The following is a 72,089-nucleotide window of genomic DNA, read 5'->3' as shown; positions in this document are numbered from 1 at the left end:
TTGACAGAGTGTATTTTCCTTACAATACTTTAAATGATTTTTCTGCCTTACCTTATTTCTGATGAAAAGCCAGAAGTTATACTTATCATTATTCCCCTATGTAATACATATATTTTCCCTCAGGCTACTTTTAAGACTTTTTTCATTGGTTTTCAGAAATTTGATTATGATGTTCTTCAGTGTGTTTTCCTTTTTTATACTCCTTGGAGTTCTTTGAGATTCTTGGGTCTGTGAGTTTATATTTTGGAAAATTTGAAAAAATTTTGATCATTATTCAAGTGTCATATTGCAACCATTATTCAAATATTTTTGCCTCAATTTCTTACCTCTCCTTCTAGTGCTTGAATCTCACATGTAATAGATGGCCTGATATTTTCCAATAGATCAGTGAGAATTCGTTAACAATTTTCTAGGCTTTTTCCCTCTGTATGCTTCAGTTTATATACTTTCTATTACCATCTCTTCAAGTTCATTGCTCCTTCTTCTCTGTGTCACTGCTGTTAAACCTATCCAATGAAATTTTCAATTCATATATTTTATTTTTGGATTCCAGGATTTGTATTTGATTCTTTTTTGCACTTTGGAGATTTCCTAATCGTTCCTTTGTTGTGTTAATCTGTTTCTTAAAATAGTTGACATGTTATAATAGTTTAATAAATATAATACAACAGTTTATAATACTGTTTTAAGTCTTTGTTGATAATAACATAATTTCCATCATTTGGGGGTGTATTTCTATTGACTAATTTTTCTTCGGGTTACAGATCATACTTTCCTGCTCCTTCACATATCTAGTAACCTTTTATTATATGCTGGACATTATGAATGCATTGTTGAGTGCCTAGGGTTTTTTTTAAACTTCCGTAATAGAGTTTGGGATTTTCTTTGGTCATGGAGCTAATTTGCTTGGGAATTAGCTTAACCCTTTTGAGACTTGTTTTTAAGCTTTGTTAGGTAGCGTGGGTCTAGAGAAACCTTTACTCGAGGGCTAGATTAGTCCTTTTCCTAAGATGGGATCTTTCTGAAGCCTCTATTGAAGCATCATTTTTTGTAAAGTGTTTTAACTCTGGCTGGTTTAAATTTGAATATATCCTAGCCTTGTATCAGTTCAGTAATTATTTAGCTTACAGGTATCTGAAAGCTGTTCTTTCCCTGATAATTGTTCTTTGACTGTCCTCTTGGAGTCTTGTCCTGTGCATGTACAGTTTGGTATTTGGCCAAAGACTCAAGAGGGTCCTATGTGGGTTTCTGGAGCAGCTTTTGGCATCACTCCTTTACCTTTGGTACTTTTCCCCACACATTCCAGATAACTAAGTGTTCCTGAACTCTGATTTCTGTCTTGTTAAGTCAGGGAGACTGCTGTGCTCTATTTAGACTACTCTTCCTTACACCACAGTCCAGAATTTAATGACAGATAAAAAGGGAGGCCATATGGGGCTCACCTTATTTTTTTTCCCTTCTCTCAAGGAATATCACAGTCCTGTATTGCCTGTTATGCAATATCTGAAAACAGTTATGTCATGTGTTTTGTTCAGTTTTTTAGTTGTTTAGAGTGGGGGGACTGGTTGAATATCAGTTTCTGTCATAAATCCTTGAAATATAATATAAATATAATAAATAAAAACATTAATCTTTGCCTCTCAGCTGATTTTATATTTTAATTTTGAGGGATAATGGAAATGTTTTGTCATGATTTGTGTACCGAAAATTGGTAAATTTTATTGTATGTAAATTATACCTCAATAAAACTCATAAAAAGACAAAATAGGGCTTCCCTCGTGGCACAGTGGTTGAGAGTCCGCCTGCCGATGCGGAGGACACGGGCACGTGCCCCAGTCTGGGAAGATCCCACATGCCTTGGAGCGGCTGGGCCTGTGAGCCATGGCCGCTGAGCCTGAGCATCCGGAGCCTGTGCTCCGCAACAGGAGAGACCACAACAGTGAGAGGCCCGCGTACAGCAAAAAAAAAAAAAAAGACAAAATAGAGACTTTTGAGCCAAAGTTATATTATTAAATATTTCAGGCACGCAAAGATAAGTATAGAGAATAATATACGGAATGCCCTTATGGTTATCATTCAGATTACAAAATAAGACAATACAAATATAACCAGAAGCTCCCTGTGTATCCTTTTCTCCCCTGCAGAGTTAACCACTATCTTGAACATTGTGTTTATTATCCTAATGCTTGATTTTATCATTTTGCTTCATATACATATATGTATATATATAAACACACAAAGATACAAAGGTAAATATATATTTAACTTTGTATCTTAGCAAATATGTTGTTTTCACTGCTTTTCAACTTGACTAAATTTCATCCATGTAGCTGTTTTTAAATGATGTGATAATAAATAGGCAAACCCACAAACATAATTATATTTATATAACATGTAGTCTTGGGCCTGTACAGAAATGCACAAAGTTTAGCAGACTCTGCATTTTGAACTAACCTTCCCTCAGGAGAGAAAGTCAAGAAAATCACTGTCATTTATTCCTCTGCCCAGGGGAAAAAAAATTAGTGAACACTCACTCTTGGCAAGTGGCATGAAAGGCAATTTGTAAGGCTGGCCTTGTTCCAACAGCTGTAGTAAAGACTCATATGTCGAGGGGTGATGAGGGTTTGGCTGTTCCCATTGCCCTGAGTCAGCAGGCCTACTGGTGCCTGGTGTTAGCAGTTTCCAGTTAGAGAGTGGCTGCTGGATACCCTCCTGCTTTCTCCTGGATGGAAATGAGTGTCTCAAGAAAATTGATTCTAGTGCTCAGATTCAGGCTGGACCATTAACTCTGTGAATATTATTAATTCCTTAATAAGGGTCAGAAATATCTGTAATTCCTTCCCTATGCGACTCCTTTTTATGAGGTTCAGCCCACATGCTGTAACCATCCTCCAAGGCACAGGCTCAAGTGGCATCTCTTTCCTCATACCAGGCCTGATTCCCCCAATTCAAAATGATGGCTGCTTCTTTCAGCATTTATCCGTGCCTCTTTTATTGTTTTCTACATGTGCTATGTTTATTTCAGTACCTGTCTTGTTTCCTCTATGGAAGTCAGAGACATGCATATGCCAATTTCTCCTTATATCCATCCATTTGCCTCTCCTCTTACTCTCACTCTCAGTGCCTAGTGAAATATTTAACACAACTGTTTATTGAATAAATGACTGTAAGAGAAATTAATTTTTTGTTTCATTTTATCACACTATTAAAACAACAGAAATACACTGCTCGTGGAACGACTCTGTATACAACATAACATTTGTATTCTCTAGTTTAATCTGTAATTCCACAATTTTGGTTCATGTAAGTTCCCAAGAACAAGCCAATCCCTGTAATCACTAGCAAGACCACAGCTCATAAACATAGCTGGAGTCTCCAGAATGAGTTTTATTTTCTCATAACCTTTGCTTATTAAGTAGAGTTTCATTTTCTTTTTCATTGTTCTTTTGAGCTATAACAAGCCCCTCCTCTGTCCATTTCTTGATTTCCCAACAGGTCAGTTTTGATCACTAGCAGAGTGATTAAATTTCCTGAAATGCCACACAGCTGAGCCAGAAGTTCTAAACAGAAACAAAAGGGGCATCAAACAGAAGAGCCTGCTTTCAAAGTTCCCAGATGACATGAAATTCAGAAGCATTAACTAACTTATTTAAAGGTGAAGGAAAAATTTAATCAGAAAAAGTAATGAAAAGCATGTCTACATTAGCACACAACCACACAAACACACAGTTTTTGTTTTTTTTTTTTTTAGCGGTACGCAGCCTCTCACTGTTGTGGCCTCTCCCATTGTGGAGCACAGGCTCCGGACGCGCAGGCTCAGCGGCCATGGCTTACAGGCCCAGCCGCTCCGCGACATATGGGATCTTCCCGGACCGGGGCACGAACCCGTGTCCCCTGCATCGGCAGGCGGACTCTCAACCACTGTGCCACCAGGGAAGCCCACACACACACTTTTTTGCACATTTATTTTTCTTTTTACTTCAAGCTGGGCATAATAAATTTCTGTATCATTCAGTGAAATCAGTTCCTTCAGTTGGAATGTATGGAATTCCCGTTAATAAGTAAATAAGGGGAGAACAGAATTAATTTGTTTATAATTTATTTTATAAAAGATATTTTTGTCAAAATCATTTAAAAACCACATGAAACTAAAAAACTTATAACTAAAAACACAGGATTCTCTCCCTTTCTTCCTCTCTCAGTTCTTTTCCCCAGCGACAACTACCAACACCCCTTCTGCCTTTTATTCAAGTATTCCTTCTAGTATCTACCTCTATTCTAAATATTATGCTTATATTTTTATTTCTTACTTTCTCAGTTTTAGACATTATCCATTTCTTGGTATGGAAGTTGAGATCTTAGCACCCTTTTCTTATACACACACCCTTTTCCTCCTCCCCATCCTCTCAGTATAGGTATATCACAATTTTCAGTGTATTAATATGCAGTGTTTTTCTTATTTTGACTGTGTCAGTATTGTTCACTTCTGAGCCAAGTGCTATAATATATTATGAATGAGTTTATTCATTGTCCTGATTGTTTCCAGTCTATCTGAGGTACAATTGACAAATAAATATTGTATATATTTAAGGTGTACAACATGATGATTCAATATACGTATTCATTTTGAAATGATTACCACAATCAAGCTAGTTAACATATGCATCATCTCATACAGTTACCTTTATTTATTTATTTATTTATTTAATTTGGGTGAGAGCACTTGAGATCTACTCTCTTAGCAAATTTCAAGTACATAGTACTTTTTTCTTTTTTTTTTTTTTTTGTGGCATGTGGACCTCTCACTGCTGTGGCCCCTCCCGCCGCGTAGCACAGGCTCCAGACGCACAGGCCCCGCGGCCATGGCCCACAGGCCCAGCCGCTCTGCGGCATGTGGGATCCTCCTGGACCGGGGCACGAACCCGTGTCCCCTGCATCGGCAGGCGGACTCTCAACCACTGCGCCACCAGGGAAGCCCCTATAGTACATTTTTAACTATAGTTACCATGCTGTTCATTAGGTCTTCAGAACTTATTTATCTTGTGTTTGAAAGTTTGTACCCTTTGACCAACATCCCCCCTTTCTCCCCATCGCCCACCCACGGATAATCACAATTTTATTCTCTATTACTGTTACTCTAAGTTGAACACTTGAAGATTTCATGTGTAAGTGATGCCATGCAGTATTTGTCTATGTCTAGTTTATTTCTCTTAGCATAGTGTCCTCTGGGCTTATCAATGTTGTCACAAATGGCAGGATTTCCTTCTTTTTTATGGCTGGATAATATTCCATTACATATGCCACATTTTCTTTACCCATTCATCTGTTGATGGACACTTAGATTGTTTCCATATCTTGGCTGCTATGAATAATGCTGCAGTTAACATGGGTGTGAAGGTATCTCTTTGAAGTGCTGATTTTATGTCCTTTGGATAAATACCCGGGAGTAGGATTGCTGGATCATATGGGCAGTTCTATTTTTAATTTTTTAAAATAAATTTATTTATTTATTTTTGGCTGCATTGGGTCTTCATTGCTGCACATGGGCTTTCTCTAGCTGTGGCGAGTGGGGGCTACTCTTCGTTGCGGTACACGGGCTTCTCATTGCGGTGGCTTCTCTTTGTTGCAAAGCACGGGCTCTAGGCGTGCAGGCTTCAGTAGTTGTGGCTCATGGGCTGTAGAGCATAGACTCAGGAGTTGTGGCGCACAGGCTTAGTTGCTCCATGGCATGTGGGATCTTCCCGGACCAGGGCTCGAACCCATGTCCCCTGCATTGGCAGCCGGATTCTTACCCACTGTGCCACTAGGGAAGTCCTATTTTTAATTATTTTGAGGAACCTCTACACTGTTTTCCATAGTGGCTGCACCAATTTACATTACTACCAACGGTGCATAAGGGTTCCCTGTTCTCCACATCCTCACCAACACTTTGTTATTTCTTGATTTTTTGATAACAGCCATCCTAACAGATGTGATATGATACCTTATTGTGGTTTTGATTTGCATTTTCCGGATGTCTAGAGATGTTGAGCACCCTTTCATGTACCCATTTGCCATTTGTGGTCTTCTTTGAAGAAATGTCTGTTCAAGACCTTTGCCCATTTTAAAATCAGGTTATTTGTTTTTCTGCTATTAATTTGTATGAGTTCCTTATATATTTTGGATATTAACCCCTATGGAATATATGGCTTGCAAATACTTTCTCCCATTCTGTGGGTTGCTTTTTCACTTTTTTATTGTTTCTTTTGCTGTGCAGAAGCTTTTTGCTTGGATGTAGTCCTACTTGTTGACTTTTGCTTTTGTTACCTATGCTTTTGTTGTCAAATCCAAAAAGATCACTGCCAAGACCAATATCAAGGAGCTTCTTCCCTATGTTTTCTTCTAGGAGTTTTAGGGTATCAGGTCTTATGTTTAAGTCTTTATTTCATTTTGAGTTAATTTTTGTGAGTGTTGTAAGATAGGGGTCCAATTTTTCTGCATACGGTAATCCAGCTTACTCAGCACCATTTGTTGAAGAGGCTATTCTTTCCCCATCGAGTATTCTTGGCTCCCTTGTCAAATATTAATTGTTCATGTATGCAGGGGTTTACTAGTCTATTCTGTCATTGGTCTATGTTTCTATTTTTATGCCAGTATCATACTGTTTTAATCACTATAACTTTGGGCTATACAGACGGTCTCTGACTTACAATTTTTCGACTTTATGATAGTGCAAAATCGATACTTACTCAGTACAAACTGTACTTCACATTTTGAATTTTTATCTTTTCCGGGGCTAGCAATATGCAGTTCAGTACTTTCTCATGGTGCTGGGCGTCAGCAGCAAGCCACAGCTCCCAGTTAGCCATGCAATCATGAGGGTAAACAAATGATACACTTACAACCATTCTGTACCCATACAACCATTTTCTTTTTCACTTTCAGTATAGTATTCAATAAATTACATGAGATATTTAACACTTTATTACAAAATAAACTTTGTGTTTGATGATTTTTAAAATATATTTATCTATCTATTTATGTCTGCATTGGGTCTTCATTGCTGCGCATGGGCTTTCTCTAGTTGCAGCAGGCAGGGGCTATTCTTCGTTATGATGAGCAGGCTTCTCATTTGCGGTGGCTTCTCGTTGCAGAGCATGGGCTCTAGGCGTGCGGACTTCACTAGTTGCAGCACATGGGCTCAGTAGTTGTGGCTCGCGGGCTCTGGAGCTCAGGCTCAGTAGTTGTGGTGCACGGGCTTAGTTGTTCTGCAGCATGTGGGATCTTCCCAGACCAGGGCTCAAACCCATGTCCCCTGCATTGGCAGGCAGATTCTTAACCACTGCACCACAAGGGAAGCCCGTGTTTGATGATTTTGCCAAACTGTAGGCTAGTGTAAGTGTCTTGAGCATGTTTAAAGTAGGCTAGGCTAAACTGTGATGTTCAGTAAGTTAGATGTATTAAATGCTTTTTAACTTCTGATATTTTCAACTTACAGTGGGTTTATTAGGATGTAACCCCATCATAAGTTGAGGAAGATCTGTAGTTTAAAATCAAGAACTGTGATGCCTCTGGCTTTGTTGTTCTTTTTCATGATTGCTTTAACTATATTCAGGGTCTTTCATGATTCCATAAAAATCTTAGGATCATTTTCTTCTATTTCTGTTCAATACCTTTGGAATTTTGATAGAGATTGTGTTGAATATATAATTGGCTTTGGGTAGTATGGACATTTTAACAATATTAATTCTTCTAATCCATGAACACAAATATCTATCCATTTGTTTGTGTTTTCTTCAATTTCTTTTATCAAGGTCTTGTAGTTTTCATTGTACAGATCTTTCACTTCCTTAAAGTTTTTCCTATGTATATCATTATTGTTTTTGATGCTATTGTGAATGGAATTGTTTCCTTTATTTATTTTTCAGATAGTTTGTTTTTAGTGTATAGAAGTACAACAGATTTTTGTATGGTTATTTTACATCCTGCCAATTTACTGCATTTGTTGATTAGTTCCAATATTTTTTTGGTTGAGTCTTTAGGATTTTTTTAATATAAAATTATGTCATCTGCAAATAATAACAATTTTACTTTTTTGTTTCCAATTTGTATGCCGTTTATTTCTCTTTCTTGCCTAATTGCTTTGGCTACAGCTTTCAGTATGATGTTGAATAAGAGTGGTGAGATTGGGGGATCTTAGAGGGAAAGCTTTCAGTTTTTCACTGTTGAGTGTAAGTTAGCTGTGGATTTCTCATATATGGCCTTTATGGTGTTGAGGTATATTCCTTTTATACCCAATTTGTTGAGAGTTTTTACCATGAAGGGCTTTTTCGGCATCTATTGAGATGATGATATGATTTTTATCGTAATAAGATGATAACTTTCATTCTATTAATATGGTGAATCACATGTATTGACTTGCATATGTTGAAACATTCTTGCATCAAGATAAATCCTAGTTGGTCATGGTGTATAATCCTTTACATGTGTTATTGAATTTGATTTGCTAATATTTTGTTGAGAATTTTTGAATCTATAATCATCAGGGATAGTGGCCTATAGTTTTCTTTTTGTCTAATGTCCTTATCTGGCTTTGGTGTCAGGATGATACTTATCTCATAAAATGAGATTGGGAATGTTCCCTCCTCTTCAATTTTTTGGAAGCGTTTGAGAAGTATTGGCATTAATTCCTCTTTAAATATTTGGTAGAATTCAACCATCTGGCCCTGGGCTTTTCTTTGATTACTGAATCAGTCTCCTCTCTGTTGGTTTGTTCAGGTTTTCTATTTCTTCATGATTCAATCTTGGTAGGTTGTATGTTTCTAGAAATTTATCCATTTCTTCTAGGTTATCCAGGTTGTTGGTATATAATGCTCATAATATTCTCTTATGAGTCTTTGTATCTCCATGGGTATGAGTTATTAATATCTCCTCTTTCATTTCTGATTTTATTTGGGTCTCTTTTCTTTTTTTCTTAGGTAGTCTAGCTAAAGTCTTGTCAATTTTGTTTATCTTTTCAAAAAGCTTTTCTCTCTTAGCTTTGTTGATCTTTTCTGTTGTCTTTGTAGTCCATATTTCATTTATTTCTGCACTGATCTTTGTTATTGCTTTTTTTCTGCTCACTGTGAGCTTTGTTCTTCCTTTTCTAGTTCCATGAGATGTAAAATTGCTTTTTTAATTCGAGATTTTTCTCCTTTTTAATGTAGACATTAATTGCTATAAAGTTTCCTTTTAGAACTGCTTATGCTGCATTCCATAAGTTTTGGTATATTGTGTTTCCACTTTCATTTGTTTCGATTTTTTTTTTTTTTTTTTTTGCGGTACGCGGGCCTCTCACTGTTGTGGCCTCTCCCATTCCGGAGTACAGGCTCCAGACGCGCAGGCTCAGTGGCCATGGCTCACAGGCCCAGCCGCTCCGCGGCATGTGTGATCTTCCCGGACCAGGGCACAAACCCGTGTCCCCTGCGTCAGCAGGCCGACTCTCAACCACTGCGCACCACGGAAGCCCTGTTTCAAGATTTTTTAAAATTCCCTTTTTATTTCTTATTTGATCCATTGGTTGTTTAGGAGTGTATTAATTTCTACATATTTTGAGAACTTTTATTCCTGTTACTGATTTTTTGTTTCACCTACTGTAGTTGGAAAAGATAATTTGTTCAGATTTGTTTTGTGTTCTTAACATATGACTTATGTACTGGAGGACATTCTGTGTGTGATTTAGCATATGTATTCTGGTGCTGTTGCATGGATGTCTATTATGTTCATTTGGTCTAAAGAGTGGTTCAAGTCCAACTTTTCCTTATTTTCTATCTGGATAATCTATCCATTGTTGAAAGTGGGTTATTGACCTCCCCTGCTATTATTGTATTGCTATTTCTCCCTTCAGATCTGTTAATATTTGCTTTGTATATTTAGGTGCTTTGATGTTGGGTGCACATTTATACATTGTTATATCCACTTGATGAATTGAATGAATGGCTTTATCTACCACAAATTTTGTTTTTATCCTGGAGTTGAAAATTATCTTTTCATTTTTTAAGTTTTTCATATGCATATACCTAATTTCCCCCAATTACTTGGAAAAATAACAAATCATCTCTCAATGATTTTTCCGAATGCAAAAACTACAGTTCCATTTTCTTTGTGGAGACTTCCCTCCAAAGTGGACATGGGTATCTCTAGACTGGAGACACAGCTGTCATCCTGGGCCTCCCTTTGCCATTCTTCTGGCTGGAATCCTCAATCTCTTAGATTCCATTTCTTTCTTTTTCTTGGGTTATGCCCTAATTTTGCCAAAGCCTATCTCCTAGGGGACTCCTTAAAAGTCATGTAGGGAAATTTTTCTTTAAAGAGAGTCTTTGTATGTCTGAAAACACCTTTATTCAATCCTCATAGTTAATTAAGTTTGAATGAGTGTAGGATTCTATGTTGAAAATAATTTTCCTCAGAATTTAAAGGCATTTACCCACTATTTTCTGGCATTCAGCATTGTTTTTGAAAAGTTCCATGTCGTTCTGACTCAGTTATATGTATCTTTGAATGGTACACGTATTCTCTCTCATGTCCTCCTTTGCTTCTCTCCTTCCCTCTCCTTCTGCCCCACTCCACCCTTTTAGGTTTTCTCTTTTTAGTATTTTTAAGCTTCTACGTGGATTTCTGTGCTTTGGTACTGAGTGGGCTTTTTCAATATGAAGACTTTTCCTTTAGCTCTGGGAAATTTCTTTATACTATATCTTAGATAATTTTCTTCCCTCCATATTCTCTGGTCTCTCCTTCTGCAACTTCTGTGATTCCCAATCTTCTGGAATACTGTTCAATTTTTTTCTTATCATCAATAATTTCCACCTCTTTGGTTTTTGTATTCTGTTATACTGTTCAGAGGTCTTCCTCAACATTACCCTTCAACCTTTTATTAACTTCTATTCCACTCACCATGTTTTTAATTTTGAAGAGCTCTATCTTGTTGTCTGATTGTTCCTGGTTTTAGATGTAATATTCTTACTTCATAGATGCAGTAATTATCTTATTACTCTGATGCTATTAGTAATAATTTTAAAATATTTTCCTTCTGTTCCCTGTATAGTTCGTCTTTTATATAGATCCCCCCCACTTTAGCTTTTCTTCCCCAGACATTCCTAATGGCAGGTCAAAACAAGGTGAAATTTTTTTATCACAGCTGTGTCTTAATTAAAGACAAATCATTATTTAACAATTTATAATCATAGAATGGAAACTTTCAGGAACACATTTTGACATGACAGAAGAACCTTTGCTTTACCAAGGATCCACCAAGGGTCCCTCAAACAGGCTGTCCCATTTCCCATACTCCCCATCATGATTTTAAACCTTTATTAAATTTTAAACACTTTTACACGAATTTTAAGGGTTACGTTCCATTTATAGTTATTACAAGATATTGGCTATATTCCCTGTGCCATACAGTACATCCTTGAGCCTATCTCACACCCAGTAGATTGTACCTCCCACTTTCCTACCCCTTCATTGCCCCCCACTCCAATTTAGCTTTTTAATTGAGGTATAACTCACTTACTGAAATCTATAGAGAATTCAGTTATACAGCTTGACAAATTTTACATATCATTACATTCATATAACTGCACCCATCCCAGATCAAGATACAGAACATTCCAGTAATACAAAAGGCTCCCTCATTTACCTTCCCAGGGAATACAACCCCCTAAGAAATAATCACTTTCTTTTTTTATTAATAAATTATGTATTTGGCTGTGTTGGGTCTTCATTGCTGTGTGCGGGCTTTACTCTAGTTGCTGTGAGTGGGAGCTATTCTTCGTTGTGATGCGTGGGCCTCATTGCGGCGGCCTCTCTTGTTACAGAGCACAGGCTCTAGGTGTGCGGGCTTCAGTAGTTGCAGCACGCGGGCTCTGGAGCTCAGGCTTAGTAGTTGTGGTGCACGAGCTTAGTTGTTCCGTGGCATGTGGGATCTTCCCAGACCAGGGCTCAAACCCGTGTCCCCTGCATTGGCAGATTCTTAACCATTGTGCCACCAGGGAAGTCCCCCCTTTTCACTCTCTTAATACTGCCTTTTGATTATTAGAAGTTCTTAACAGCTATGTTAAAATTAATCCACCTAAATTGTACCTAAAAGTACAATTCAATACTTTTAGTACATTCAGAAAGTTACACAATCATCACCACAGTCAGTGCTAGAATATTTTCATCATCCTTAAAGGAAATCCCACACCTATCACTAGTCACTCCCCATTCCTTCTGCAAACTCCCAGCCCTAGGAAGCCACTGATCTACTTTCTCTGGATATAAAATTGCCTGTTCTACACATTTCATATGAATTAAATCCAATAATAAGTTCTTTCTTGACTCACCTCTTTCATTTAGCAAAATGTATTGAAGAATTATCAATGTTATAGCATGTGCTGGTATTCCATTCCTTTTAATTGATTATAAAGATTTATTTATTCATTTACCAGATGGAGGGCCATTTGGGTTGTTTCTACTTTTTGGACATTATAAATAATGCTACTATGAATATTCATATATTATATTTTGTATGAACATATGTTTTCAGTTATCTTGGATAAATACCTAAGAGTGGAATTGCCAGGCTGTATAACTGTTTAACTTAAAAAAAAAAAAAAAAAAAAAGACTTCATCCTTTCAGAACAGTTTTACATTCACAGCAAAATTGACAGGAATGTACAGAGATTTCTCATATACCTCCTGCCCCCACATGTGCATAGCCTCCCCCATTATCAACATCCTCCAACAGAGTGATGCATTTGTTACAATTAATGAACCTACATTGCCACATCATAATCACCCAAGGTCCACAATTTACATTAGTTTACTCTTGGTGGTGTACATTCTATGGGTTTAAAAAAATGTATAATGACGTGTATTTACCCTCATAGTGTCATACAGAGTACTTTCATTGCCCTAAAACTCCTCTGTGCTTAGCCTATTCATCCCTCTCCGTTGCCCCCAACCCCTGGCAACTACTATATTTTTACTGTCTTCATAGTTTTGCCTTTTCCAGAATGTCATATTAGTAGTAGGAATCATACAGCATATAGCCTTTTCACATTGGCTTCTTTCATTTAGCAATATGTATGTTTCCTCCATGGCTTTTCATGGCTTGATAACTCATTAGTGATAAATAATATTAAATAAAATTACATTGTCTGGATGTACCAGTTTATCCATTCACCCACTGAAGGATACCTCTGTTGCTTCCCACTGTGGGGAATTATGAACAAAACTGCCAGAAACAGGGGTTTGAGTGGACCTAAATTTTCAACTTCTTTAGGTAAATACCAAGGAGTGTGATTGCTGGATTATACAATCCAAGATTATGTTCAGTTTTGTAAGACGCTGGCTGCCAAACTGTCTTCCAAAATGTCTACCATTTTGCATTCCTACCAGCAGTAAGACTTCCTGTTGTATTACATCCTCACCAGCATCTGATGCTGTTGGTGTTCTGGATTTTTTGGGTCATTCTAATAGATGCGTAGTGCTATCTTGTTTTAATTTGCATTCCCTGGTGACACACGATGTGAGCATCTTTTCATGTTTATTCACCTTGTGTATATTTTCCCTTTGGTAAAGCTCTCTTTGGCCCGTTTGTTAATCGGTTGTTCATTTTTTTATTGCTGAGTTTTAAGAGTTCTTTGTATATTTTAGATAATACTCCTTTATCAGATGTGCCTTTTGCAAATATTTTCTCCCAGGGTGTGGCTTGCCTCCTCATTCTCTTGACATTATCTTTCACAAAGTAGAAGTTTTAAATTTTAAATGAGTCCAGGTTATTATTTCTTTCATGGATTATTCCTTTACTGTTTTCTCGAGTCATTACCATATCCAAGGTCATCTAAATTTTCTCCTATGCTACCTTCTAGAAGTTTTCTATTTTACATTTAGGTCTGTGATGCATTTTGAATTAATTTTTGTAAAGGTTTAAGGTCTGTGTCTATGTGTTTTTTGGGTTTTTTTGCATGTGAATATCCAGTTGTTTCAGCAGTATTTGTTGAAAAGACTATCTTTTCCATTGCATTACCTTTGCTCCTTTGCTAAAGATCAGTTGACTTTATTTATATGGGTCTATTTCTGCGTTGTTTCTGGGTTCTCTATTGTTTTATTGATCTATTCTTTCTCTAATACCACATTGTATTTATTACTGTTAAGTCTTGAAGCCACGTGGTATCAGTCCTTCAGTTTTCTTCTTTTCCTTCAATATTGTGTTGATCATTCTGGGTCTTTTGCCTCTCCAAATAAACTTTAGAATCATTTTGTCAATATCAATGAAATAGCTTACTGGAATTTTTATTGGGATTGCATTGCATCTATAGATCAATTTGGAAAGAACTGACATCTTGACAATATTGTCTTCCTCTCCATGAACATGGAACACCTATTTATTCTTGGATTTTGTTCATCAGAGTTTCATCGTTTTCCTCATATAGTTCTTACATGTATTTTGTTAGATTTATACCTAATTATTTCAATTTTGGGGTGGTACTGTAAATGGTACTGTAGTTTTAATTTCAAATTCCACTTGTTAATTGCTCGTATATAGGACTGTTGGCCTTTGTATTATTAACCTTGTATCGTGCAACCTTGCTATAATTGCTTATTAGTTCCAGGAGGGTTTTTGGGGTCAATTCTTTAAGATTTTCTACACAATCATGCTATCTGTGAACAAAACCAGTTTTGTTTCTTCCTTCTCAATCTGTATATTTTTATTTCCTTTTTTTGTGTTATTGCCTTAGCCAGGACTTTGAGGATGATGGTGAAAAGGAATGGTGAGACATCCTTTTCTTGTTCTTGATCTTAGTGGGAAAGCTCCTAGTTTATCTAGTACAATGTTAGCTCTAAGGGTCTTTGTAGTTTTTTTTTTTAATCAAGCTGAGGAAGTTCCCCTCTATTCTTAGCTTATTGAGAGTTTTTATCATGGATAAGTGTTAGATTTTATCAAATGCGTTTTCTGCATATGATCATGTGATTTTTCTCAATTACCCTGTCAATGTAATGGATTACATTAATTGATTTTTGAATTCTGAACCAGTCTTTCATAATTGGGATAAATCCCACTTGGTCATGGTGTATAATTCTTTTATACATTGTTGGATTTGATTTGCTAATATTCTGTTGAAGATTTTTGCATGTGTGTTCATGAGAGATCTGTAATTTTCTTGTATTTGGTTTTGGTATTAGGGTAATGCTATCCTCGTAGGATAGGGAGGATAGTTAGAAAGTACTTCCTTTGAAAAGAATTGGTACAATTTCTTCCTTAAATGTTTGGTACAATTCATCAGTGAATCCACCTGGATACTGTTTCGGAAGGTTATTCGTTAGTGATTCAATTTCTTTGATATAGGCCTATGCCAATTATTTTTTACTGTATAAACTATTAACAGACAATGCCCACAAATTTCTTCTTGGACACACCCATGGTGTGGCCATGGTGACCTGTGGTCTTGGTGTGCTGGCTTCAGATACAGAGTCCCCAGAAGTAGACCAGCCATCTGTGGGCCCAAATCTTCTATTTTTCTCTTGTTAAGAAATTGCTCCATTTCATCTAGGTTATCAAATGTGTGGGCATAAAGTCGTTCATACTATTCTTTGATTATCCTTTTTAATGCCCATGGGTCTGAGATTATGTTCCTTTTTCTATTTATAATATTAGTAATTTGTGTCCCATCTCTTTAAGTTAGCCTTGCTAGCAGCTCATCAATTTTATTGAACTTTTCAAAGAGCCAGCTTTTCTTTTGCTGTTCTCTATTGATTTCCTGTTTTCAATTTCATTGGTTTCTGCTCTAATTTTTATTATTTCCTTTTCTCTTACTTTGGATGTAACTTGCTCTCCTTTTCCTAATTTTCTAAGGTGGAAGCTTAGGAAATTGATTTTAGACCTTTCTTCTTTTCTAATATTCACATTCAATGCTATAAATTTCCCTCTAAGCACTGTTTCCATTGCATCTCACAATTTTCGTTTCAAAATATTTTAAAATTTCTCTTGAGATTTTCACAATGACCTGTTATTTAGAAGTGTGTTGTTTAATCTCCAATTACTTGGGGATTTTTCCAGTTGTTACTGATTTCTACTTTAATTCCATTGTGGTAATGAGAGCAGGCATTGTATTTTTGTTTAAATTTGTTTAGTTTAGTTTTACGGCCCAGAATGTTATCTAGGTGAACCTGAGAAAAATGTGTATTCTGCTGTTGGTGGTGAAGCAATCTATAGCTGTCCATTATATCCAGTTGATTGTTGGTGGTGCTGAGTTCAGCTATGTCCTTACTGATCTTCTGCCTGTTGGATCTGTTCACTTCTGAGAGGGGAGTTGTTTCTATCCAAGCTAGTGGATTTATCTATTTCTTCTTGCAGTTCTATCAGTTTTTGCTACACATATTTTGACGCTCTGTTGTTAGGTGCATAAGGATTCTTATATCTTGAAGATCCCTTTATCATTATGCCTCTTTTTATTAACCCTGGTAATTTTCCTTGCTCTGAAGTCTACTCTGAAATTAATAAGAGTACAGTGTCCTCTACATACAAACAAGTTCTGTTCCGAGAGCACATCTGTAAGTCGTTTTTCACAAGTCCAACAAAGTTAACCTAGGTACCCAACTAACACAATAGGCTGCAGTGTACCAGCTGTATCACTGCTGCTTTTACGCTTGCTTCCAGACACCATGGGCTTGATATAAAGATACTGTGCTCTATACAGTAAAGTATACAGAAGCACAACCACTTGTAGAGGATGCACACACATGACGATGTACACTAGACACATGAACTAACGTGACTGGACATGCGAATGCACATTTGCATCTGCATCAAGTTCATAACTTGAAAGTTCGTATGTAGGGGACTTACTGTACTCCTGCTTTCTTTTCATTAGTATTATTAGCAATGGTATATCTTTCTTCATCCATTTACTTTTAGTCTGTATGTGTCTTGTCTACAATAAACCCACTTTATTTTTTTGATTCACTTTGATAATCTCCTTTATTTATACCATTGACATTCAAAGTGATTATTGATATAGTTAGATTAATATCTACCATGTTTGTTCTATTTTTGTTCTACTTGTTTTGTTCCTTATTTTTGTTCTTTCTCCTTTTTGTGGTTTTGAGCATATTTCCATTTTCTTAGCATATCAGTTATACTTTTTTACTTTCTTTAAGTGGTTATCCTAGAGTTTGCAATATACAGCTAATCCAAATCCACTTTAAAATGCTACTACACTGCTTCACCAGTAGTGTCCTTTTTAATAATAGTTCCTCCCTAGCATCCCTTGTATCATTGCTATCATTCATTTACATATAAGAATATACAAATATACACATATATGACATACGTAAGCATACGTAATCAAACACAGTTAACGTTTTGTTCAAAATAATTGTTAGGTCAATTAAGAATAAAAAATTTTACCTTCACTAATCTTTCTTTGATGCTCTTCCTTTATGTAGATATCTTTATAATCTGTATTATTTTCCTTTTCTCTCAAGAGCTTATCTTGCAGGACAGGTGTACTAGCAACGAATTCCTTCAATTCTGATTCTGAGTCTTCACTGTTTTGTTTTGTTTTGTTTTGTTTTGTTTTGCTGTACCCGGGGCCTCTCACTGTTGTGGCCTCTCCCATTGCAGAGCACAGGCTCCGGACGCACAGCCTCAGCGGCCATGGCTCACGGGCCTAGCTGCTTTGCAGCCTGTGGGATCTTCCCGGACCGGGGCACAAACCCGCTTCCCCTGCATCAGCAGGCAGACTCTCAACCACTGCGCCACCAAGGAAGTCCCACTGTTCACTTTTGAAGGATAATTTCGCAAGGCACAGAAATTCTAAGTTGGTGGGTTTTTTTCTCTCAACATTGTTCACACACCACTCTTCCTTCATGGTTTCTGAGAAGTCAAATATAATTCTTATCTTTGCTCCTCTATAGGTAAAATGCGTTTTTCCTCTGGCTTCTTCCAGGATTTTTAATCTTCAATTATTTGTAGTTTGAAAATGACATGCCTTGTTGTGGTTTTGGGGCATTTACCCTGTTTGGTGTTCTGAGTTTTTTGGATCTGTGCTTTGGCATCCAGTCTGTTCAGGCTGCTCTAACATAGTATCATAAACTGGATTGGCTTATAAACAGAAATTTCTTATAGTTCTGGAGGCTGGAAAATCCAAGATCAAGACACTGGCAGATTCAGCATCTGGTGAAGATCCACCTCCTGATTCACTGTTGTGCTTGCATGGTGGAAGGAGCAAGGGAGCTCTCTGGTGTCTAATCCCATTTATGAGGGTCCCATCATCATGATCTAATTACCTCCCAAAGGCCAAAGCTCCAAATAACATGACATTAGAGATGAAGTTCCAACATATTATTCTGAGGGCAACACAGTCTGCAATAGACATTAACTTGGGTAAATTCTCAATCATTATTGTTTAAAATATTTCTTCTGTTCGTCTTCTTTTAGTATTACCATTATATATGAGCTATACCTTTTGCAGTTGTCTTAGTTCTTGGGTTTTTGGTGTTTTTCTTTCAGTTTTGGCAGTTTCTATTGAGAATTCCTTAAGCTCAGCAATTCTTTTCTTAGCTATGTCCTGTTTTATTATCTGGTAAAGGCATTTTATTTCTGCAGTGTTTTTGATGTCTAGCATTTCTTTTTGATTTCTTCTTAGTTTGCATCTCTTTGCTTGCACTGCCCATCTGTTCCTGCATGCTATTTCATCCATTACAGCCCTTTGCATATTAAACAGTGGTTTTAATTAAGTTCCCAGTCTGTTAATTCCAACATCCCTGCCATATCTAAGTCTGGTTCTAATGCCTACTGTCTCTTCGAACTGTGGCTTTTGCCTTTTAATACGCCTTGTATTTTTTCCCCCCGTTAGCTGGACATAATGTACTGGCTATAAGGAATTGCCGTAAGCCTTTAGAAATGTGGTGGTAAGGTATGGGTAGAGGGGAAACCATCTATACTCCTGTGATTAGTGTCAGTCTTCTAGTGTGTCCATGCCTCTGCCCTGTAAACTTCACAAGTGCTTCTGAGCCCCCTGCCCCGACACACCACCACCATTCCTGGCCTCTTATGTGGGACAAGATAGCTAGAGCAAGCTGGAGTTGGGTACTTCCCTTTTCCACGTCAGCTAGGCTCTGATAAAATCCCAGCATGTTGGGCTCTGGTTAAATAGTTTCTCCTGGGGCCAGATCTTTAAGAGGTACAGAATGCTCTGGTGAATGGTTTTTGCAGAGATTTCTGCTTGTGGGTTTCAACTCCACTAAGCTGAGATTCCAATGTATTTGCCCATCTCTTCAATTTGGGGGGCAGCAGTTTGCCCTATGACCTTACCTCTCTTACAGATGGAAAAAGAGCTGTTGACTTTTTGTTGTTGTTCAGCTTTTACTTGTTAGGATGGAGTGGTGACTTCCAGTTTCCTTACATGCAGAACTAGAAATCAGAAGTAATTTGACAACCTTTAAATTCAAATAGCACCTTTAGACTGGAGAGAATTATCATGATATACAATTATCAGATAATTTGCTTTATATTGCCTAATGGGACAATCTTTTTGCCTGGGGAAAGAAGAGAGATACAGTATGTGTCTTATCAATCAGGTAATTTTTAGCTTTAAATAAACTATATAGCCATTACACTGAAAAAATAATATCAACTTAACCTTAAGGAGACTCAGCTTTTAATAGCTTCAGGAAATTCATTTAAAAATATTTTAAAGGTCAAAAAATTTTAAGCTGCTTACATTTTAAACTATGTTTTGAAAAAACTGTAATTATAAAGGTCAAACAGGCAATAAGCAAGAATCAGCATTAGGGAATTGGTCCCAAGCCTAAAAAGTACCATAATAGATACTCAGTTCCAAGTCTTGTCTCCATCTTGCCTCCTCCTTGCTCCTCTCCTCTTCACAAGTGGCTTATTGTTGGAATTTCTACTCGTTTACTAAAGCTGAGGAAGCTCCTGCTTCTAGTATCCAAAAGGAAAGTTGCAAGATGAGGTTGGAGAGACCTGGTGGGTTGAGGGGTTAGTGAAGGTCGTTGCAGGTCACTAAAAAAGAAAATTTGGATTTATATCTAAATGCAAGAGGAAACCATTGAAGGATTTTAAAACAAAGGGATGATGTGATCTGATATACCTCTTAAGACATTGACCGCTTAATGAAGAATGGATTAGAGGGAATACAAATTGAGACTAGAGATGGCTACCAATTAAGCATCACAAAATGACAAGGAGTTACTTATCAGTCAAGATTCTTGATTATAAATAAAAAATGCCAGCTGACTTAAGCAGATACAGGAAATTTTTGGTGTCTTTTTAAGTTTGCAGACTGCAAGAGGAAAGGAGAGTCAGGCTTGGAAGGAAGTTTTAGCCACACCATGAAGTCAGTCCAGTGAGGTCATCACCACTGCCAAACTGTGGACACCAGCCTGTCCCACTGCTGCCACTGACACCAGATAAGGAATCTGCTGGCTAGAGATATAACCACCTCCCTATCCCCTAGTTCCACTCCCTCTCACATACTGCTGACATCTTTAAGGCACTTACTATCCACTCTACTCACTTGAATAATTTTCTACTATCCCTACTTCTTGGGTTTAAGGTTTAAAGTTTGCATACACCTGACTGACCGTGCCTAGTTCACAGGCATATGCTGTAGATGCAAAGAATGGGTAAACAAGCATCTGGGATTTGGAGCATCTATGGTGTTAGGTGGGCTCTGCCTCTCAGCAGGACTCAGCTTGGGGAATATCCCAATGGCAGGTCTGCATGCTGGGAAGCTGAGAAAATGACACCTATCTAATACCAGCTTGGAAAACTTGCTTTTGCCTATGAGAAAAAATGTAATGTTATTACAAGCAGAGGCTTGAAAATGTACTTGGATGATTGAACATCATGATCTTGTGTTTCCACATCACAGTGAGAAATGTGCTGGTTTGCTCACTCTTCCAAGGAGGCTGAGCCATGTGGAACAAATGCACACACCTGCAGTCTATCAGTCAACCCCAGCTGTCCTACAGATGAGAGCCTGGATGAGATCAGCAGTGGAAGTACCTGTTGTGTGCCTGAGTTTTAATGACTGATTATGCAGCAACAGTTGATCAGATACACTCGCAAAGTATTCTGAGATCCCCCCAAAAGTGACAAAAAAGGTTGGCAATTAAATGTAAGAAAGCTTTAATTATGGGAACAAAATGTTCCATAGTGTGAACAGTAAGTCTTAAAGGGACCTGTTTGTACCAAATTCTACTGTGAGGAAGTGACCATTTACACCTTCCATACGCATGGTCTTCAATTCTTATGCTTATACACTGTTTTATGGCTTACAAAAACCCTTTTTGTAAACCAGGTAACTACCATCATAGCACACTAACAGATTACTACTTGCTTTCTTATCTCAGAAGAGGAAAGGAGTCTCACCACTCTTCAGCCTATCTCTACCTGTCCAGTAAGTTTGGCAAATTTAGGCCTACAAATAATGCCTACACTCCATTACCAGTATTTTTAATCATCTGGTTACCCAGGTTAGAGGCAGAATGACATCATGATTAAGAGTACAGAGTATGGATTGAGACTGGTCAAGTTCAGATCCCAGCATTGCTGTTTTAACAGCTGTTTGACCTAAGGTAAATTACTACACCATTTTGATTGATGCAGACTGAACATATTAATATATGGGAAGTGCTTTACAAAGTACCTGGGACACAGTATACTGTATTTAAGTAATAATACAAAGGTCAGCAGGCTAACAAACTTTAATTACCTGCCTATAGCAATTTCGCTAGAAATGACCATGAAAATAAACTAAGAAGAATGTGCATTTCAGGTAACTTCAGGGCAAGTGTGGAGACTAGAGTTATAATATAACACCATCTGCAAGTGGAGATGATCACTCCAATACCTAGTTACTCACTTCGATTTATCTGCCAGGAATACACAATTTATCTATTTAGAACACCAATAACAACAAAAAAGAATACAACTGAGTCCAAAAGAACTCTTAATTATATATGTAGCAAGGTTAAAACAAAATCTTTATAAACTGAGTTGTACCAGCCTTTTACTCTTTTCATTTGCGTTTATTTAAACACAGTTCTCAAAACATTTGAGTGAAATTGGGCCTCCTTTGGTAAGCAAAGGACCTGAAAATAATATTTAAAAAATGAACAGGCAAAGTCTTCAGTTCATCCACAACAGGTGTAGTGTTCCCTTCTCTCTTTCTCAAACCCTAAAGCACCCAGTTTTTCCATATAATGTAAAAGCTAGAAGAACAAGAGTACATTTGTGGTGGAATGTATTGTCACTTGCTGATAACTAGTTGAAATACCATTATCCCCTTGTAACAGCTTTAAGAAATAGCCTTTTAAAGGCATTCATTGTGTAACTCTTATCTTATTCCCTGCTATATATATAACACAGATTATATAAACGCCAACAAATTCACATTTATATTAAGCATTAGCTGTACTGAAAGATCTTTAGGCCTAATACTAGCAGTATAGAGTTACAGAGCATAATTTTTATCACTTAATTGCAGGTATATTAAGTATGGTTATGTTTTATGGACTGGAGGAAAACGGGCATTTTTGTCTTGAATTTACTACTGACAGTCTATTCTGAACAGTTCTGCTAACCATTGATATGTTAGAAAGAAAAGTAAAAACCAAACTTTATTGTTGCTTTTTGCCATTTGGTAGCTCATTTTACACACAGGCTTCGATCTTCAGAATACCCTGGATTCAGTAGAAAAACCATTTAAATGAAGTTTTGTACAATAGAAACTTCTCAGCAGTCAAAATTTAGACTGTAAAAAAATACATGCAAAACATACTTTTCTGAAAACACTTAACTTTGAACAAAGCACCGAACTACACAAATGCAGAATGAAAACAGCATTTCAACTCCACCAAAAGTAGTCATCATAAAAGGTGTAAAAGTCACCTAACTTCACTAGGCACTGTTCACTTTTTAAACAGGAGACAATAAAAAATATTGTCCACAAACAATATCCCAACTCTAGGGTAGGTTTCAGAAAGTCTTCAACTTCATGCTTTAATAGCGACCTAGGAAGAAAAGAAATAAATATTCTTCAATACTCAAGTGTGTACTTTTAATGTTGAGCATTTTAAACTACTCTGCCATCAGGAAATTCCTATGTACCAGATTCTCTCCTGTGAAAATAGAGGAAAACCTTCACATATAGATTTCACTAAGACGACCAATGTTAAACAGAAATAGCTGGGAGTATATAGCTGAAAGCTAAGGTTTTAAGTCACTCAAATGTTTCCAAGCTGTACAAACATTAACAAGGACTCCTAAAAAGAAAAGCTACAAATGATGACAGAACATAAGCAACAACAGTAAGATCCAAGGGTTGTTTTCCTATACTTCCTTAAACCAAAAGTTGGAGAGAAATACAGATAAAACTAATTGAATTAACCCATTATCTGCTGTTTGGTAAGTCACAGCAAGCCATGCTATTACAACATATAAACAATCATGTAAGTCAATAAAAACTTACGAGGTGAGTATGATCGAGATCTGGAACGTGATCTGTATCCTCCACGACTATAGTAGGGAGAAGGTGACCGTCTTCTGTAAACAAATGTCAACACCATCTAAGACTACCGAGATTATATATGATCCCTTTGTCACTTTCCAAAACTAAAAGACCCTCACTGACCTTGAAAAATATTGCATTAGTCACAGGATTTCAAGGTCTGTTTTAGTCCTGAGAATGAAGCACACTATCAGGCCCAGTACCAAATAACCCCTCAAACTATCAAAGGTTGAATACTCCTTGCTGTATTTGATCCACTGATCATCTGCTAATTAACATTATACTTAACAGAATTTAAAATGGCTTAGAGAAGGAGAAAAAAAAAACTTTACCACTAATTATACCCTATGAGCACCCAAAACAAAATTTCATTCATAGTGCTTCAAAGTGATTTAGTTCTGTGTAAGAAAGATCAACTTGAATACTCACTTACTATTCTGAAATACTTATAAAAAGCTAATAAAACTATCAGGAATAATACTTAGTTTTGCCATATCTCATGTTAAGGTACAAAATGGTACCACTGAGTAAATGACCTAGTGTAAGCGCAATTAATTTCTATGAACACACAAATTAAGCCATGTACACATTGTCATTTGGCTTCAGTTACAGTATATTCATAAACTTCATGCAATCCAATTCTGTGTAATGCCAACTATAATTTACCAAAATACTAATAACGAAGATGTCTTTATGTGAGCCATTCTACTATTGTACAGATTTTAAATCTTCTCCTGGCATACCTGTATATCTGATCCCTGTCTTGAGCAGCTCTCCATCCTCCTCCTCCTCCACCTCCTCCTCTGTGAAGGCAGAAAAGCAACATATATTCATTTAAAAATTTTTTGAAAGTACACACAATTCATGCAATAAAATTAAAACTCGCAGAAGTGAAAGCTAGCTGCTTTTGCCACCTCTTTACAAATTGGCATAGAGCTCTCCCTGGTGGTTAAAATGAATATCATTAAAAGTAAATGCTCATGAATTAAAATATTAAGACCCTAATCTTTGCAGCTTCCAAAAATCAATCCCTTAAGTGTCACTCAGTACAGAAATGCCAGTTTTAAGAAAGTTTCTTTTTGTCAGTATTAAATGTCAGTACTGTCAACTTCTTAAAACATTACTGAATAGTGTGCAAAAGACGACATCCACACCTCAACACCACACTAAAATAAGGTGTCAAGGATTAACTGTTGTGGTCAATACTTTACACAATTTACATTTTGACAAGCAAGGAAGGGTCTGAATTACCTGCTGTTGCTAATAAAATAGAGAACTTTACTTCATTTTTGCCTTTCAAAGTATTCCCAGTGTCATGAACATTTCCCTGCCAAACCCCAAAATATATATCAATATTTTTGGTAATAAACTTCTTACCATTGTTTCACTAATTATTGTCCTTAAATAATTACTTCTTTGATTCTTCCAAGAATCAATTTCCCCTGCCCTTCAGTGCACGATTCCTTAGATACGAAAAATTGCTTTATAAAGCAATGACATTCAAAACACAGCTTATGAAACTCACTTTAAAAACAAAAAAGGGGGAAAAAACTGAAGTATGGTCTATAATTGTTTTCACTGTCATGTTCTGAAACCAAGGATTTCAGTTGGTTTACAACTTGGTGTTTAAAAAATATACATACAAAGATAAATTAAAAAGACACATAATCATAAAATCTAGTTTAGGGGCTTCCCTGGCAGTCGGTGGTTAAGACTCCGTGCTGCCAATGCAAGGGACTCGGGTTCGATCCCTGGTGAGGGAACTAAGATGCCGCATGGTGTGGCCAAAACAAACTAGTGTAAACTCTGGGCCTGGATCTTAGTATTAAAGGTAATGACTTGTATCAAAGACTAAAACTCAGGTATGTATAGTGCTGCCTTAAATTATGTTGCAACTGATTCAGGAGAAGACCTGGCGTGACCTTCAACTTTTTGGCAACTTAAACTTAGTATTATGCTTAACTTACCTGTATGACCTGCTGTAATAGTCCCGATCATCATAGCCTCGATCATAACCCCTGTCGTAGTAATCTCGACGGCGTGAGCTGCCACTATGAACAACAGTAAGTAAGATTTGTACGAACTTAAAAAATCTTACCTATAATAACGGTTAAGTTTCCAGCATGGGAAAAATGGTCTGGTGAAAATCAATTACCCAGCAAAGCCAAATCTATGGCATTTATTTACGATAAAAATGGGATGTGATCTATTAAATGATACCAATCAAAATGTGTGGTACCGACAGAATGTTTCCACTGAATATACTGTATTGACTTTGAGTTTTAGCCAGTTTGAAATGCCAGATCCCCCCCACCCCTAACTACGTGTAGTTCTTGGAGGAACTGAACAAACTGAACTGTCAGTATTTTTAACAACCTTGAAAATAAACTTACTAGGTAGGTCTCCCCATGTAAATTCCTGGTGTTGGGGTATGTGGTCTCTTTGTTATAGAGAAATCAACTCTGATCCTACGTCCATCAAGCTCCATTCCATTGGCACGCTCTTTCGCCTTCAAAAGATATGTAAGTTGTTATATACACCCTGGACAAAGCCCCAAATTATCCAACAGCTATAAACAGGGTCCAACTGGATGTTTCAGCTAGGCCAGAACATTATGCCTGACAGCTTATTAATAGGCTTTTCCGCCTATTAAATCTTTATTTATAAAAGCTAGCCCAGAAAAGCTTACCCAAAAAAACCACAAAAGCCAATTTAACCCATGAAATATTTTATCTAACACAGTGCTTGTAGCTCTAAAGCAGTACATAGCTGTCAACCTATGACCCATGAGCTAAGAATTTAAATGGGTGAGGGGAAAGAAAATCAATAGTATTTCATCATAAATGGAATTCAAAATCAGTGACCATAAATGTTTTACCGAAAGATAGCTCCACTCATTAATTTGCATATCATATGGCTACTTTTACATTACTTCGACAGGGTTGAAAAGGTGTCATTAAGATCTTATGGTGGGCTTCCCTGGTGGCGCAGTGGTTGAGAGTCTGCCTGCCGATGCAGGGCACACGGGTTCGTGCCCCGGTCTGGGAAGATCCCACATGCCGCAGAGCGGCTGGACCCGTGAGCCACGGCCGCTGAGCCTGCGTGTCCGGAGCCTGTGCTCCGCAATGGGAGAGACCACGACAGTGAGAGGCCCGCGTACCATCTTATGGTGCACAAAGCCCAAAATATTTACTGTCTAATCCTTTACAGAAGTTTATGGCTCCCTGCTATGGAAGCAAAAGGTTGGGATGAAGAAAGCTTGAATTACATATAGTTCTTTTATCTAGAACACAGACTAAATAAAACAGTATGTACTTAAGGAAAAAATATCCCAAAGACATAGCAGTTTGTTCACAATTTAAAGAAACACCCCTCCACCTAAATAGAATTTAAACGTCTAATTCCAAGTATGCTATTTTCTAGTTTGATCGTTTCTGCCTCAAGACAGTTTCTGGCACTACTGATTCAGATACAAAATATGCTATCTTTCAGAAAGTGAACTCTGGTCCTGTAGCAAAAAAAGAAAGAAAAAAAAAATTTAGGGAAACCAGGAAGCCTATACGGTTCAATTATTACCAAAATGAAGTGAATGAGATCTTAAAGAATCTATTCAATCTCTTAAATTGTAATTACTTGCATTCAGCTTTCAATTCTTCCTTTAGTAGATCAGCTTTTTATTTTAAAATCTATGGTTTTTAAAAATTAGTATAATCTTGACAAAGTTATATATACATATAAAAGAAAATGTATAACCATATAATCTCATTTAGAACTCAGTTACTCATCTCAACATTGACCTCAGATGGCTTGTCATTTAAGTTTCTCAACTTTTCCTTATACTGTATGTATCTAAAGTCCAGATTTCTTAAATGTGGCCTAGATTCTCACACTGAATTTTTACTTTAGTCTACATAATAAAAAAAATTTAATTTGGCAGTCCAGTGGTTAGGACTCAGTGCTTTCACTGCCATGGCCTGGGTTCAATCCCTAGTCGGGGAACTAAGATCCCGTAAGCCATGCAGCACAGCCCCCCAAAAAATTACTTCCTATGTTTTGCCTCAAGTCAACTTAACTCTAAATATAAAATCACTTGCTAGTATACATTCAAAACCAGTTCCTTTCTCCTGAGTCAGAGTCATAGCTTTATCACTTTTTAATGTTCTTCTCCATTTTAGAAAGTAATTTGGGGGGGACTTTGCTGGTGGCGCAGTGGTTTAGAATCCCCCTGCCAATGCAGGGGACACGGGTTTGATCCCTGGTCCAGGAAGATCTCACATGCCACGGAGCAACTAGCCCATGCGCCACAACTACTGAAGCCCGCGCACCTAGAGCCCGTGCTCTGCCAACAAGAGAAGCCACTGCGATGAGAAGCCTGTACACCACAACAAAGAGTAGCCCCTGCTCGACTCAACTAGAGAAAGCCTGTGCCTAGCAACAAAGACCCAATGCAGCCAAAATTTTTTTTAAAAAAAGGAATTTGGGGGCTTCCCTTGGTGGTGCAGTGGTTAATAATCTGCCTGCCTATACAGGGGACATGGGTTCAAGCCCTGGTCCACGAAGATCGCACATGCTGCACAGTAACTAAGCCTGTGCGCCACAACTACTGAAGTCCACATGCCTAGAGCCCATGTTCTGCAACAAGAGAAGCCACTGGGATGAGAAGCCTGCACACCACAACGAAGAGTAGCCCCCGCATGCCACAACTAGAGAAAGCCCGCACACAGCAACGAAGACCCAACGCAGCCAAAAATAAATAAAATTTAAAAAGTAATTTGATATAAACAGTGATTAAATATTCCAAATGAGTATTAATATTCTTATACTTTAGAAATATCTGTATCTAGACACATACCACACCTGGAAACAGTTGACTATGTTGGGATTTACTTCAAATGTGGTAGAGAGGACTGAGTTGGAATATAGAACCAAACTGTCATACTTTTCTGTTACTGTACAAATATTTGAAAATGTCCACATTAGGTTTTTTAAAAAATTCAATATTGATCAGTGTATGTTCCCAGATGAATGCATTTCCTTTAGCTCAAGCTATATATAGTTACTAAAGCAAAAACTGTCCTTATCCCAGTAAAAATAGTTAAAAATAGGACTGGTATTTTTACAAACATACAAGACTTTTACTTACTTCCTTGGCATCATCTACATTTTCAAAATATACAAAGGCAAATCCTCTTGAACGTCTAGACTGCTGGTCATATACAATAGACACATCAGCAATTGGGCCATATTTAGAGAACACTTCTCTTAGATCTCTTTCTGTAGTGTATAAGCTCAATCCAAATACTCCAAGACAACAGTTGGGATCAGGATTTGCCTAGAAATAGAAAAATGGATTTTCAACTTTAAAACGTGTCATAAATCAAAGTTAAAAAAAAAAAGAAACTATGCATAAATTAGCCAAAAATGTCACACTAACCCTAAAAGATAATAAACAACGAAATAAAATGCTATTCTAAAATTAATATTACAGCAACACCATAAGCATGTTTAAGAACATGTAAAAAAGACCGCAAAAGGGGTAAGTTCAACTTAGTAAGTGGACGGGAAACAGCAGCTCATACTAGTGAAAAGCACATGACATTTTTTTGGGGGGGAGATTGGAGGGCAATTTGCCCAAAGGATTCACCTTCTAGGGCTTTATTCTAAGAAATGGCCACATACTCAACAATATGCACACATATTGATAATCAGAATAGCACTGTCTCTATAAGCCAGAGGGGGGGAAAACAGCATACTGTTAAAATGTTATGATATACCACTCACGCAATAGGAGGCTCTAAATTGCCAAAAAGATATAGAAGAGCATGTTCAGCCCGATTTTATTTCTATAGAAACATTGTATACATTAAGTTTATATATATATATACACATATACACACACACATAAATGTAACCAAAGATGAGTACCAAACTGTATTTAACAGGTATTAATAAGTAGCTTGCAATTATTACCGTAAGGAAAATAATGAACCAAATGTCGCTGACACTCCAGTAGCCGTAATGAATTTGCCTAAAGGTTTCATTTACGTCATACATACATTTACTGCAGTCAAATTCCATCGCACTTTCAAAAACAAACACTCCCTTTACATCTACTTGCATTACATTATACGATGAAACCACAATATGAACACACTAAATGCCATCTCATTTGGAACTTCTTGTGGAAGATAAAAAAGCCTTAATACCTGAAAGAAACTTGCTTAAAAGTAAATGGGAGGGCTTCCCTGGTGGCGCAGTAGTTAAGAAGCCACCTGCCAATGCAGGGGACACGGGTTCGAGCCCTAGTCTGGGAAGATCCCACATGCCGCGGAGCAACTAGGCCCCTGAGCCACAACTACTGAGCCTGCGCATCTGGAGCCTGTGCCCCGTAACGAGAGGCTGCAACAGTGAAAGGCCCGCGCACCGCCATGAAGAGTGGCCCCCACTTACCGCAACTAGAGAAAGCCCTCGCACAGAAACAAAGACCCAACACAGCCAAGAATTTAAAAAAAAAAAAAAAGTAAATGAGAAAATCAGGACAGCATTCTGTAAAGTGTATTAAAACAAACCCAGAAAACGTAAATTAACATTAGTATGAAACATACAGACCTATGATCTAGTGTACTAATAGTAATAATAGTAATGTATAATGGAGTTTTTTTAATCTGATGTGCTGTTAATATGACAATACCTTGTTAATGTGACAATATCTTAAATGTGATCAACAGCACAAATATAGACAATTACATGGGTGGTATCTTTTAAAAAGAGACAATCTCGAAACACTAAAAAGGCACTACAGGTAACTCATGCTAAAGCTCCACTGTCAAATAGTATCAGTTCTAACATCAAACAAAAGAAAAAAAGGGAACATATTATGTATTATTATAAAGCGGCTTTACACAGTCCACTGCTTTAAAAACATTTTTTTCATCTTACCCGATTCCCAACATGACGCCTGCGAGTAGACATGGGAGAATGACTGTGGCTATGCCGTCTTCGATAATCTCTACTGTAAGATCTGCTACGGGATCTTCTATGGGAGCGGGACCGAGATCGTGACCTTGTATAATGCCTTCGAGAACTTCTTCTGGATCTAGACCTGAAAGACAAAGGCTTCAAGGTTATGACTAAATAACAGTAAGATATGGCTTTCAATACTCTATTCTAGAGTTAAACTACAAAAGTTGGAACACACAATTCAGGCATATAGCAGGATCGATACTCTTCTTCTGTATATAGTCACTTCTACTCTGCTAGGAAGAGTTCCAAAAAACCACTACCAGCTAAAGTTCCCTTCCATCATATCTTAAAATAATTTAGAGATTAAACTTAACACAATTATCTTTCGAAAACCATAAAACATGCATTTCATACTAGCTTGATTTGCACCCACCTTTACCCCTCAGAATACCACCCTCTATTTTTCTGCTTCTTGCATTATGCCCACTATTCACTTAAGACAAAATCACCATCACAGTTTTCTCCAGCAGTATTTTAAAACCAGTTGCTCTTAACTACAGTGATTATATGAACTATCATTTAAACCAAGGAGGATATACATTGTAAGAGAGAAAGGGGGCGCTGTTAATTATGCCTGACAATCGGCATAAACTGGGGCTGACCTGGGCAAACCAAGATGTATAGCTTACTCTTGACGAACATTTAAAAAAAAAAAAATAGCGCTGCATTAAGGTGTTTTTGTTTTATACATACATTTGTCATACTAGACTATACCTATTTATCAAGAATTGCAGTTACTGAAAGCCAATATTCTGCAGTCTATTTGCCATACTAATAAGCAGTTCACTTAAAACTCATAGTGAATCCTCACAATTCTGAAGAACTGGTACTATTACTAATTTGCCTTTTATAGATAAGGAAGCTAAGACTGAAAAAGGTTAAGTAATCTGCCCAAGCCAGAAAAAAATAGAGGTAAGATTTGAACCCTAACTCCAAAAACCCAGGCTCTTAACCACTTATTCTTCTATCTCCCAGATCTTAATGACTAACTTCATTTCTAGTACCAATATTAAATAAGCCAACAAATGAACTGACCCTCTCTATCTTCCTAGTTTACAAAAGCACACACCAATTTGAAAGCTAAGAGTAACAAGAAAATCCCAAGACAGTCTTTCTTACCTAGATTCAGATCTGGACCTGGACTTTGATCTGGAACGCCTGGAATCTTCCTTGGAGCGAGACCTTGCAGGGGTATGCCTTGCAGATTTCCCAGATCCATGAGCACTTCCACTTCTGGAAGCAGAACGGGATTCCTACACGTAGATGTCAAAAGTTTAATTTGTATACTTTCTGGGCAACTTTAAAAACAAATAAGCTGTGGTGAGATAAATGGTGAGGGAAAGCAATCCCCTTCCAAGATAAGAAAACATAGGTAAGGGCAGGAACTGAATATACCTGGTATAATAGTTACGTTGCTCCAATTGACATAAGCCAATTAACTTGAACTTCCACCTTTTTTTAGGGAGCAGGGGTAAGAGTTAACTGACCCCACTCTTCAGAAATGGGTGCCAAAGCCAAGCAGTTAAGGGAACTGCCCAAGGATTGTTTTGGGAATGTTACTCCATAAAGACTAGGGTGAGAAAGAACCTTATTAACTATGACACCTATACCTCACACCTATTTCAACCAAGTTGCCATCAACCAAAAAAACCCTATGAAATTAATTAAAACTTACTGTATATTCAAGTTTTATTTACTGCTGAGTGGGAAAAAAGACAAGGACGGTAACTGTTTCAAGTCCCAGAGAAAGGTAGAAACCTAGTGGAAAGCAAGGACCAGCTTGAAGGACACTAGATCTGTAGAGCCTGTCCACCTAACCATGGTAGGAAGCCCTTAAAAAGCTCAAAGCAACCAGATGGAGCTATAGCAGAGAGGCAGTGAATTAACTGCAGAGGTAAGAATTAAGAGGGTACCAGAGATCTTACTCAGCTAAGTGTAGATGAGCCAGTGCCAACTGATGGGGAACTGAGAATAAGCAGTTAGAAAAGTTACATAAAGGACATATTAAAACCAAAACAGTTTAGATCATGGGTTCCTTATCTAGGTTTAGGAAGGGAAGTTCAGGAAATCTAGGTATATACTGTATACTCAAGCTTTCCCCTATCATAACTGGAACTAGCTGGTAGGTAGGTAATACAAAAAAGATTTCTAAAAGAAACTAGCAAAGAAATGGGTAAACAGGATAACTAGTTCATCAGTGAACCAAAGGCATATAATTAGTGGAAAAAGCAAACATGTATAGAAAGAACTGGACCTAGGGAAAGGTTCTGCCAAGACACCAAAACAGAAATAGTGGAATGGACAAGAGAATCCACTCAGTCTGATAGCTAACCAAGGTATCATCAAACCAAGACAACCTTTATTCCAGGTTATCCATCTTCAGCAAATTAAAAGGCATTAGTCTAATGAACTTCCTGCCCAACACAGGATAAACAGCCAGACTCAAAAGGAATCAACATTACAGGTAAGTCACTGTAGGGGTAAGAATCAATGTTGAAGCTGCATAGAAGTTATCACAAGAGACCTCCCTGTGTGGTAGACCCTCAGAATAAATACACTGGCCATTCTTCAAAGGACAGAAGATACGAAATTCTTTTAAATCACAGCCCAAAACATTTTAGAATGTTCTGTGACTTAAGAACATAATGGAGAAAATTTGGAAGATCTTTCCTATGATGCAACACAGAAGAGACAAATTAAAGCTTAAAGTTTAGAACAGGGAACATAAGAGTTAACTCAGTGGGCAAAAGGAGTTCTGGTCTCTACACCCAAAACAACTCTAGAAACTTTACAGTAAGATTTCAGTCATTATGAAACATGGTGTAAAGTGACATGAAACATGACAGCCCCCTCTCCTTCCTGCCACAAGTTAGTAAAGAGATTCAAAGATGGTCCCTAATTATTAGTGAAAACAGCTGCTTTTACCATCAAGGAGTGGTTAGAAGTGGTTTGGGGACCCCAACCAACAATCCCTTGGCTTTCTCTGGCAAATATTCTGAAGAGACATTTTAAAGCACAATCCACCTCCTCCTCCTCGAACAAAGAAGTTCTCAAATTGGGGATGCACTTTCTGCCATCATTTCAACAGGCAAAAGCTAATCTAGAAGAGAAGGAAGAAACAGGGACCTAAAAGCTATTTACTAAATACCTTTGTTTACTCCAATGCTAGAAAGATTACTTCATAGAATGATTATGACTTTTAATGAAAACCAACGAAAACAATTTGCTCTGGCAGGAAGAGAATATGGGTGCCTCACAATAAGAGTTAAAAGATTACCAATAAAGTAACTGTAGTTAACAGAAATCAGTTTACGGATCTGAAAAAGGAAGGAAGAGTAGAAAAAGTCAAGATCCTCTTTTAAGCCCCTCGCTTCAGTAAACAGAAAAGCCTTATTCCAAGCTGAGATGCTTTACCAGTCTGTCCACCAAGAGGGAAAAGAAAGTACTTCTAGCCTCAGAATAAACCTTAATGAGGTTTTCCCATGAAATTCTAGCAGATCAAGGGTCAAAGATACAGTATTTGTGAAATTATCATAAGACTTTTCACTCAACCTCTACAACTAATTGGCTACATGCAGATGCATTTTGTGAGTAATCACTTCTCAGACCAGGAATAGGAGAAACCACCAGAATGCTAAGATTTTTTCCATTCTGTACTGACACTTGTTAGGCTAACACAGAAAACAATGCCTCTAACCTCCTCCTACCTTTCTTGTCAGGGGTAGGCTTAAAGTTAAACCTTTTTGCAGTTACATTGGCCATTAGCTGGTTTGTAACTATGTGCAAGGATATTTAGCCTGTCTAGAAGAAATGACACCTAAATTAGCCAAATCTAAAAGCATAAAGTTAGCTTTAAACCTTGGTCCATGGTCAAATCTGTAAAACCAGCTGGAAAAGCCCCTACACGCAAGGAAAATTCTAAGTCCACTTTCAGGGCTGTCAGAACAATAAATGTCAACACATTAAAATCCTACCAAAAGAAGCACTACTCTGAATATCAGTATCTCAAGGAAAAGGGTCATATACTTAAAGTTAGCATGAATAACAAAGCCAAAATTCCCTGAAAACTGCTCAGGGAATCAAGTTCTTATAGACTGGGTCTTAATCATATACTAATATACAATCTATACGGAACACATCAGAGAAAAACAAACTCAGCCTTCCAACAAAATACCAACCAGTGTCTACCTATTCTGAGAATGGCAATATCTTAGAAAAACTTTCTGAAAGAAATGAAAGAAGTGGGAAAAACCATCCAATCACTAGGTTTCTCATACATTTTAAAAACTAGATGCACTAAATTACATTTTGAACAGTGGCTCTTAGAGGTATGCAGTAAACGTACCTAGCACTTAAAAACACATCCCTAACTAGCGCTTATTTTAGTAGGTCTGGAGTTGGGCGTATTTCTTAAAAACACCATAGGTGTTTATGATGCTTAGTTAAGTCTCACTAATTTAATCAATTTCAAGCTTTATACTTCTTACCTATCTGATTTTTTTCCCCCAACAAAGTCATTTTCCTGAAACCTTGTTTTTTGTCACCTTCTCTGCCCCCACCTGCCCCCTGGCATTAATCAGCCCTCCTGAGGACATGTACCTTACACCTACACCTGCCCCAGGATAAGAGGCCTGTCTCCCCTATAGTCTCCAGACAAGGGGTAGAGGGATGCACTCTCATACTCAAAGATGCTTTGGCCAGGGCAGGAGAGGAACCTGAATGGATGAGATGCTCCACTAGCATCAATGTTTATTTCTGCTTTACATCTTTCCAGCTTGTGCCATATAATCGAATTCCAAACTGCTTCTTCCCCTTAGATGACTAACAGGTCTTTTCTCTTTTGGACCCCAAGGACCTTTCAGATCTCCTGATAAAAGAATCCATGAGCTTAAATAGAAAAACATCCATTCACATCACTTGCCTCAGCTCTCTGCCTAAACTGTAATTTAGAATGCAAAATCAACATTACCAATTTAATGTTATTAGTTTACATGTGCCAAGTTTTACAAAGCAATAATCGGGACAAATACTGGAAACTATTGCCTATAAATGGAAGTTAAGTTTTTTCTGCTTGCAAGATACAGAAATATTACAAAAACCACAAATCTGACACTAACAGGCCCTAAAATCTCAGAAAATGGATTCCTCTAGAATGTCATTTAGACCACTTTTTCCAAAAGCTGTAAAGTCTGACAACTCTCAAAGTTTTTTAGGCTATCTTCATTTCGGGGACAAGTGATAGCCTTGGCTTTCCCAATAGGGTAGAAGCCATCTGTTGGTTGGCTACTACTGGGCATTATTTTGACACATGCATTTGTCCCATCCAACTGAAAGTAACAAGACTGCACCATTTTTTTCTATTCAGCTAAAACACAACACACAGAAGGGAAAATGACAGAACTTTGGCGTCTATTTTCCCAGTAAGTGGAGGGAGTAGGGAACCAGAATAAAGCTACTTTATGATCTATATCTCTCACATTTTAACGGTTAAGTGTTAATAACAGAAAATGAGAAAAGGGAAAAAAGCACCTACTACTATTTTTGCCACTTTTCAGTTAGATATCCTGTTCACTTATGTGACCCACCTCATTCTAAGGGAAGCCCCCTATAACTTTTTAGCAGTAACCCTAGCAGTAACCCCAGTCATTGAGCTGGAATAAGAATTAAACAGGAAGAATTAAGAATCATCTTGTGAATTTAGCACACATGCATCTTAAAGTTAGGCCCTAAATGGTCATAGCTTTCCACTACTGCCATCTAGAAAGAAATTAATGTTTTCATAAACGCCAAAAGGAATTATCCTGTCCAATTCTTTGCTTGGATTTTCGGGGTTTGGTTCTATAACCAATCTGGTGACATTCTTTAGGAAAACTCTGACAAACTTAAGAAAACATTCTACTATATATTGCTCTGTACTGAATAGGGGTCTGTGCATTAAGAGTCCAGGGGGGTGGCAAAGACAGACCACCAACTCCAACTCTGGAGGTACTCACTCATGCCCCAGGACCAGCAAAGTTAGAGATGAAAAATCCAGGAGACAACATGAAGCTGGCTGTTACCCAAACTGAAGAGCTCATTCCTGCCTCCTATTTGACTACAAAGGGTTATTATTATTTTTTAAAGTTGCATTTCAATCATTTGACTAAGAAGTTAAAATTAGAATTACCTAATTTAAACGTTTCCCCTGGAAGGCACTTCTTTTCCCTGTATATATTTCTTCTATTAAACAAATAATGCATGCATGTTTAGCAAAATATACAGGGACACATAAACAGACTAGTAATTACTTAGCGTAGTGCTTTCTGATTCCAGATTACTTCTTATCTTAACTTCATTTTTATTTCTTTTCTTCATTCTTCCGTTTCAAATTCTGACTTCTTTCATCTTCCCCACTTCACACAAATTGCTCAATATTCTACAAGTGGGACTTCTGGTCTGATAATTAGCATGCATTCTTTCTTTTATTTTTTCAAATTTCAGCTTCACTTATTCCTGAGCTTCAAATACTCATTTATAAAACTTGTCAAATGACGACTTCCGCATTTTCCTTCTTCAACATTAACCTTAATAGAAAAAGAACAGGATGAAGAATATTTTAAAACTCCAGGATAAAATCCAGTGCCAAAACTGAAACTAGAAAAAAAAAAAATCCCTCTTGTTGTTTTGGATTTTTAGAAAAGCTAGAATACGCAGCTCAAAAAACTGAAACTAGTTTCCTGCTGGCTCTAAAATATATAATCAATCTCTTTTGTCTACTCCAAGTAGATTTATCATGCTTAAGCTGAATGTGAAGTGCACGACTGAACATTTACTGTTCAACTGACATTTTAAGAACTGTAATTACATTTCACACTTCTTATCGTATTCATCAATAGAAAGTATGTTCAGTGTCAAAAGCACATCTCTAGTCAAAAAGTGACACGTAAATACAAAGTGCAAGAAAGGAAAGCACGGACAATTCATTTGCACAATGATGACAAGGCTGAGGGTTGAAGAGGTTTACAAATTGTGACTAAGGGCAAGATATGTATTTAACGTCACACATTTTTTTAACTGCAAAAGTAGCTCTGTAAAAAAACAATTAGGGAATTTGAAAATTTGGACTATAGTGTTCAACCCACCGCTGGAAAGCTGCTCTAGTGAGATTTTATAATATGAATGGCCCAACTTACTAAATTTAGAACTAAAATCATTAAAAAGATCAAGTCAACCAACTACTACAAGCGAGTAGCTATGAAGAAAGCAGAACAAACTTGAATCCAACAGTGGTGTTTTCAAAGAATTTTTGGTGAAATCTCCCCCCTCAATGAACAAAGTATTAAAATCTTCTGCAGTCCAAAGGAGCAATTCTACTTTGAAAGGTGGCAATATTGGGAGAAAATTACAGCTCACCTCCTGAAATTATTAAAAAGACTCGATATCACCTAACAGATCAATAAAGTATAATAGTGTCTACTGAACACCTTAATCAAAATAACTGCCCTCATAAAACATCCTAGTTTCCCTGAACTTCACCTTATGATCTTTCACTGTTAACAATTTCCTCTCCTAGTTTTTCTGAAAATAAAACTTTCTGGGGGGGGGGGAACCAGAGAGAGAGTGAGAGATGAGTCTTTATACCTATCTGATCAAAAAGACAACCATAACCTTCAGTCTAGTTTTTCAATGTTAATTATTGCTTATTTAATCCAGGAAAAAATTTAAATAACTTTTTATTTAAGGGAGTCACAGTAATTCATTTTAATATCCATCACTAAAATGTAATGGGAAATGTTTACTGCCAGCACAAATGTAATCGTGGAATCAGAATGCCCAAGCAGGTTTCCTCTTAAGGCCTCCTAAAGTTTAAATACAGGGCTTAGGTGCAGAAGATGCTGGAAGAGGCCAAAGCTCTAGATACCACAAGTTTTCAATATGGACGCCTTCCTGCTATTTCATTACTCCTTCCCAACATTCTCCCTTCTTCCATATTTGAAGAACAAAGCACACTGCTAGATAATATAAATACTAGGTTCATTGAAACCTCAGCTAAGTTCAAGTGGCCACTTCATAAAACCAGAAGAACTACTGGGCTAATGTTATATACATATGGTTAAGAGATCCTACTTACAAATAAGCAGAAATTTGTCCCATAACCAACACAATTTTTGTTAAAATAATTCTAGGGACTACAGCTGGAATTTATGTAACATTAAAAACGTGCAAACTCATTAGGTTGATCGACAAGGTAGTATTTTAAAAACTAGGAGGAGATAAAGAAAAACTCATTGAATCTGCTATAAAGATCAATGCTCATATCAACGTACGGACTATACTATTTTTTTCTGCAGCTAAACTCTACCGGAAGGTTGGTTGGATAGAAAAATCCTCAAAGACTGAAAATTTCTGAAAAAACTGTCATCTGACATGCCTAAATGAGCTCTAAGCCCAAGCTTTTAAAAGGATCTCTTGCAAATACATACAGACTCTGAATTTACATTCATAAAACATTCAAGCGCAAATATGTTTTACTGTTTCAGAAGACTACTTTTTAATCTAATATCTAAGCAAAAAAAACAAACAAAAAACAACCCCAAAAGGGTCCTCATCCATGCTGTCATATTCAGCAATCTTGTTGATAAAAATCAGAATGTAACCTCCAAAACCCAATTCAAAGCAAAGATTTTGGGGGAATTTGAAGACTAATTTGCTATAATGAAGAACTCCCCAACCCCAGCTTAAAAACAAGCCTGACCCCCCTCCCCCCAAAAAACTAAATTGAGTGAACACTTAAAATTCCCAATCACATCACTGTAGGTCATAGGAAAATAATACAATTATGAGTAAAACACTGATCAACATAACACGCAATGCTAAGGCTCAAAAGATATACACACTGTAGCATTGTCCTCTTGGGCAAAATGTCAACAACTATGCAAGTATTAATATTTACCAGGCTTTGGATTTTACTGGAGATAAGGAATGGGAAAAAGCTGTACAAGGCAAATTCCATTTAACACACCTCTCATCTGAATTCCTGTTCAATCTTTTCACAAAACCAGTAGTACTTACCTTATAAACACTTGTAATTTCAGTATGAACATGCCACCTTCTAGTTCCAGGCCATATCCGTAACATTAAATCATTCTTAGTTAAGACCAAGAAAAATATTCTTCAACCTGGTTTCAAGAGACTTGTGCCTAACCAGACTCACACTGAAACAAAACTATTTCCTCCCACCAACATTAATTTAATCCTCTAGGAAGAAAGAGATTGATATTTTAGTTTTGAAAATTTGGATTTAGAGTTAGAAGCTAAAAACAATTCAAAAAGACAACCCAAGATTAAGCAGAAGAGGAAATAAACTGCAGAATCTGAAAGGCAGTTTGATGGGATAGTATCCAGATGCTATTCATCTCTACAAAGAATAAGACTAAAGATAATATACCTATATTGTATACACATTACTTCTACAAAAATAGGCAACACTATCAAGAGTAGTTATTGCAATCTTGATAGACAAATTAAAATGATTTGGTCCATACAAATAGCGTTTCCTTAGTTTCTGGTTTCTCTAGTTAAAGACCCATTTATACAAGCTAAAGAAATTAGTTAGGAGGTTTGAACATTAAACCAGTGCCAAACACAAACAAACGTCACCACACCCTAAAGAGTGTGACCATAATTGGGCCTTACAAGATTTATTTACCACCCCCCTCTCACCATTACCATGCACCTCTAAACTTGGCTACATGACTCTATCATGTTCTTATTCTCCCAAATTGTGACATGACATATCTGCTAAAAGCACCTCTCTTTTTTCCAAAGGTGCTTTGCAAAAAACGTGACCAATTTTGGGAAATGACTGGAAGAAACTAGAACTTTGAAATGAATATCTTACTTTAACATGGATTTGGCCAGATCAGGGAAGTCAGCTCTAATTAGCAACAGGTTTTAATTTAAATCTATCAACTCTGACATGAAAAATCCCAGATACAGGTAAAAGGTAGATTCTGCCATAACTGAAAGTGTGAAACGAACCACAAAAATTCAGGAACGCACCCTAGCTGCACATTTAAAACAAGACAAAGGAACATAAGGAACCACGACTCTGTCAATATTCACGCAATAAAGTAAACACACTATCAACAAGCAAGTCGAGGATAATTTATTGCTCGCACCCCACCCCAGTCTGTATAGGAATCGAACTTCTAATAGTCTAGAGCGGCGGGGCTGGTGGCTATGGTGGGGCAGGAGGTGGTTCCAGCTGATAAGATTTTAGTGATTACATTAACATTAGCTGATTAGACTAGTATTAGTGATTTACATCAACAATTTGTAATGTCTGAAAACTCAGAGTGGAATGAAAGTTAATTTTTCAGGCTCCAGATAAGCTATTCATAGCAGGCCATGTCCAAGATGGAATGCAACGGTTTTCCCACTGTTTTCAGGCACTTCCAAAAGGAAGTTTCTAGCCAATCAGACCTGAGTGCTCTACCTAGTGTTTTTAATGGCATTATATTTAAATCATCCCACTGAGCTTTATGGTTTTGCCACGCATTCTTTGGGAGTCCCAAACGTATTTGTTTTAGGTATAGGCTAACCACTTCAGGTTCCAATAAACCGACTGGAAAGCAATCTACATACAAAACAAACGCCAAAGAAAACAATGCGGAAGTACTCCACAACGTCAGAGTTCAGAAAAACTCTTCCAAGAAGTCAAGACTCTATGTAAGACAAAATATCAATTTTTAACATGTACCTTTAAATTTTTTTATTACTTTGTCTCCTTCCGTAAGAATTTATTGAATCACCATTCTATGTAACGGGATTGTGATATAACTAGGATGTATATTCTACTAACAGAAAGTACCAATTCAAAAACTTGATTAATGGGATGACAATGTCTCTTGAGATGTCTCAAACCAGGACCTAATTCTTGAAATTGTTTCCTCCCTTACTTAAAAAAATACCCTAACTTTCCTTTGGGGAATTTTTCATCTTCTCAAGCACACCATCACAAGTAACTTACTCAGGTTTATTCAACTGAGAGCTCTAGTCAGAGACCAGTCATTTTGTAGTCTCAAAACAATGCAAAAGTATCCTATAATTGTTTTGTTTAATAGCTGAAGACTAAAATTATCATTTGCTTTCCAGTCCGAACACTGACGCCTAGTTTCGACAGTATATTCAACCGGCAGAAACCATAACCCACAGCTTTAACAACTTGTGAACTTGATCCAAGCTTTCTCACCCTAAGAGCGAGCTTAAAAAATAATCACACACACACTGGTGACAGTGGCAATCAATCGTCTTACGGAAAAACATATAAAGCCAATACTCATCTGCACAGGTAAAGGCGGGGCCTGATTAGTTCAAGGCAAATTAATCAGTCTTGGCTCCAAAGTTACACAGTAAATTCACTAAGACTCCAAGAGCTAAGGAGTTTCTCTATAAAAACGCCCTTCTAATGAACCAACTAAAATTTGTTTCATGAGTTTGAGAAAATATTTAAGTAGATTTACCTGACAATTACAGATAAACTGTAAAAACACCCAACTTAATCCCATCAAGTAAAAAAAAAAAAGTCAAGTTCCATGGTGCTTTTTATTACCCTTCTAACAAACCTCCAAATATGCAAGATTCTGGCAAGACTGACATTTCTGCATCTTAGTACTCATGAACCCGCAACCAAGCTTTACATCATGCTTTCTTAGCCCGGGAACTTCCTTATTTCTGCAGTTTATCCAACCCTCACCAAACTCCACATTTTGGAGTGGAAACTTTAAAAAGTGCACCAACACAACTTGTGCTTCGCAGAGTAGGAATGCCTCAAAACAAAGAAAACAACGGCGCCGTAAATTGCTGCCCGCCAATTTCTCCTCCACCATCTCGCAGAAAAAAATCTACTCCCTCAAACAAGAAAATCTCAGCGAACCCGTGGTCTACTCTGGATACCGAAAACGATTTTGGGTTTGAAAGCCCTTTCGGTATCAAAGAAAAGCACTCCATTTAGGCCGAACACAAAGCTGGCGCGCAACCCCCTCAAACTAACGGGTCCAGAACTTAGTCTACCTCAGACTAGTTTCCCCATTTTAAAAGAGGCCCCAAGAACACCGTAGATTCCCATTCTTTCGGGGCCCAGAATACGATCCTGTCTTAACCTAAATTCTGAGAAAAAAAATCCCAAAGAACGCTGCCTTTCTGCCCGCCCCGTCCCCCGCGGCCTGGAGGTTGTCGCGCGGCTCCTCCGCCATTTTGTGCCTCTGGCAGCGCGCCCAGTCCGCCAGCCCAAGATGGCTGCGGCGAGGCTTCACAGGAGAGCAACGGCGAAACGAGATACCGCTCCCCTCCCCCACCACGGAGGGGACGCAGCGGCCATTTTTAATTCCCCCCCACCCCCATAACGGAAAAAACCGCCGTTTCGAGTAAAGGGCCACCTAAACCCGCCGGCGGCCTCCTTCACGGATAAAGACACTATCCACTAGGGCTTTTAAACCTCTGACTCCCATCCCTCCCGGTCTCAGACTTCGGAGTCGAAATCGCCCCAGTCTCCCGGTCCGAGGCCGACGGGCCTGGAAAGAGATGCAAGAAGCTGGGACCACACAGCCGCCCCCTGCACCACCGCTACGTACCCGCTCGCCGTAGTTCTGCTCGCCGCTGTCGCTCATGACTTCTAGCTGCTCTCGCCGCCCGACGTGCTTCAATCGAAGCTGCCAACCTCTTGCGCCTTCTACCTAGAGGCTCAGCCGCAGCTCCGCAGCACGCACTGGTTCCCGAGCCGCTGAGACGAGAAACGCTCCGCACCGCCTCCGCTCGGGCTCTAAGTCTCCCGGATGTGACGCGGCGCTCTTTAACCAGGCCCCACCCCCTCCCAGAAGGCGCGCTTTCTTGGCTCCGCCCCTCCGCGCTCGGCTTTCCCTTTACAGCAGTGGCGCGTCCCGAGCTGTACGTGACGTAAACCCCGCCCCTCGCGCCGCGCTAACCCCGTCTCCGGGTCTTTTTGAGGCGGGAAAGAAAGCGCGCCAGTGGCCTCAGTGGTGGTCGCCACGGGGCGTCGTGATGTCACCGGCCACGCCTGACTCTCTTCTGGAACTTTCTGGGAAGCTGTCGTGGAGCGTGGGGGAAGGGAGGGAGGAGAGGGCCGCCGTTTCTCCCATCCTTCTCTCCGTTCTTCCGCTTTATTCGTTTCTCTTTTTTTGTGTCTTGATTTGGTTGGAGAGGGAGGAGGTCCGTATATTGGGTTCCGTGCTTTCCTTTGGTTTTCTGTAGTTTCAGTTGTGGATCTTTCCTACCTGAAAACCCTTCATTTGAGCATCTGTTAAATACCAAAGCACTTTACCAGATCTTGATGTACTGAAATCAGCCACAATCTCTCATCTGAAGTTAGTGGTGTAATAAGGGAGAACTGTTAAACATACACTTGAAAACTAAGATTTTGCGTTAGAGAGATGTACAGCTATAGCCGTGTCACAAGGAGTGAAGATTAATTATGCCATCACTCAACAACATGACATAGTGGAAAGAGTCCAAACTTGGAAGTTCAGACATCCCTCTGGGCCTGTTGTTTCCCTTTAGAGAAAACAAAGTATGGTACCCAGCTGATGAGGTACTTTGATACCTGTAAAGGGCCATTTGATTTTTTAAAACAGCTTTCTTGAGATATAATTCACATACCACGCAATACTCCTGTTTATGGTGTACAATTCAAGTGGTTTTTGTATTTACGGAGTTGTGCAACCATCACAATTTCAGAACAGTTTCATCACCCCCAAAAAGAAACCTGTCATTAATAGTCCTGGTACATCTTCCCCCTCACATTCCCCCCCCCACACACACATACACACACTCAACCCTCCCAGCTCTAAGGACTCTAAAATCTGCTTTGTCTATAGTTTTGCCTATTCTGGACATTTCCTATAAGAATGGAATCGTATATGTAATATGAAATCCTTTGTGACTGGCTTCTTTAACAGTATAAAGTTTTCAATGTTCATCTGTGCTGTAGCATGTATTACTATTTCAGTCCTTTTTATTGCTGAATAATATTTCATTGTATAAGTGTATCACATTTTATTTATCCACTCATCAGTTTGGTAGACTTTTGGGTGGTTTCCACTTTTTAGCTATTATGAATGATGCTGCTGTGAACATTCATGTACAAGTTTTTGGATGAACATATATTTTCAGTTCTTTGGGGAATATACCTAGTAATGGAACTGCTAGGTTGTATGGTAACTCTATGTTTAACTTTTAGAGGAACTGCCATTTAATTATAGGTGTGAAGTGGTATGCCATTGCGATTTAGATTTGCCTATCCCAAATAATGATGTTGAGCATATTTCATGTGTTTATTGCCCATTTGTAGATCTTGTTTAGGGAAATGTGTATTCAGATACCTTGCCCATTATTACTTTTATTATTGGGTTGTAAAAAGTGGCAGTTTGATTCTTGCTTGTTTAAAATAGTCATCTGGGGACTTCTTGGTGGTGCAGTGGTTAAGAATCTGCCTGCCAGTGCAGGGGATACTGGTTCGAGCCCTGTTCTGGGAAGATTCCACATCACGTGGAGCAACTAAGACCATGTGCCACAACTACTGAGCCTGTGCTCTAGACCTTGCGAGCCACAACTACTGAGCCCGTGTGCCACAACTACTGAAACCTGCACGCCTAGAGCCTGTGCTCTGCAACAAGAGAAGCCACCACAATGAGAAGCTCACCCACTGCAACAGAGTGGCCCCTGTGTGCTGCAACTAGAGAAAAGCCCATGCACAGCAATGAAGACCCAATGCAGCCAAAAATAAATAAATAAATAAATAGTCATCTGGAACAGTATCAAGTTTTTAAGGTACCTGAGACCCAGAGATTTCGTGATGACTCAAGGTGACAATTGTCCTCTCTTTTTGCATACTCTCCAAAGCCAACCTCATCTGCTTTCATGGTTTCAATCAGGGACCTATATGATTATGGTTTCCAAGTCTGTATTTTTAGACTTGAACATCCCCCACCCCTCCAGTTCCATGTTTAAATTCTAGTTGCTTATTTTAATATTTACCCAGATATTTCAGAGGCTTAGAAAAATTAGCATATCCAAAATTAAGCGTTTTAATAGTCTATTCCTCCTTTGCCCTTGAAACATCTCTGCTAAAACTTTCTTCTCTCTCTCCCTAATTTAATTAGTTAACACTTCTCATCAATTCCACTTCCCATACATTTTTAAAATTTATCTTCTTTTTCTCTATTCCTCTTGTCACCATTTGTCAGAGCTTCATCAACTCACTTATCTGAAGTGCAAATTATCTTAGAAACTAAAGTGTTTGTGGAGTTTTTACCTCTTTAAACACTGTATTTCAAGTTCTAATAAGAGGAAATCAGGTTATAAAAAAATAAAAATATAACCTTGGACCTGGAATCATAGTCCACAAAGATGAAATGATAAAGGGTGTATCTGAAAACAACTCTAGTACACTTTTCCCCAATAACTGTGTTTGGAATTTTGCAATGATCCCTTGTGCTTTTGTGCATTTAATAATTTCTAATCATTTTATCAGCTAGGCTGTACCATTTCTAAACATTTTTGTATCCTCCCTGGGATGAAGAGATTAAATTTATTTCCTCCTTTTTAACACCTACATACTTGTCAGTGTGATGTAATTTAAAAATTAAGTCAGGAGCAAAATGTTAATTGTAAAATCTATGTGAGTCAGCAATATGGGTGTTCATTGTACAATTCTCTTCACTGTTTGAACATTTTCATAATAAAATGTTGAGAGAAAAAAATGTAAGTCAGGTCATGGTATAACATGCTTTGAAACCATCAATGGCTTCTCATAACTTTTAGGAAGGACAAAGTCCAAAAAGCTTAATACAATCTGCAATTCACTGCATGATTCATTCCTTATCTGCCACTCTCTCCCTTGTTTGCTATGCTGTAGGCATACAGTTTCTCATGCCCCATGTATGCTCAAAGCTGGACCTCTGAATGAGCTGTTCCCTCTTCCTGGGACACTTAACAACTACCTTCCACCCAACACACACCTAAACCTGCGCTCCTACTCAGATCTCAGGCCTTGTCTTGCTTCCTGGTTTAGAATAGATCAGATCTCTTGTTTATATACTCTTATAGGCACCCCTCATATTGTTCATAATAATTTTAATTAAACAATAGTAATTATATAATTATTTTTGTGATTTTGCCTTTTACGTCTGTCTTCCCCACTAGACTAAATTCCTTGAGGACAGCGCCCATGCCTCGTTTGTCCACCTTTATACCTAGTACCAGTGCCTGGCACGTAGTAACCCTTCAGTAACACTTGAGTGAATGAAAGAAAGCAAAGTATGAATTTAAAATTTATTGGGTAGGCAACAGCATGCCTTTATACGTCCTTGAGGAGGGGACTGAGTTGCTGAGAGGAGGGAAGATTGTCCTGGCAAAGATATGGTCGTCAGGCTGGAGGGTTTATGTGACAATTCATGTCTATATCTTCAGCACCTTGCACAGGGCCAGGCTGTTGAATGAGTGACCTTGTGGAACATGGTTCCTGTACGGTAACTATGAGGTGAGGAGGACTGGACTCCCATGGCAGCAAGAATGGAGATTAAGCAGTGGGTGGGGAGACTCAGAAAGGGTGGGCTTGACTGGTCTTGATGATGGGAATACGAGGAGAAAAGGAAAAGAGATAGTAAAAAAAATGACTACAAAATGTTTATGTCTTGGTTGGGGAGATATATACAGGAGTAAATAATGTGCCCACTTGGGAGTACTCTCTGAGGCTTACTCCTACAACTTAGGGGAAAGCCAGAGGCTGGCCCCAAATTTAATTATCCTGTCCCTTTATAGAATCTAGGCCCTCTCCCCCAATGTCCCTTTATATTAAACTTTCTCTATTCATATTACTATGTGGCTTATCTCTCCTGATTGGACCCTGACTGATTCAGAATTGCTCCCAGGAGGGGTCCCCCAAGATACTACTGGGATGTGGAAGTGAAGGAGAGAGAAAATCTAGACCAAATTCTGGGTTCTGGCTTGGGTGACCAGGTAGAAGGACAATGGTACCATTAACTAAGGGAAAATAAGGGAAGGTGGGGCAGAATGAGGAGTTCAATTTGAGACATCCAAATGAAGATATCTAGTGAGTACTGGTTATAACAGTCTGGGGCTCAGGGTAGATTTGGGTGGAATATACAACCAGAACTAGAATTACCAATATAGAGATGGTCAAGAAAACCTTACACTGAATAAGCAAGATCCTCAAAGGAGACATGTGAGGGTGTCCTCATGTAACAGAGAAGAACAAACCTGACTCCATATTGGATCTATTCTTTTAGCTCTAACCTTTGTGCTCTGGTGCCTGTGCTTAGTCATGCTGGCTCTGTACCTGGTTTAAAAGAATGTTGCCTATAGCCTGAAATATACATAATAGCCCTGTCTCAAGGCTCTGTCTCCCAGGCTTGACCTTTAAAGCCATAACACTTTTCATTCATATAAAGAGTTGTAGATCGTTCATATAGAGATAAAAAGTTGTAGAACAGAAAATAACATTTGTCTTATTGGAGGTTTTCAGGAACATAGTGACTGGAGCTACATGGACAGCTACAAGATCAAGATCAAAGGATTATCACATCCCCTCTGGGGTCTGGCTGGCACCAAGAAGTCTGCAACAACCAGTCACACCCCCTTCCCTTTTAGCATAAAGAAGCCTGAATTCTAACTTGGGTAAGATGATTCTTTGGAACACTAGTCTGCCGTCTTCTTGGTCTGCTGAATTTCTGAATAAAGTTGCTATTCCTTACCCCAACACTTCATCTCTCTATTTATTGACCTATCATGCAGCTAGCAGTATGAGCTTGGATTCGGTAACAGAGAACTAATAGCAGAGAAAGTGACTGAACGCTCATTCATTGCTTGGAAACATGAATATGGAAATCACAAGTTGGAGACTTAGTTAAGGCTGGTTTTCATGAACCAGCTTATTATTTATTTATTTATTTGTATTTATTTATTTTTTTGGCTGCTTTGGGTTTTCGTTGCCGCACGCAGGCTTTCTTTAGTTGTGGCGAGGGCTACTCTTCGTTGTGGTGAGTGGGCTTCTCATTGTGGTGGCTTCTCTTGTTGTGAAGCACATGGGCTCTAGGCGTGCAGGCTTCAGTAGTTGTGGCTCGTGGGCTCTAGAACACAGGCTCAGTAGCTGTGGCACATGGCCTTAGTTGCTCCGCAGCATGTGGGATCTTCCTGGACCAGTGCTCGAACCCGTGTCCCCTGCATTGGCAGGCGGATTCTTAACCACTGCACGACCAGGGAAGTTCATGAACCAGCTTAGAACTGCGAGGAAATTAGGAAAACATTTATTATTATTATTTTTGGCCACACCACGTGGCATGCGGGATCTTAGTTCCCCGACCAGGGATCAAACCGGCACCCCCTGCAGTGGAAGCACAGAGTCTTAACCACTGGCCCGCCAGGGAGGCCCCTAGGAAAACATTTAGTTGTAATGATGGCTATGGCTGTATAATGTAAATAATTGTGGTGAAACAACCAATCATTTTGGAGAGTCCTGAGCACTAAAGGAAAATTCAGCCTATGAAAAAATAAAAGAATTAAATTAGACACCTTCTCCAGCTACCTAAGAGAAACCTGGGAAAGTAGCAAAAATTAGAATACCAAAATAACAAAATGTAGCAATCAGACATTTAGCATATAAAGAAAACATTTGCCTTAGAATTATTATTACATTACTAATGTAGGATGAGGATAAAAAATTCAAACAATGTGCAATGTAAAAAGTGAAAATCCTGCACTTCCCTGGTGGTGCAGTGGTTGAGAGTCCACCTGCCGATGCAGGGGACACGGGTTTGTGCCCCGATCCGGGAAGATCCCACATGCCGCAGAGCAGCTGGGCCCGTGAGCCATGGCCGCTGAGCTTGCGCGTCCGGAGCCTGTGCTCCGCATCGGGAGAGGCCACAACGGTGAGAGGTCCGCGTACCGCAAAAAAAAAGTGAAAATCCTTTTTCCTATTCTTTTTTCTTTCCAGCTCACTCCTCAGAGGTTACCTCAGTTAAAAATTTAGTGTATAAACCTTTAGACCTTTGATAGGTAAAAAAAATTTTTTTTAGTTTTGATAAAACACATGATATCTGGACTTCCCTGGTGGCACAGTGGTTAAGAATCTGCCTGCCAATGCAGGGGACACGGGTTCGATCCCCGCCCGGTCCGGGAAGATCCCACATGGCGCGGAACAACTAAGCCTGTGTGTCACGACTACTGAACCTGCACTCTAGAGCCCGTGTGCCACAACTACTGAAGCCCACACACCTAGAGCCTGTGCGCCGCATCCAGAGAAGCCACTGCAATGAGAAGCCCGCGCACCAAAATAAAGAGTAGACCCCGCTCACCACAACTAGAGAAAGCCACGCACAGCAACGAAGACCCAACGCAGCCAAAAATAAATAAATAAATAGATTTATTTAAAAAAAAAAAAAACACATGATATCATGGTATACATATTCCTTTAACATACTATTCTGAAACTTGGCTTTTTTCATTTAACGATCTAAAGTACGCTAAATATCTTTCCATATTAGTACATACAGATTTAGCTCAAATTTTAAAAATAGTTACGTTATTCCATTGTAAACATGTACCATGATCTATTTTACTATTCCCTTTTTATGAAGATGAGAAGCCGCTATTTAAAGAGCAGTGAAAACAGTGTTCCTGGGAGGAAATCAGCCAGGGCACAAATGCACTAAAGTGAGAACGTTTGTCAGTTTCCAGGAGCCTAGAGACCAGATCACGGGATCCCTGTGAGCACCGCTGAGTACCGGAGGGGGCTGGTGGTGCTGAGAGCAGGGTCTAGACTGTCTGGGGTTAAACACTGCCTCCACCATTACTGAGAGACGCTGGGTGAATTTAAACCCTGTGCCTTGTTTGCCTTGTCTGTAAACTGGAAATTATAAGAATACCTACTTCACAGGCTTCTTGTTAGGATTCCTTGAGTTAGTAAATATAAAACATTTATAGTAATTGTCCAGCTGATAATAAGTTAGCGATTATTATGTAGGTCATAGAAAGGGTGTTGGATGTTATTTTATTTATTTTTTAACATATGCAATTTAAATTAATTAATTAATTATTTTATTTTTTGGCTGCACTGGGTCTTTGTTACTGCGCGCAGGCTTTCTCTAGTTGCGGTCAGCAGGGGCTACTCTTTGCTGTGGTAGGAAGGCTTCTTTCTCATTGAGGTGGCTTCTCTTGTTGCGGAGCACGGGCTCCAGGCGCGCAGGCTTCTGTAGTTGTGGCACGCAGGCTCAGTAGTTATGGTGCATGGGCTTAGTTGCTCTGTGGCATGTGGAATCCTCCCGGACCAGGGATCGAACCCATGTCCCCTGCACTGGCAGACAGATTCTTATCCGCTGAACCACCAGGGAAGTCCCTGGATATTATTTAAATGTAATGGAAAGCATTGAAATGTTTTCAGCAGATGAATGGCTTAATTCAGTTTTTATTTTTACAGGACCACACTCTCCATTGGATGGAAAATGGGTTGGAGGGAGGTGAAAACTAGACCAGTTATGAAGCTATTGCATTGGTCCAGGAAAGAGCCCATTGCAATAGTGTGGTGGCAAAGGAGACAGAGAGAAATGGACAGATTTTAGATCTATTTTGGAGACAGAATTGAGCTGACTTGTAGGAGGGTGAGGGGATGGAGACATGAAGAAGCACTCAAGAAAGGCTGTGGGTGCTCCAGACTGAGATGCGGGAGCCTGAAAGGGAAAGAGTTAAAGACGGGGAAAGGGGGAGGGGGGAAGGGGAGGGGGGATTAGTGTTTGATTTTGAACTCAGTAAGTTTGAGATGTTATGAACTATCAAAGTGGAAGTTGTCAAGTAGGCAGTTTGATATACAAATACAAAATTGGATATACATTAAAGTCTTATAATACGTCTGGACTTCATAAATCGTATTTGTTGTCAATCATGAATTTTTATTCTGCAGGTAGTTATTAAGCAACAAATTATGCATTGAACACTAAAATATTTTGTTGACAATGGATCATTTTAATTGGATTCTTTAATTAGAAAAGTGATGTATCTTGCATGTATACTATTGACTATAATATTCTACCATATGGCTGCACATAATTTAATCCTTTCCTTGTTTTTTCTAATTTTTCAACATTTGAAATAATGCTTCAATGAATATTTTTTGTACATAAACCTATATCTGAGATCTTAATTTTTTTTTTCGCTTAGGATAGGTTTGTAGGAAAATAATTTGTCAAGTGTGATATTTTTTAGTATTCTTTTGTTTTAGTAGTACAATATTATTGTCTATATTCACTATACTGTGCATTAGATCTCTCTTTTTTAGGACTTTTGAAGCATATTGTCAACTTACTTTCCAGAAAAATTGTACTAATTTACACTCCTAGTCACAATATATGAAAGTTCACCATATCATTCATCAAAATTAAAATATTCGTTAAACTAAGAGGTGAAACATGACATCTGGTAGTTGTTTAATTTGCATTTCTTTAACAACCAGTGACAGGATTATCTCTGCTAATCTCCTATTGCTTTTACCACTGACAGATGGCTGTGATTCTCCTGGCATGCAGTCTTCTCTCTGCCCTCATTATCCCTTTCACCTGGTTTATTCCTACCCAATTCTTCACCTTTCATCTCCAGTGACACTCCTTCAGTTCTGACTGCCCTTCTTCCTGCCTCTTGTGTATGTCTATTTTCTTTGATTTATGTTCTCATAGACCCATGTTCCTCTCCTTCAGAGAACTTATTTCAGCTTGTAATTATATATTTATTAGCAGAAGTGTTTGATTAATGCTTATTTTCCCCCAAATCCTAAGTTTCAAGAAAGTGCAGGAATATTTTGGTCATCATTGAATCCCCACTCCATAAACAGTTGTGGAATGAATTGATAGACAAAACAAATGAATAGGAAGTGGGAAGAGAGAGGCACTATAATTGGGTAACCTGGGTCACGTGCCTACCCCTGTGCTGGGAGGCAGGTCTATTACTGAGAAAAGAAGCAGTGGCACAAATAAGGTTAATGGGAAATTACTGTGAGCTGGGCAGCTGTCCCAATTTGTATTGACCACAAGACATTCTAAATTTTCTTGTAGTCAGAACTACAGATTTTCTTTATTAGGAAAATCTTTATTACATATAGGCTGAAAAGGTTCTATCTCATCCTGAGTAAAATTTTCCTCTAGGTATTTCCTTTTTATGGTTTCCTTTAAACATTTGATAGCAGTTGGACAGTTCTCATGATGAAAATGTAGAAAAAAAACACAAACAAGGTTTGGCATACAGGAATAAATTTTCTGAACTGGATAGAAGTGAAAGAGAGAGTAAAACTCTCTTTGTCTTCTGATACATGACATATCAGACAAATCTGATATATTTTGTGGGGGGCTGGCCACACTGTGTGGCTTGAGGGGATCTTAACTCCTCCACCAGGGATCAAACCCATGCCTTCTGCAGTGGAAGGGTGAAGTTGTAACACCCTGGACCACCAGGGAAGTCCCACCTCTCAATTTTCTTATGGAGACTCTGGTGCTATAGCTTTTTTGATACCCTCCCTATTAAGGTCCTAAACTGGCCACAAGTGTACTGAGAGATTTTGTTTATGAAGTCTTTCCTTACTCATAATTTACAAAGATAATCTATACTTTCTTCTACTTACTGTTTTCATCTGTCACATTTAGGTTGAATTCCATCTGGAGTCTACTTTTGTGTGTGCTGTGAGATATAGATCATTTTGTTTTTCCCATATAGATATAACCAGTTTCCTCAACATTGGATATTTAAATAACTTGTCTTTTCCTATGTGGTGCTGCTGTCATTGTATATTACATTCCCATACATGTTTATCTTGAAGCTATCTATTCTGTTCCATGGGTCTATCTGACTGGGCTTACAACAATATTGCTTTTTTAAAAAATATTGGGCTTCATGATACATCTTTTTGTTGTTGTTGTTTTGCATAGTACATCTTTAAAACTGGTAGGACAATTCCCCTTTTGTGATGGTCTTTTTGATGTGTCACCTTGGCTGTTTTTTTAATTATTATTATTTTTAACCACTATGCACTTTCCTTGGCTGGTTATTTACTCAGTCAAAACTAATCTAGGTGGTGTTGTGAAGATATTCTGTAGATGTGATTAAAGCCCATTAATCTGTTAACTTTAAGTAAGGAAAATAATCTTAGATAAACTGGGTAGGCCTGATCCAATCAGTTTAAAGGCCTTGAGAGCAGAGCTGGGGCTTCTCTGTGGAAGAAGACATTTGTCCTCTGGACTGCAGCTTCAGGCTGTACCTGAGAGTCCCAGCCTGTCCTCTGTGACAGCCTGCCCTATGAATTTCAGACTTGTATAGGCAAACCCAAAATTATGTGAGCCAATTTCTTGCAATAAATTTCTTAATATATATCTCAGACTGGTTCTGTTTCTCTGGTTTAAGCCTGACTGATACATCCTCTTTATGCTTTTAAATTTCTTTTTTTTTCTTTTGTTTTTTTCTCTCTTCATTTCTTATGCTTTTTTTTTTAAAACAAAGATTGCCTTAGTTATTTGTAAAACTTTATTCTATAAAGTTATTTGTTTATTTATGGCTGCATTGGGTCTTTGTTGCTGCGTGGGGCTTTCTCTAGTTGTGGCAAGTGGAGGCTACTCTGTTGCGGTGTGTGGGCTTCTCACTGCAGTGGCTTCTCTTATGGCAGAACATGGGCTCTAGGCGTGAGGGCTTCAGTAGTTGTGGCACGTGGGCTCTAGATCACAGGCTCAGTAGTTGTGGCGCATGGGCTTAGTTGCTTCACGGCATGTGGAATCTTCCTGGACCAGGGCTCGAACCCGTGTCCCCTGCATTGGCAGGCAGATTCTGAACCACTGTGTCACCAGGGAAGTCCCAAACTTTATTCTTCTAAACAAATTGTAGAGATGTTTACTGAGTTCCTAAAAAAATCCATGTGAAATTTTGATTGCATCAGATTTACTTGTTAACTTGGGAGGAACTGACATCTTTATAATATTGTTATCCATTCCAAGAGGATGGCTGCCTTTGCATTTATTGAACTTCTATATATCCTTCATAAAAGTGTTTTTTTTTTTCACATCTTATGCAGTCTTCATTAATGTCCACATACTTTACATTTTGGGGGCTTATTGTGAATAGTATTTTATTTTAAATTATATTTTCTAGTTGGTTATTGATGCTGTGAGAAATGCTATTGGGTTTTTGAAAGGTTGATTTTAATATGCAGAGAACTTATTGACCTTTCTTATTTGTTCTAACAGTTTGTATCTAGATTCTATTGCTCTTTCTATATAGGTGATACATTCATTTACAAATAGCAGTAGTCTTATCTCTTCCTTTCCTGTTTTTATGCCTCTTATATCTTGTCATTACTTGATAAAAGGTAGAAGGAGAGATCTAAAGATTTAAAGAAATGGGAACCTTGTAGTGGATTTCTCTTTTTCAATCTGTTCACCTACCTTCTAGCTATGTCCTGAAAGAACCCAGAAAATTGTTCTCTCACTAAAGGAGAAATACTTTCATGAAATGAATATTGACTTCAAAAAATAGAGGTATAGTGACTGTTCTTTGTCAGTAAAAGCTTTTGTGGATAATATAAGGTAGAGGATGCCCCAATATTCCTAATATGGGCCAATAAAACGAATGCCAACTAGTCAAGATATTCCTGGAATTACTACAGTTGTTCTGGAGGTACTGGCCATTCACAGGATTCAGAATCACACCATCAACATTTAAACCAGAATAGATCATTTCTACCATGTGGTGCCAAACCTTAACCAGAACAGATATGCTTGGAAAGCACGAGATCCAGATGCCTAGATTTACATCGGCTCATTTTACCCCAAACATTTTATTAGCTTCTCAGTAACGTGTTTCTGCATTTCTGGCAATGGATAATTTGCCAAACACTCCACTTACAGTGTTTTGTTGGAGCTTTACCATCGCAATTTTACCATATTTAGCAAGTGACATGAACCCTGTACTGGATTTCTGACTTATAGACTAAGAGTTATTATGGGAAGAAGAGCCAGTGGAAGCCCCGGGAACTCTCGCTTCCTATCAAAATGTGGAATTTTGTAGAATCACAGGCATTAGTGCCCATACCAAAGGAATTGCTATTCCACATGGGAGCTTCTTTGGGGAGGAAATCACACAAGTCCTGGTGACTGGTATATAGCTATTTATCTAGCAAGTTATATTTATTTTTGATTCCAATAAACTGAGGATACCTTTAACCTAGAAGGGACAGCAATATACCTTTATTGTCTCCCATTGAGGTTAGGTCAACTGGCTGTGTGCTACAGGAAACTATTGTTTCATCAATCCACAGGTTGGTACACACTAGTCTATTACATTGATGATTTTTGGCTGCAATGACCTATAGAACTGTAAGCAGTTACCCTAGATGCCTTTGGAAAAAAAAAAAAGAAAAAAATATGCCAGATGGTGGGAGAAAAATCCCATGAAATTACAACAGTTTGTCTCAGTGAAGTTTCTTGGGACCAGATGGTTTCTTTCTAAATGGAAGGACTAATTGTTGCGCCACTAAGAAAGAGGAAAAATTCTTGGTTGGTTGTTGACCAGCGCTGCCATGTTTAGTGGTAAAAGTTCGTGGAAAACTTCAGTAATCTTACACAGGCAGATGTAATTCTAAGATTAGTGGTAAAAGTTCATGGAAAACTTCAGTAATCTTACCTAGGCAGATGTAATTCTAAGATGTAATTTAATTCTACTAAGATTTCAAGTCTCTGAGGAATAAAAGTTTGATCAGCTGAGATTCTGCTGGCTATAGACAAAGATAAGGATGGGTAGTTGAGAAGTCAAGTTATAAATACCAACTGTGGCCTTGGATTCACTTGCAAAATTGAGAACTTTAAAATCTACTGGTATTTTCAGGTATATATTTATATATTTTAGAATAGTTTTTGTCTTTGTTCTCCCTTTCCCCCAATATTTTATATAGAAAAAGATGCCTGTTAATTTTATAATTTAAAGAATAGTGGACAAATTTTCAAAAGAATTAGTCAAATTCTTTAATTAAACAATTGAAGAGAATTAAGAGACTTAAAAGACAGATAAGCATTACTCCAAGATCCTGGATCCTGGGTGCAATAATTGAGATTTTGGCTTAAGCACTTTTAGGAGCAGCTAAAGACATAAGAGGTTGTTGCATTATGTTAGATGTTATTTTCTTTAAAGAAGTGTAAGTGTGGGAAGAAACATACATGTTGATTTTGGGAAGCCAAAGGGGTAGACCGTCGTGGAAATTTGTCTCTCACTTAGCATCTGAATTCCTTCCCTATGTTTGGGGGAATCGTCACACACAGCAGCATCTGCCTCCCATTATAGAAGCCATGGATCCCAGATCTCTGCTTTCCTTGCAGCCAGCAACCACCCCAGTCTTGGAATCAGAAGTTAGTGATACATCAGTACCGCTTTTTTAGAGTCCATATATATATGTTAGCATACAGTATTTGTTTTTCTCTTTCTGACTTACTTCACTCTGTATGACAGATTCTAGGTCCATCCACTTCACTACAAATAACTCAATTTCGTTCCTTTTTATGGCTGAGTAATATTTCAGTGTATACGCCAATAAAGATGTGAAGAAAAAAAAGAAGTTAGTGATACAAAGAAACTAAGGTTGTACAGAGTACATTCTGGAAGTGGTAGCAACACAGCAGCAGCTTTCTAGTTGAGGTTTTACTGGGTCAAGTTAATTACACCTGGAAGTATGAGGCAAACTTAGGCAAGGATGTGCACAGCTGAATGTTGGGAGCAGAGAGTCCTGCCCATTCTCTTTGCTGGGTGGACGGAAAAAGCAGACTCCTTCCATCAAGGGGACCCTAAATGAAACTTCAAACTACAAAGAAAAAGGCATCACTGACTCTTCGAGCACATAATCTATTTTTAAAATAAATTTTATTTATTTATTTATTTTTGGTTGTGTTGGTTCTTCATTGCTGTGTGCGGGCTTTCTCTAGTTGCAGCGAGCGGGGGCTACTCTTTCGTTGCGGTGCACAGGCTTCTCACTGTGGTAGCTTCTCTTGTTGCAGAGCGTGGGCTCTAGGCGTGCAGGCTTCAGTAGTTGTGGCATGTGGACTCAGTAGTTGTGGTGCACGGGCTTAGTTGCTGCCAGGCATGTGGGATCTTCCTGGACCAGGGCTTGAACCCGTGTCCCCTGCATTGGCAGGCGGATTCTTAACCACTGCACCACCAGGGAACCCCCGAGCACAGAGTCTCTTAACGGGCTGCTACTTGCCCTGGTAGGGATTAGCCTAGTTAAAAAGCCACAGGGTGTTGTTTTGTTTTGTTTTGTTTTTCCCACCCATCATAAATGTTTACAGGCTGGTACATGCCCATTTTAGCTTTTCCTGTTCTGTCACTTTAAACTTCTTATTTTTCTTTAAAGATGATTTTTTTTTTTTTTTTTGGCTGTGTTGGGTCTTCATTGTGGTGTGTGTGCTTCTCATTCGGTGGCTTCTCTTGTTGCAGGGCACAGGCTCTAGGTGAGCGGGCTTCAGTAGTTGTGGCACGTGGGCTCAGTAGTTGTGGCTTGTGGGCTCTAGAGCGCAGGCTCAGTAGTTGTGGTGCACGGGCTTAGTTACTCTGCGGCATGTGGGATCTTCCTGGACCAGGGATCTAACCCGTGTCCCCTGCATTAACCACTTCACCACCAGAGAAGTCCCCAAACACTGTTCATTCACCTTTTTTTTTAACCGTGTTGTACATTATATCCCCAGAAATTATTATCTTATAAATGAAAGTTTGTACCTGTTGACGGATCTGTTCTTTGTTTCTATGAATTCAGTTTTTTTAGATGCCACATATAAACAAGGTCACACAGTATTTGTCTTTCTCTCTCTGACATTTCACTTAGCATAATGCCCTTATGGTCCATCCCTGCTGTCATGGTGTCGCAAATGGTAAGATTTCCTTTTTGTGCTTGAATAACATTCCATTGTGTATAGATACTACATTCTCTTTATCCTTTCGTCCATCGATTTACACTTAGGTTGTTTCCATGTGTTGGCTATTGTAAATAATGCTGAATGAATGTCTCCTCAAAATAGTGATTTTTGTTTTCTTCGGATATACACCCAGAAGTTTTAAATTTTTTGAGGAACCTCCATGCTGTTTTCTGTGATGTCTGCATCAATTTACATTCCCACCAACAGTACACAAGTGTTCCCTTTTCTCCACATCCTTGTCGCCAGTGTTTGTTATCTTTTGTCTTTTTTTTCCCCTTGTGCTATATAGTAGGTCCTTGCTGGTTATCTATTTAAAATATAGCAGTGTGTACATGTCAATCCCAAACTCCCAGTCTATCCCTCCCCCCAGACTTCCCCCCCAGTAACCATAAGTTCTTTCTCTAAGTCTGAGTCTGACAATATTTTATTTGTGAGATGCTTCCAGGTTGTTGCCTGTTGCAATAGTTCATTCTTTCTTGTTCCTGTAAGGTATGCCAGTGTATGAATATGTCACACTTTATCCAACTCACTCTTGATAGACATTTGGGGTGTTTCCAAATTTTGGGTACCATGAACTGTGTTCTATGTCCTCATAGATTTTTTAAAAAATTTTATTGTTTAATTTATTTTTTAATAAATTTATTTATTTTATTTTTGGCTGCTTTGGGTCTTCGTTGCTGTGTGCAGGCTTTCTCTAGTTGCAGCGAGCGGGGGCTACTCTTCATTGCAGTGTGTGGGCTTCTCATTGCGGTGGCTTCTCTTGTTACGGAGCACGGGCTCTAGGTGCGCGGGCTCAGTAGTTGTGGCACACGGGCTTAGTTGCCCTGCAGCATGTGGGATCTTCCCAGAATAGGGATCAAACCCGTGTCCCCTGCATTGGCAGGTGGACTCTTAACCACTGGACCACCAGGGAAGTCCTCCTCATAGATTTTTAATTTTCTTTGCAGTCAACTCTTAGGATGTGCATGTCATAGTACTATGCTGTAATCAAAGTGTGAGAGCAATCACTGTCATGCCAAGTCCTCTGGCTCTACCACCAACATATTGCGTAAAATCACTCAGCTACTCTTAGGCTGTATATGCATGAGTGTGTGTGTGTATACATATTTTTCTTTACAACATGGAATCACAACATAGATGTGGTTCTCTATTCTGCTGATTTCGTATAACTTTATATTGTGAGCATTTTCCCCTATTGTGAAAATTCTTAGAAAATGTAATTTTTAATGGAGATATACCATTGTGTCTTATGGCTTTGCCGTCATGTATTTAATTAATTCCCTAGTGGCGGACATTTAGATCATCTCCAGTTGTTTTCAATACGAATAATGCTATGGATAAACTCCCTTGAATATGAATCTTTATCCATTTTGCACGTCTGTTTGGAATGGCACTGAGAGCTCTCCATATGGCTAGGGTATGGCTGTACGTAGCTTAGGGTAGCAGAGGTACCATATATCTTTCCTGTGACATGAAATGGACAGATGTGCATGATCAACTCTTCCAGTCTCTAACAACTCCAGAATTTATCCTCAGTTTCCTTATGGGTTATGCAGTAGAGTGGGGCAGTTGGGAGAACCGCTTCCTCTTGCAAAGATAATCAGGCAGGAGCAGGTGATATGAGTATGAGGGTGGAGGGACAGGCGAGGGGCAGACAGGCTGCAGACCCACGATCTGCCCCGTTTCGGATCCATCTTCATATTCTTTTGGCAGAGGGCCCCGGGTATTCCTGTGGTAGCTGCTATTTTCAGCTCCTCTTCATCTGTGCTGCAGAGTCTGTGCCCTACATCTTTCCCATTAACCTCACTCCACCAATTATTCATTCATTCATTCAACAAATATTTAATGTGCACCTGCCATGTGCCAGATATAGCTGTAGGCATTGGATATATACACAAGTGAATAAAACAAAGTCAGTGCCCTTGTTGAGTACACAGTCTAGTTGTGGGGAGGGGCGGGGAGCAGAAATAAACACATGAGCAAATAAACACACCTGTAACATGTCAGGTCATAAACGTTATGAAGAAAAATAAAGCAGAGTATCAGGGAAGGAGAGACCCATCTTTAATCCACAAATGCGTTCAAGTGTTTCCTGATGAAATAAAACTTTATTGCATCTTGTAACCATAGTTCACTCTCACTTCCTTTATAGGGAGTCTCCTTAAAGGAGACATTGACACTTGCTTTCGTCACTTCCTTACCTCCCAATCTCTCAACCAGCTGCAGCCTCAGACCCAATAGTTTCAGTTCTGAGCTCATTCCCCCCGCCCCCGAGTCCCATTCCTGCTCCTCTATTGCCAATCCCTCCAGTTGGCAGAATTATATTTAGTCCTTTCTCACTTTCCCTTTCTCCACATCCAATCAATCATGAAGGCCTCCTTAATTTACCTCCTAAATATCTTTCACTTCACCCGCATTGTCACTGCCTCCATTGGTTTGCTAGGGCTGCTATACCAAAGTACCACAAAGTGGGTTGATTAAACTACAGAAATTTATTGTCTCATAGTTTCGGAGGTTGGAAATCCAGATTTTGGTAGGGTTGATTCCTTCTGAGGGCTGTGAGGGAAGGATCTGCTCCAGGTCTCTCTCCTTAGCTTTTAGATGGCCACCTTCATGTTCACATGGTGTTCTCCTTGTATCTCCACATCATCTTCCCTCTGTACTTATCTCTGTGTTCAAATTTCCCCTTTTTATAAGGACACCAGTCATATTGGATTAGGCACACTGTAATGATCTCGCTTCACCTTGATTACCTCTGTATATACTCTCTCTCCAAATAAGGTCACATCCTGAGGTACTGGGAGTTAAGAATTTTGGAGGGACACAATTCAACCCAAAACATTGCCTTTGTTCAAGTCTTTGCCATTTCTCACCTGTATCATTTCTTTAGTCTCCTTAGGAGAGTCACTGCTTCCAGCATCATCTTCTTTCAACCCACCCTCCACTCTGCTGCCAGAGGACCACATAAAACCTGCTGTGGCTGCCAGGAAAATTCAAGCTCCTTGCCAATGCCTACCAGCCCTTTGTGTTCTGGCTTCTGCCATCCTTCCTAGTCTTACTTCCTACCATTCGTATAGCATTATTGCAGCCATCGTTGAGCCCTTTGTCATGATTGCCTTGCCTCTGACCTTGACTACGTGTGGTTCCTCTTGCCTGGGATGGTCTCTCTTCCTCCTCTCCCTGACTGAACAACTCATGGGGTCTTCAGGCCAGCTCCAGCATCATCTCCTCTAAAAGGCCTTCCTTAACACCCCCAGTCTGGGTTTTGTGTCTTTACTCCAAGACCTATGCTCCCTCTGCATTTCTCTCTGCTGTACTTTTACTTATTTACTTACTAATTCAATGCCTAGTATACCAAAGGCACTCAATACACATTTGCTGAACACATGAGTAAGTGAATAAATGAATCTTCCGGTAGAAAATTGCAATGTTAGAGTGAGTAAGCTAGCTGGTGAGAACAAAAGTTTTTTAAGGGAGAGGCAAAATTAGGGGTGGGTGTGGTAATCAGACGTGGTTTATAATTCTCACACTCGAACAGAAATTGCATTTCAGCTGCTGTCGCTGCTGGGAGAAAAGTCCTGCTACTGCACTGACTCTTCCTTTGTTCAGTAACATAACCAGTAAGAAAATAATTGCAATGTTTGGAGCAACAGGTAAAAAACTCCTTACTTTTAAAGTGCATGCTGACTTTACTTACTTTCTTGTCTTCCTGTTTTTAACTTCAGAGCCTGCAAGCATGGACTGAACAAAGAGCCCTTTGGAGGAAACTGAGAAAAGTATCATTTGCTTGAATTTCTGATGTGGTAAAGGGGCAGGGTGATTTGACTTGATTTGTCAGAAATGATCTCAGCGGGACAAGGACAACTGACACATTCTCGTGTTCTTGATCATGTGCTGATTTGTTGGTGTAAGTTTCATTTCAGCATAAGTTATATGCTAGAGACTTTTCTCCACTCGCTTCCTGACAAGCATGGGAGCAAGTGTGAGAGGCCCGTGGGTATGTAGGAGATATCCACATGCCTGACCAGTACTCCAGCGACTCTGAAAGGGTGGAGTGGGTGGGGATTAGGAGAACGTGTGGCGGGACTTCTCTCACCAGAGAGCTGCCCCGGCCTTTCAACTGGCATCTCTACTTCCCCTCTGCCTCCCTCACAATCTGTTCTCCAACAGCCAGACCTATCCGTGCAAAATGTTGTTCCAATCAGGTACTCTCCTTCAATCTATTCTCATTTCTGCCTCTCGATGATCTGTTTGAAAGTGTCAGATCATGGCATGCATCTGCTCAAAATCCTCCCCCACATCTCACTCCAACTGAAATGCAAAGCCCAGCTAATGACCTGCAAGACCCTTCTCGGACCTTGTCTTCTACCATTCTCCCTCGCTCACTCTGCGCGTTCCTCAAACACACTCCCACTTTAAGGCCTTTGCATTGGCTACTCCCTCAACCTAGAGTAATCTTCCTCCAGTTACCCACGCTGCTTTCTCCCTTGTGTCTTCCAAGCCAGATGTCACCCAATCCGTGAGTGCTTTCCAGACACACTTATTTAAAATTGCAACTCCGGGGACTTCCCTGGTGGTGCAGTGGTTAAGAATTCGCCTGCCAATGCAGAGGACACGAGTTTGAGCCCTGATCTGGGAAGATTCCACATGCCGCAGATCAACTAAGCCCATGAGCCACAGCTACTGAGCCTGCATGCCACAGGTATTGAAACCCACGCACCTAGAGCTTGTGCTCCACTACAAGAGAAGCCACCGCAATGAGAAGACCACACACCACAACAAAGAGTAGCCCCTGCTCGCTGCAACTAGAGAAAGCCTGCACACAGCAACAAAGACCCAACACAGCCAAAAATAAATAAATTAATTAATTAAAAAAATTGCAACTCTGCTCCACCCTGCCACTGTCTGACTCTCCTCCCTGCTTGATTTCTTCTGTTTCCATCTGTCTCTCCACACTAGGATAGAAGCTCTGTGAGGACAGGGATTTTGTCTGAAGGGAGGCTAGAGCAGAGACAAGAGAGAAGTAAAATCTCAAAAACCAACAGCCAGGTATGACATTAACTTTAAAAGGAAAAAAAAAAGGTAATGCGAGGAGGGTTGATTGTATACAGCATTAGGGTGATAGTGAAGTTGTTGGTTTTTCCTGAAAGAGATGAGAAGCCATTGAAAGGTTTCGAGCAGAGTTGTGACATGATAAGACCTGGTGTTAAAAGGTTCATTTTAGCTTCTGTTTTGTGAAGTGACTGTAGGGGACAAGGGCTAAAGCAGGGAGACCTCTTATGAGGCCGAGGCCATTGCCCTAAACCAGGCAAGATGATAGTGGCTTAGACCAGGGAGTGGTCAGATTCCTAATATGTGGTCTCTTTTGGTTTTTTTTTTTTTGCGGTACGCGGGCCTCTCAGTGTTGTGGCCTCTCCTGTTGCGGAGCACAGGCTCCGGATGCACAGGCCCAGTGGCCATGGCTCATGGGCCCAGCCGCTCCGCGGCAGGTGGGATCCACCCGGACCGGGGCACAAACCCACGTCCCCTGCATCGGCAGGCGGACTCTCAACCACTGCACTACCAGGGAAGTTCCCTAATATGTTTTAAAGAGAGTTGACAGGGTTCTCTGATAGGCCAGATATCAGAGGTTACCAGGCGGGAGAAGAGAATGACTCCTAAGCATTTTGGCTTGAGCAACTAGAAGAATAAAGTTGTGATTCACGGAAATGGGGAAGATCATGGGGGAAGCAGGTCAAGGCAGGTCAGGAGCTCTGTTTTAGTCTCCTTAATCCTGACTTGCTGCTAAGCATCCAGAGTAGGAGGCTGGATAAGAGCAGGGGGGTGGCTGCTAAAGGAATCAGGTCAGATGTGTCAGAGTTGAAGAAGGCTGAGTCACAGTTAGCTAAGGAAGTGCCCTGATTGCTTTACTTCCCAGTTCTTGTCCTTAGTTCAGTAACCTTGGAGCTCAGGGTGTGTTTGGGCATTTGAGGAAGGGTTGCCAGATTTAGCAGATAAAAATACAAGATGCCTAATTGAGGAACCAAGACGGTGGAGTAGAAGGATGTGCTCTCACTCGCTCTTGTGAGAACACCAGAATCACAACTAACTGCTGAACAATTATCGAAAGGAAGACACTGGAATTCACCAAAAAAGATACCCCACATCCAAAGACAAAGGAGAAGCTGCAAAGAGACAGTAGGAGGGGCACAATCGCAATAAAATCAAATCCCATAACTGCTGGGTGGGTGACTCAGAGACTGGAGAACACTTACACCACAGAAGTCCACCCACTGGAGTGAAGGTTCTGAGCCCCACGTCAGGCTTCCCAACCTGGGGGTCTGGCAACGGGAGGAGGAATTCCTGGAGAATCAGACTTTGAAGGCTAGTGGGATTTGATTGCAGGACTCTGACAGTACTGGGGGAAACAGAGACTCCACTCTTGGAGGACACACACAAAGTAGTGTGTGCATTGGGACCCAGGGGGAAGGAGCAGTGACCCCATAGGAGACTGAACCAGACCTACCTGCTAGTGTTGGAGGGTCTGCTGTAGAGGTGGGGGGTGGCTGTGTCTCACCAGGAGGACAAGGACACTGGTGGCAGAGATTCTGGGAAGTACTCCTTGGTGTGAGCCGTCCCAGAGTCCACCATTAGCCCCACCAAAGAGCCCGAGTAGGCTCCAGTGTTGGGTTGCCGCAGGCCAAACAACCAACAGGGAGGGAACCCAGCCTCACTCATCAGAAGACAAGTGGATTAAAGTTTTACTGAGCTCTGCCCACCACCAGTCCCTCCCATCAGGAAACTTGCTCAAGCCTCTTAGATAGCCTCATCCACCAGAGGGCAGACAGCAGAAGCAAGAAGAACTACAATCCTGCAGCCTGTGGAACAAAAACCACATTCACAGAGAGATAGACAAGATGAAAAGGCAGAGGGCTATGTACCAGTTGAAGGAACAAGATAAAACCCCAGAAAAACAACTAAATGAAGTGGAGATAGGCAACCTTCCAGAGAAATAATTCAGAATAATGGTAGTGAAGACGATCCAGGACCTCAGAAAAAGAATGGAGGCAAAGATCAAGAAGATGCAAGAAATGTATAACAACCTAGAAGAATTAAAGAACAAACAAACAGAGATGAATAATACAATAACTGAAATGAAAAATACACTAGAAGGAATCAATAGCAGAATAACTGAGGCAGAAGAACAGATAAGTGACCTGGAAGACAGAATGGTGGAATTCACTGCCACAGAACAGAATGAAGAAAAAAGAATGAAAAGAAATGAAGACAGCCTAAGAGACCTCTGGGACAACATTAAATGCAACAACATTCACATTATAGGGGTCCCAGAAGGAGACCAGAGAGAGAAAAGACCCAAGAAAATATTTGAAGAGATTATAGTCGAAAACTTCCCTAACATGGGAAAGGAAATAGCCACCCAAGTCCAGGAAGCACAGAGAGTCCCAGGCAGGATAAATCCAAGGAGAAACACGCCAAGCCACATAGTAATCAAATTGACAAAAATTAAAGACAAAGAAAAATTATTGAAAGCAGCAAGGGAAAAACGACAAATAATATAGAAAGGAACTCCCATAAGGTTAAGAGCTGATTTCTCAGCAGAAACTCTACAAGCCAGAAGGGAGTGCCATGATATACTTAAAGTGATGAAAGGGAAGAACCTACAACAAAGATGACTATCTGGCAAGGATCTCATTCAGATTCGATGGAGAAATCAAAAGCTTTACAGACAAGCAAAAGCTAAGAGAATTTAGCACCACCAAACCAGCTCTACAACAAATGCTAAAGGAACTTCTTTAAGTGGGAAACACAAGAGAAGAAAAGGACTTACAAAAACAAACCCAAAACAATTAAGAAAATGGTCATAGGAACATACATATCGATAATTACCTTAAACGTGAATGGATTAAATGCTCCAACCAAAAGACACAGGCTTGCTGAATGGATACAAAAACAAGACCCATATATATGCTGTCTACAAGAGACCCACTTCAGACCTAGGGACACATACAGACTGAAAGTGAGGGGATGGAAAAAGATATTCCATGCAAATGGAAATCAAAAGAAAGCTGGAGTAGCAATACTCATATGAGATAAAATAGACTTTAAAATAAAGGATGTTACAAGAGACAAGGAGGGACACTACATAATGATCAAGGGATCAATCCAAGAATAAGATATAACAATTATAAATACATATGCACCCAACATAGGAACACCTCAATACATAAGGCAACTGCTAACAGCTATAAAAGAGGAAATCGACAGTAACACAATAATAGTGGGGGACTTTAACACCTCACTTACACCAATGGACAGATCATGGAAAATGAAAATAAATAAGGAAACAGAAACTTTAAACGATACAATAGAACAGATAGATTTTATTGATATTTATAGGACATTCCATCCAAAAACAGCAGATTACTTTCTTCTCAAGTGCGCATGGAACATTCCCCAGGATAGATCACACCTTGGGTCACAATTCGAGCCTCAGTAAATTTAAGAAAATTGAAATCATATCAAGCATCTTTTCTGACCACAACGTTATGAGATTAGAAACGAATTACAGGGAAAAAAAACACAGACACATGGAGGCTAAACAATGCGTTACTAAATAACCAAGAGATCACTGAGTAAATCAAAGAGGAAATCAAAAAATACCTAGAGAAAAATAACTATGAAAACACGACGACCCAAAACCTATGGGAGGCAGCAAAATCAGTTCAAAGAGGGAATTTTATAGCAATACAAGCCTACCTCAAGAAACAAGAGAAATTTCAAATAAACAATCTAACCTTACACCTAAAGGAACTAGAGAAAGAAGAACAAACAAAACCCAAAGTTAGCAGAAGAAAAGAAATCATAAAAATCAGAACAGAAATAAATGAAACAGAAACAAAGAAAACAATAGCAAAGGTCAATAAAACTGAAAGCTGGTTCTTTGAGAAGATTAACAAAATTGATAAACCATTAGCCAGACCCATCAAGAAAAAGAGGGAGAGGACTCAAATCAATAAAATTAGAAATGAAAAAGGAGAAGTTACAACAGACACTGCAGAAATACAAAGCATCCTAAGAGACTACTACAAGCAACTCTATGCCAATAAAATGGACAACCTGGAAGAAATGGACAAATTCCTAGAAAGGTATAACCTTCCAAGACTGAACCAGGAAGAAATAGAAAATATGAACAGACGAATCACAAGTAATGAAATTGAAACTGTGGTTAAAAATCTTCCAACAAGGGCTTCCCTGGTGGCACAGTGGTTGAGAGTCTGCCTGCCGTTGCAGGGGACACGGGTTCGTGCCCCGGTCTGGGAAGATCCCACATGCCGCGGAGCGGCTGGGCCCGTGAGCCATGGCCACTGAGCCTGCGCATCTGGAGCCTGTGCTCCGCAACAGGAGAGGCCACAACAGTGAGAGGCCCGCGTACCGCAAAAAAAAAAAAAAATCTTCCAACAAACAAAAGTCCAGGACCAGATGGCTTCACAGGTGAATTCTATCAAACATTTAGAGAAGAGCTAACACCCATCCTTCTCAAACGCTTCCAAAAAATTGCAGAGGAAGGAACACTCCCAAACTCATTCTATGAGGCCACCATCATCCTGATACCAAAACCAGACAAAGATACTACAGAAAAAGAAAATTAGAGACCAATATCACTGATGAATATAGATGCAAAATCCTCAACAAAATACTAGCAAACAGAATCCAACAACACATTAAAAGGATCATACACCATGATCAAATGGGATTTATCCCAGTGATGCAATGATTCTTCAATATACGCAAATCAATCAATGTGATACACCATATTAACAAACTGAAGAATAAAAACCATATAATCATCTCAATAGATGCAGAAAAAGCTTTTGACAAAATTCAACACCGATTTATAATAAAAACTCTCAAGAAAGTGGGCATAGAGGGAACCTACCTCAACATAATAAAGGCCATATATGACAAACCCACAGCAAACATCATTCTCAAAGGTGAAAAACTGAAAGCATTTCCTCTAAGAGCAGGAACAAGACAAGGTTTTCTACTCTCACCACTATTATTCAACATAGTTTTGGAAGTCCTAACTATGGCAATCAGAGAAGAAAAAGAAATAAAAGGAATACAAATTGGAAAAGCAGAAGTAAAGCTGTCACTGTTTGCAGATGACATGATACTATACACAGAGAATCCTAAAGATGTCACCAGAAAACTACTAGAGCTAATCAATGAATTTGGTAAAGCTGCAGGATACAAAATTAATGCACAGAAATGTCTTGCATTCCTATACAATAATGATGAAAAATCTGAAAGAGAAATTAAGGAAACACTCCCATTTATCACTGCAACAAAAAGAATAAAATACCTAGGAATAAACCCACCTAGGGAGACAAAAGACCTGTATGCAGAAAACTATAAGACACTGATGAAAGAAATTAAAGATGATACAAACAGATGGAGAGATATACCATGTTCTTGGATTGAAGACTCAATATTGTGAAAATGACTATATTACCCAAAGCAATCTACAGATCCAATGCAATCCCTATCAAATTACCAGTGGCTTTTTTTACAGAACTAGAACAAAAAATCATGAAATTTGTATGGGGACACAAAAGACCACGAATAGCCAAAACAGTCTTGAGGGAAAAAAACGGAGATGGAGGAATCAGCCTCCCTGACTTCAGACTATACTACAAAGTTACAGTAATCAAGACAATATGGTACTGGCACAAAAACAGAGATACAGATCAATGGAACAGGATAGAAAGCCCAGAGATAAACCCACACACCTATGGTCAACTAATCTATGACAAAGGAGGCAAGGATATACAATGGAGAAAAGGCAGTCTCTTCAATAAGTGGTGCTGGGAAACCTGGACAGTTACATGGAAAAGAATGAAATTAGAACACTCCCTAACACCATACACAAAAATAAAGTTAAAATGGATTAGAGACCTAAATGTAATACCGGACACTATAAAACTCTTAGAGGAAAACATAGGAAGAGCACACTTTGACATAAATCACAGCAAGATCTTTTTTGATCCACCTCCTAGAGTAATGGAAATAAAAACAAAAATAAACAAATGGGACCTAATGAAACTTAAAACTTTTGCAAAGCAAAGGAAACTACAAACAAGACGAAAAGACAACCCTCAGAATGGGAGAAAATATTTGCAAACGAATCAATGGACAAAGGATTAACCTCCAAAATATATAAACAGCTCATGCAGCTCAATATTAAAAAAACAAACAACCCAATCCAAAAAATGGGCAGAAGACCTAAATAGACATTTCTTCAAAGAAGACATACAGATGGTGAAGAAGCACATGAAAAGCTGCTCAACATCACTAATTATTAGAGAAATGCAAATCAAAACTACAATGAGGGGCTTCCCTGGTGGCACAGTGGTTGAGAGTCCACCTGCTGATGCAGGGGACGTGGGTTCATGCCCCGGTCCGGGAAGATCCCACATGCTGCAGAGCAGCTGGGCCCGTGAGCCATGGCTGCTGGGCCTGTGCGTCCGGAGCCTGTGCTCTGCAATGGGAGAGGCCACAATGGTGAGAGGCCCGCATACCGCAAAAAAAAAAAAACTACAATGAAGTATCACCTCACACCAGTTAGAATGGGCATCATCAGAAAATCTACAAACAGCAAATGCTTGAGAGGGTGTGGAGAAAAGGGAACCCTCTTGCCCTGTTGGTGGGAATGTAAATTGAGACAGCCACTATGGAGAACAGTATGTAGGTTCTGTAAAAAACTAAAAATAGAATTACCATATGATCCAGCCATCCCACTACTGGGCATATACCCAGAGAAAACCATAATTCAAAAAGACACATGCACCCCAATGTTCATTGCAGCGCTATTTACAACAGCCAGGTTATGGAAGCAACATAAATGCCCATCGACAGATGAATGGATAAAGAAGAAGTGGTACATATATACAATGGAATATTACTCAGCCATAAAAAGGAATAAAATTGGGTCATTTGTTGGGATGTGGATGGGTCTAGAGACTGTCATATAGAGTGAGTAAGTCAGAAAGAGAAAAACAAATATCGTATATTAATGCATATATGTGGAGCCTAGAAAAATGGTACAGATGAACTGGTTTGCAGGGCAGAAATTGAGACACAGTTGTAGAGAACAAATGGATGGACATCAAGCGGGACAAGCGGCGGGGACAGGGGTGGTGGTGGTGTGATGAATTGGGTGATTGGGATTGACATGTATACACTGATGTGTATAAAATTGATGACTAATGAGAACCTGCTGTATAAAAAAATAAATAAAATAAAATTCAAAAAAAAGAAAAGAAGATGAGATATAAAAGGAAGTGCTACTACTTTCTAAATATGATATTACACTAATATGTATAAAATCGATAACTAATAAGAACCTTCTATATAAAAAAATAAATAAAATAAAATTTAAAACAAAAAATACTAGATGCCTAATTAAATTTGACAGGGGACGTGTTAACCTTTACCTGTGTGTGTGTTTGCACGTCAAACTCTTGAGCAGTATCTCCAGTGCCTGCCATTCAAATGCTACTCTCAACATGGACTCACCTGTAGGGGAATTGGGTCCAAAAGGGCACAATCCAGAAAAAGCAAGGAGGGTCTAGTACAGTTAAGTACAACAAAAATGGAAGCTTTGGGGGCTGCTTTCTCAAGCTGATAGGTTTATTGGTGTGTCCTTGCTAGTTTAAAGGAAAAGGGCCAAGATGGATGAATTCCTCTTCTGGTTTGGATCTTAATGAAATATTAACGTGGGAGTAGTTAGGAGAGCCAGTCCTGGTTTTGGTCCAACTCCTCTTATTTTTTCATACTGGTCTATATCATTTGGTCCTCCATCTCCATCTCCTGGCGGGTCCAGGCAGGACTATCCACCCCCAAAGCTGAGAATGGAGAGCACAGAGATTTCGTTTTTTCTACTTCATTCATTTATTCAATAAATAGATATTGGAAACTTGCAATGTGCCAGGCACTAGTCTCAGAACATGGTTGGTAAACAGGAATAAAGAGTTTCTCTCTTCAAGGAGAATGTTATTTAGGTTATAGTACAGTTATGAGGAAATAATTACAACAGTCAATGTTGTGGGTTGAATTGTGTCCCCTCCCAAATTCATATGTTGAAGCCCTAAGCCCCAGTACCTCTGAATTGACAGTATTTACAGACAGGACCTTTAAAGAGTCAATTAGGGACTTCCCTGGTGGTGCAGTGGTTAAGAATACGCCTGCCAATGCAGGGCACAAGGGTTTGAGTCCTGGTCCGGGAAGATCCCGTGTACTGTGGAGCAGCTAAGCCCATGCGCCACAACTACTGAGCCTGTGAGCCACAACTACGGAGTCTGCGTGCCACAACTACTGAAGCCCACGTGCCTACAGCCCGTGCTCTGCAACAAGAGAAGCCACTGCAATGAGAAGCCCACACACCACAACAAAGAGTAGCTCCAGCTCACTGCAGCTAGAGAAAGCCTGCGCGCAGCAATGAAGACCCAATGCAGCCAAAAATAAATAA

General features: G+C 39.1%; 1 protein-coding gene across 3 annotated transcripts; it reads right to left on the bottom strand.

Moving 5' to 3' along the window:
• Positions 1–22,632: 22,632 nt before the first annotated feature.
• Positions 22,633–43,371, bottom strand: TRA2B (transformer 2 beta homolog). 3 transcript variants are annotated; one of them, XM_030861399.3, is made up of 9 exons: positions 43,178–43,371; positions 31,683–31,816; positions 30,480–30,642; positions 28,684–28,872; positions 25,934–26,049; positions 25,508–25,591; positions 24,284–24,343; positions 23,502–23,575; positions 22,633–23,043 (listed from the first exon to the last, which is right to left on the bottom strand). In XM_030861399.3, exons 1-9 carry the CDS (start codon positions 43,211–43,213, stop codon positions 23,033–23,035), a joined length of 867 nt encoding a protein of 288 aa, XP_030717259.1. In that variant the 5' UTR covers positions 43,214–43,371; the 3' UTR covers positions 22,633–23,032. The 3 variants fall into 3 exon arrangements, with proteins under 3 accessions (XP_030717259.1, XP_060154293.1, XP_060154294.1); XM_060298310.2 differs by having other exon boundaries at positions 23,502–23,572; XM_060298311.2 differs by lacking the exon at positions 31,683–31,816.
• Between the last annotated feature and the right edge of the window lie 28,718 nt (positions 43,372–72,089).

The sequence above is a fragment of the Globicephala melas genome, chromosome 4, assembly GCF_963455315.2.
Source record: "Globicephala melas chromosome 4, mGloMel1.2, whole genome shotgun sequence".
Lineage (NCBI taxonomy): Eukaryota > Metazoa > Chordata > Mammalia > Artiodactyla > Delphinidae > Globicephala > Globicephala melas.
The sequence above is the reverse complement of the archived record's forward strand: the minus strand, read 5'-3'. Positions and strand labels throughout refer to the sequence as shown.

Coding starts and splice junctions, on each gene's coding strand:
- TRA2B (XM_030861399.3), bottom strand. CDS start 43,213: ATGAGCGACAGCGGCGAGCAGAACTACGGCGAGCGG. Junction 28,873..30,479: donor GGCGTCATGTTGGGAATCGG/GTAAGATGAAAA, acceptor TTCTATTTCTAG/GCAAATCCTGATCCCAACTG. Junction 26,050..28,683: donor ATGTAGATGATGCCAAGGAA/GTAAGTAAAAGT, acceptor TATCTTTTGAAG/GCGAAAGAGCGTGCCAATGG.